The sequence below is a fragment of the Bos indicus genome, chromosome 19 (assembly GCF_029378745.1).
Source record: "Bos indicus isolate NIAB-ARS_2022 breed Sahiwal x Tharparkar chromosome 19, NIAB-ARS_B.indTharparkar_mat_pri_1.0, whole genome shotgun sequence".
Lineage (NCBI taxonomy): Eukaryota > Metazoa > Chordata > Mammalia > Artiodactyla > Bovidae > Bos > Bos indicus.
Window position 1 is genome coordinate 7,481,605 of NC_091778.1, and position 72,089 is coordinate 7,553,693.

General features: G+C 42.0%; 1 protein-coding gene across 2 annotated transcripts; it reads left to right on the top strand.

Moving 5' to 3' along the window:
* Window positions 1–9,044: 9,044 nt before the first annotated feature.
* PCTP (phosphatidylcholine transfer protein) lies at window positions 9,045–33,840 on the top strand. Of its 2 annotated transcripts, XM_019981307.2 has the most exons (6): window positions 9,048–9,316; window positions 24,530–24,647; window positions 27,379–27,458; window positions 30,376–30,547; window positions 31,391–31,458; window positions 32,563–33,840. In XM_019981307.2, exons 1-6 carry the CDS (start codon window positions 9,176–9,178, stop codon window positions 32,623–32,625), a joined length of 642 nt encoding a protein of 213 aa, XP_019836866.2. In that variant the 5' UTR covers window positions 9,048–9,175; the 3' UTR covers window positions 32,626–33,840. The 2 variants fall into 2 exon arrangements, with proteins under 2 accessions (XP_070628596.1, XP_019836866.2); XM_070772495.1 differs by lacking the exon at window positions 31,391–31,458 and having other exon boundaries at window positions 9,045–9,316.
* Window positions 33,841–72,089: the final 38,249 nt, after the last annotated feature.

Here is a 72,089-nt window from a genome sequence, read left to right on the forward strand (position 1 = left end):
ATGTTGGCAATTTGCTCTCTGGTTCCTCTGCCTTTTCTAAATCCTGCTTGAACACCTGGAAGTTCTCAATTCATGTATTGTTGATTCTTCACATATGTGAAGTTCTCAATTCACATACCTAGCTTAGAGAATTTTAAGCATTACTGATGTGTAGAGTGTAACATTCTTGAACCCACCATCCAGCATATACATTGATATTATTCCTTATTTGACTCATAAATTTTTAAAGAAATAAAATAAATCAGTTATTGCTGAAGTTAACAGTATCCTTCTCATTCACATTCACAGTTTTCAGGGCAAATTTATGGTCTGTAAACACTCTTAAGTAGCTTACTCTGTACATCCTTCTATAACTTGCTTTTTTATTCATCAGTATTTTCATGATTTGTCCATGATTTACAGATTTTTTTTCCTTTAGTTTTAAAGGATGTATAATGAATAAAGCATAATTTACTTATTGATTTTCTGGTTGGTAGATTGTCATTATGTTTTATCAATTTTTTTTTTTTTTGCCATTAAAACAATGTGAATTCTTTATGCAATATTAGCAGTTATCTGAATATACTAATAGGAATGCAACTGCTGGACATATAGTATGTGTATCCTCACATTTAATTGACCTTTTCAATTTGTGTTTCATGCTATCAGTTACATTTTAACTAGAATACTTTGTCAGAGCTATCGTTTTCCTCTATATTCACCAACATGTAATTTTTTAGTTTTTGCCAGTTTAAACAATTAATGATGTAATTTATTTTGCATTTCTCCAGTTGCTATGGAAATTTAGCTGCTTTTCATGTGTGCTTATGCTGTTTGGGTTTTCTACCAGTTCACATTTTCAATTTTGTTATTTGGGTTTTTTTCACTGATTCCTAGTTCTGTATATATTATCAGTATTGATCCTTGGTTGGCTTTGTGAGTAACAAATGTCTTCTACCAATTTATATGTTGGGTTTTGATTTATTCATAGTATACAACTGAACAGGAGTTCCTGTGTTTTAAAGTAAACAGTAGTCAGTCAAGAGTAGGTGCAGGAAAGAAGTTTCTGTTTATCTTAAGCACCAAGGAATTTGATGCAGGGAATTAATTGCTAGTTAAGTTCCTAGAATAAGTGTGTGTTTGTTTTGTTTTGTTTTCAAATATATGGGGTGGGGGGAGAGACTGGCTACTTTTGTTTCCTTTTTCTTCCCTTCTTTTGTCTTTTACAATTGTCACCAGAGAATGCTATAGAGTGTTTCCAGTTGGTTGAAAATATCATTTGTGACTTATGGAATCATCAACTTTAAGGAATATTTTATGAGAGTTTGTAAGTAATGTGTGTCTATTTATTGGCTAGGAGGTTCTATAAAAACCCTTTATATCAAGCATGTAAACTATATGCTCAAGCCTTTCATATCTTTACCAATGTTTTATCTATTTGATCAATCTATTTCCTAGAAAAGAACCTTTAGAATGTCCCACTGTGAATGTGAATTTGCTGATTTCTCCTTGTACAGTGAGCCCTTCATATCCGTGAGTTTCCTTGATTTCAGTCAACCTCACATTGAAAACATAAAAAAAAAATCCAGAAAATATCAAAAATAAAAAATTGAAAATGCTAACAGGCAGTTCTTTCTGTAGCATTTTCATTGTACTAGGCATTACAAGTAAACTAAAGATAACTTATGGTGTATGTGTGGATCTGCATAGGTTATATGCAAATATTATATCCTTTCATGTAAGGGATGTGGGTATCTGTGGATTTGGGTATCTTCGAGGGTCCTAGAATCAATCCTCCCAGAAACTGAGAGAAGACTGTACTGGTGACATTTTCCCCTTATGTATTTGAGATTATACTGTGAAGTGAAAATAAATTTAGGCATTCAGAACTCCCGAAAAGTTCTGTCCTTTAACTTTTAACTCATGAACTTTTCTTGCCTTAAAGCCTGTTTTGTCTGATATTTTTACAGCCACATCAGTTTTCTTTAGTTTGAGGCTAACTTATGTATTTTTTCCATAACATTACCTCTACATTTTCTGTGTAATTTATTTTAGTTATATCTCATATAAACATGTACAGCTGGGTTTTCTCAAAATTTGAATTTTGAATAATTACATGTATACAAAAAATTTAAAGGAATAGAATAGGAAATATTACTGCTACTGCTGCTGCTGCTGCTAAGTCGCTTCAGTCATGTCTGACTCTGTGTGACCCCATAGATGGCAGCCCACCAGGCTCCCCCGTCCCTGGGATTCTGCAGGCAAGAACACTGGAGTGGGTTGCCATTTCCTTCTCCAATGCATGAAAGTGAAAAGTGAAAGTGAAGTCGCTCAGTTGTGTCCAACTCTTTGCAACTCCATGGACAGCAGCCTACCAGGCTCCTCCATCCATGGGATTTTCCAGGCAAGAGTACTGAAGTAGGGTGCCGTTGCCTTCTCCAAGAAATATTACTACCTTTACCTAAATTTATCAGTTGTTTTTATCACCTTTACATTTTATTTACAGGTTACACAATTTTAACATAAGTTGCAATTACATGCTACTTTACTCTGAATTGAATGATTTATATATCATATATTACATTATATTTATAATATAATATATGTATTACACATACATCTGCACACGAACTCATCAGTTCAGTTCAGTTCAGTCACTCAGTCATGTCCAACTCTTTGCAACCCGTTTGCAACCCCTTGGACTGCAGGACGCCAGACCTCCCTGTCCATCACCAACTCCCGGAGCCTACTCAAACTCACGTCTGTAGTGTCGGTAATGGCATCCAACCATCTCATCCTCTGTCGTCCCCTTCTCCTCCTGCCTTCAATCTTTCCCAGCATAAGGGTCTTTTCAAATGAGTCAGTTTTTCGCATCAGGTGGCCAAAGTATTGGAGTTTCAGCTTCAACATCAGTCCTTTCAATGAACATTTCAGACTGATTTCCTTTAGGATGTACTGGTTGGATCTTGCAGTCCAAGGGACTCTCAAGAGTCTTCTCCAACACCACAGTTCAAAAGCATCAATTCTTCGGCACTCAGCTTGTTTTATAGTCCAATTCTCACATCTATACATGACTACTGGAAAAACCATAGCCTTGACTAGATGGACCTTTGTTGGCAAAGTAATGTCTCTGCTTTTTAATATGCTGTCTAGGTTGATCATAACGTTTCTTTCAAGGAGCAAGTGTCTTTTAATTTCATGGATATAGTCACCATCTGCAGTGATTTTTGGAGCCCTCCAAAATAGTCTGCCACTGTTTCCACTGTTTCTCCGTCTATTTGCCATGAAGTGATGGGGCCGGATGCCATGATCTTTGTTTTCTAAATGTTGAGTTTTAAGCCAACTTTTTCACTCTCCTCTTTCACTTTCATCAAGAGGCTTTTTAGTTCTTCTTCACTTTCTGCCATAAGGGTGGTGTCATCTGAATATCTGAGGTTATTGATATTTCTCCCAGCTATCTTGATTCCAGCTTGTGCTTCGTCCAGCCCAGCATTTCTCATGATGTACTCTGCATGTAAATTAAATAAGCAGGGTGACAATATACTCCTTTTCCTATTTGGAACCAGTCTGTTGTTCCATGTCTAGTTCTAACTGTTGCTTCCTGACCTGCATACAGGTTTCTCAAGAGGCAAGTCAGGTGGTCTGGTATTCCCATCTCTTTCAGAATTTTCCACGGTTTATTGTGATCCACACAGTCCAAGGCTTTGGCATAGTCAATAAAGCAGAAATAGTTTCTCTGGAACTCTCTTGCTTTTTCGATGATCCAGCAGATGTTGGCAATTTGATATCTGGTTCCTCTGCTTTTTCTAAAACCGGCTTGAACATCTGGAAGTTCATCGTTCATGTATTGCTGAAGCCTGGCTTAGAGAATTTTGAGCATTACTTTACTAGTGTGTGAGATGAGTGCAGTTGTGCAGTAGTTTGAGCATTCTTTGGCATTGCCTTTCTTAGGGATTGGAATGAACTCATACACATATATTAATCATTTAAAAGTGTATTTCTGAGTAATAATTCATTGGTGGATATATCACAATTTGTTTTTATCAATTCACCCATTGAAGGACATTTTAGTTGCTTCCAGTTTTTGGCTATTACAACTTAAGATGGTATGAACATTTATGTCAATATGAGCAGTGGTAGTTTTTTTTTTTCTTGGATAAATATCTAGGAATGGAATGGCTACCTTATATGATAGGTTGTATGTTTAACTATTTTTAAAATTTATTTTAATTGGAGGCTCATTACTTTACAATATTGTGGTGGTTTTTGCCATACATGAATCAGCTATGGGTGTGCATGTGTTCCCCATCCTGTATCCCCCTCCCACCTCCCTCCCTATCCCATCCCTCAGGCACTGGCCCTGAGTGCCCTGTCTCATACATTGAACCTGGACTGGTGACCTATTCCACATACGATAATATGCATGTTTCAATGCTATTCTCTCAAATCATCCCACACTTGCCTTCTCCCACAGAGTCCAAAAGTCTGTTCTTTATATCTGGGTCTCTTCTGCTGTCTCACATATAGGGTCATCGTTACCATCTTTCTAAATTCCATATGTATGTGTTAATACACTGTATTGGTGTTTTTCTTTCTTTTTTTTGCCTGAAAAAAGAACCATGTAATTTAATTTTGATGTATATATACTACAGTCTGGCATACTGCAGTCCATTGGGTCACAAAGAGCTGGACATGACTTAGGTACTGAACAACAATACATACTTCTGTCTACATTGTGCATATATGCATTTATATACAGGTATTTGTCTATGTGCCACATTAAAGTAGAATATGTATCTATCCTTGTATTTGTTTTTTTTTTTTTTTTTTTTTTTACCACTGGGAAGATGTTTTTCTTTCTGACGTATTTCACTCAGTATAATAGACTCCAGTTTCAGCCACTTCATTAGAACTGAGTCAAATGTGTTCTTTTTAATAGCTGAGTAATATTCCATTGTTGAGGAGGAAATGGCAATCCACTCCAGTACTCTTGCCTGGAAAATCCCATGGATGGAGGAGCCTGGTAGGCTGCAGTCCATGGGGTCGCTAAGAGTCGGACACGACTGAGCAACTTGACTTTCACTTTTCACTTCCATGCATCGGAGAAGGAAATGGTAACCCACTGCAGTGTTCTTGCTTGGAGAATCCCAGGGACAGGGGAGCCTGGTGGGCTGCCTTCTATGGGATCGCACAGAGTCGGACACGACTGAAGCGACTTAGCAATATTCTATTGTGTTTATGTACTACAGCTTTCTTATCCATCTGTCTGCCTATGGACATCTAGGTTACTTCTATGTCCTAGGTATTGTAAACAGTGTTGCGACGAACATTTGGGGTACACGTGTCTCTTTCAATTCTGGTTTCCTCAGTATGTATGCCCAATGGGATTGCTGGGTTGTTTGGCAGTTCTATTTTCAGCTTTTTAAGGAATCTCCACACTGTTCTCATAGTGGCTGTACAAGTTTGCATTCCCACCAACAGTGTAAGAGGGTTCCCTTTTCTCCACACCCTCTCCAGCATTTATTCTTTGTAGACTTTTTGATAGTAGCCATTCTGTTTGGTGTGAGATGATACCTCATTGTGATTTTCATTTGCATTTCTCTAATAATGAGAGATGTTGAGCATCTTTTCATGTGTTTATTAGCCATCTGTATGTCTTCTTTGGAGAAATGTCTGTTTAGTTCTTTGGCCCATTTTTTTTTTTAATTGAATCATTTATTTTTCTAGTATTGAGCTGCGTGAGCTGTTTGTATATTTTTGAGATTAATTTTTTGTCAGTTGCTTCATTTGCTATTATTTTCTCCCATTCTGAAGGCTGTCTTAACTTTTAAAGAAATTGTCAAACTGTTTTCCCACAGTGATTTTTCCATTTCCATTCCCACCAGCAATGCAGGAGAATTCCATTTCTTCCACATCCTTGCCAACACTTACTTTGGTAAATCTTTTTAATTTCAGATATCTAAAAGGTGCATATTCATATTTCATATGTGATTTTAACTTACATTATCCTGATAATGAATGATGTTGAGTATCTTTTCATGTTCTCAATTGCCATCAGTATACATTCTTTGGTGAAATGTCTGTTTAAATCTTTTGCCCATTTTTACTGGCTTGTTTTATTAATGCATTTCAAGAAATTATTCCATTAAATTTAACATCCACAAGAGACTTAATTAATATCTCTTATCCACTTCTAAACAAAACCCTGACTTTGCCCTCCCCCTCCCCCACCTACTTTATTTCTGTTTTTTGTTGTTGTTTGAAATTTTAGTTTCACTTTGTTTGCATGTGTCTATTTATCTATCTCCCCACCCATCCATCCTAACATCTCTGTTCTCTTTTTGTGAAACTGCAGTCAGAAATGTTTTACCTATCAGTGTGACCTTCATGTCTCTTAATTAATCTTTCGTGTTTTCCAGTTCTTTATATCTCTGTGTCGTATTTCTGTGTTGCTTTCTGGGGAATTTTCTTATAGTCACCTTCTTATTTCCCTCTTGAACTGTGGCAGGACAACTATATTACCTCGTCTTTCACACTTCTAATTGCGGAAGTTTCATTTGTAGGAAATATTTGGTTCTTCTGGTTCATTTTTAGATTCATTTATCTTTCTGTTAGTGTTCTATTTCTAGGCCTTCTTTTACCTCTTAAATGAATTTATGTATATTATGAATACATATTCAATAATTACTCTCATATCGGTCTGTTATCATGGTTCTTTGGTTCTGACAGTTCCGTTGGCACATCTTCTAACTTTCTGACATGGACAGTTGTTCCCTCAGTTCTTTGTAACTTACTTTTTGTACATGCACCTTCTGTGGGTATTGTTTTCTCTTGGATAATTTCATGGGTCCTAGTTGTGAAAGTGTCACTGGCTTTGATTCTGGCAGAGTCCCAGGGGTTTCAAAGGTCGTTTGCGTTAATTTATCTCCTGTGACTCCCATACAGTCGCTGGTAATGTAAATTTGAATTCCATCTCTGGCATAGGCTTGGGGTGTGATTTCCCCTAGTTGCCTTTCTGTTTCTTTCTCCTTACAGCTTCGAGGAAAGCATGAGTTTCCTTGAAGGCTCCATGGTCTACAGGCAGGGAATTTTCTGGTTTCATAGAATGGAAGGGGCAGCTCCTAGAGGAGCCAGGCTTTATGAAGGAGTCCCTGGGCCAGATTTCCACCACTGTGGCCCAGCACTACATCTCTAGCCCACAGTGAGAGTATTAGAACCCTGACTCCAGCCCTTGAACTTTTGTCCTTTTGGATTTTCAACAGTGAAAACGTTAGTCCCTTAGTTGTGTCTGACTCTTTGCAACCCCAGGTTCTGTAGCCTGCCAGGCTCCTCTGTCCAGGGGATTTCCCAGGCAAGAATACTAGAGTGGGTTGCCATGGCCTTCTCCAGGGGATCGCCCCAACCCAGGAATTGAACCTGGGTCTCCTGCATTGAGGCGGATTCTTTACCATCTGAGCCATCCAGCAACCCCAAATATATTATTCTTCACTTGCCTTGTTGTTGGCAATTCCTCTAGAAAGTGTTTTCCACAAAGGAAACCGGCTGGCCTATTACAACAGACAAGTCCTGGAGAAAAACAGGTCTTTCTGGACCCCCTTCCAAGTCTTTTTCAGACTTTTGCCACAAAATAGAAATTATTTTATAATATGATTCTTTCCTTCATTATCTGTAATAAAATAAATATTGTTGTAAATCTCAGTATACTCAAATATATACACATTCACCTTCTAAATTTAGTAGATAAGCACACTTTTAAACACGTGTAATAAATACAATTTAAACTTCCTACCTTATATCTTTCATAACACTATTTATACCCTCATGGTTGTCTTCATTAACCAATTGGTATAAAATATAAAGGTGGAGCCTCATCAACACCCACCTTAAAAATAGAATTCCTTGACAATATATGAAAATACTTCATAGTCAATGGCTTTTTAAGAAATTCCTTTTTCAAAACAATTGAAATTTAGTCTAAATATCTTTTAAAATAAAACAACTAAACTTAAAAGGCATTATCAAAACAGTAGTCTCTGATTTTTCATGCATTTTGTGTCAGGAACTACCACATCCCTCTTTCCATCCTCATGAAACAGAACAGAACCAGCATTGAATTGAATAAAGGTGTAATTCATTTATTCTGCCAAGTCTCATTTTATTTCTCTTCTTAGAAATGGGTATAAATGTAGAGTTTGCCATCAACTTCCAAGTTTTCCTTTCAAGTATAGAAAGAGAAATATTTCAGTAAGGCAAGTGGAAATTTTTATAAACATTTACTTTGATAGGCACTGTGCAAACATGTTCTATGTTTATCTTATGTGGTCACCTCCTCAGTTCTAACTGGTGTCACTATTTTACCCCATTTTACAGATTACGAAAGGGTTGCGAGTTTTCTGGCATCCATGCGGTGTTATCTGATTTGACATTTAAACTGTCCACTTTATCCAAACCAAAGTACAATGTGGCGGTAAGAAATATAGTAAAACAAAGGGACTTGAGGGAACAAAAACGTCTTTGAGTTACAAAAGATCTAAATTATACAAGCAGCAGAAGTCTTGGATGGACACCGTGATACCTTTTGAGATCATCTTTCACCCTCCCGGTGGTGGCACTGTACTATTATGGAAAAGGGTTCTTAATCTTTTTTGTACCATGGACCCCTAATTTAGCCTTCTGGGGAATCCCATGGACCTCTTCTCAGAACAATGTTTTAAAGTGCATAACAGAGCAAATGGAACATGGCTGTAGCATCTGACCCCTGAGATTTTCAAGCATTTCCACTCTGTCCATCTCACCTCCCACTTGTACTCAACTGCTCTGAGACCTTCCCTAACCTTTTTAGAGAAAGTAAAGGAGGGACATGCAAGCAATTTGGAAATTATGCAATTTGTCTGTTGAAAGCCTCCCCATTTCCTAAGCCCTCCACCTTTATGCAGATTAAGTCCGATCTTTCTCTAGTTCTATTTGCTGTGCGTTCCCGCGCAGCCCTGGGTCCGCCCAATCCTCCAGGCCGACCCCTGGAGGCCCTGCCCCTATAGGCCCCGCCCCGAAGCTCCCGAGGCCCCGCCCCCAGCCGCGTCCCCGTCCCTGTCCGGTCCCTGCCAGTCGCTCTGGGCCACTCTCTCGTCCCGCCTCCGAACACGATCCCTGCCTGTCCCCTCTCCCTTCCGGGCCCCGGGGCCGCCGCTGCGGAAGGATGGATCCTGGGGCCGGCGCCTTCTCGGAGGAGCAGTTCCGGGAGGCCTGCGCAGAGCTCCAGCGGCCCGCACTCTCCGGGGCCGCCTGGGAGCTGCTGGTGGAGACCCAGGGCATCAGCGTCTACCGGCTGCTGGACCAGGTAGCTGTCCGCCCCCCAGAGGACCGCCGGGCGGCCGTCTGCGGGGGGCAGGGTGGGGGGTGCTCCCGGGGGGCGGGGGTGGGGGGACCGGACAGGGAAAGTGTTTTGTTACAAGTTGATGACAGCGTGAAAACGTGGGTCAGCGGATTCTTGCTTAGCCCCACCCACTTGCCTGCAAGGGACGTGAGCCTCTCTCCCGGGTGGGTGCCAGTGGTATCTGTGTGGCGGGGAGTATGTTAAGATTGAATCCAGGAAGATAAGCGACTGGGCTCTTCAGAGAGTGGATGTTCAGGGTGGTATGTGTGGTGTGAGGAATGTTGCTGAGAAGGGACCTACCGTCGACTCTAGTCATTTCACTAACTTGCTCCCTGGAGAGCTGCCCCATTCCTTGTAAATTGCACCGAATAGCTTTAGCCTGAGAAAAAGTCTGGGGAAAAGTTGAAGGGTAGGAGGAATGGAGTTGCGGGTGTGGCGGCAGGCCTTTGGAACCAGGTAACCGGCCAGGTGGAATGATGGCCTGTCATGGGTTGCTCTGTGTGCTAGCTGCTGCGTGGTAACTAGCTTAAAAGTCGCCTTTAGGCAAGGGAAGTGAAGTGCCGGTTTCCTGGCAGAGACCAGAGTATGAAACTGTTAGAGTAGGGAGGAACTCTGAGTCTCTGTGTCCCACCTCACTGGATACAACAGGATGAGCAGGAAGCTCAGTGTAGAGCAGGAAGAATTAATTTCTGAGTGTCGTTTAAGCATTTACCTGGCTGCAAAAATGGACATGTTTTCAGAAAAACTCCTTTGATCTTCTGGATAAAATTGTTTCATTTTCCGCACCGGCCACTTCCAGGCATTTGCCAAATGTTGGCAATTCACTGCTCAGATGTATCTGATGTCTGGCCCCTTCCCCTTCCCTTTATTCCCTGACCCCTGTCACTCTGAGTGCAACCTCTTCCCTAGAATTGCAGTGATCTTCTGACTCGCTTCTTGGCCTTCCACCCTTTCCCTTCCATCTTGCACACCTGAAATCAAGCACCTGAAAAAGATTGTGATCTTATCATGCCCCTTCCAATGGCCCTGTTGATTACGTAAAAAATAAAACCTACAGTAATAGCCTACTCATTGCATGCTGTCTTATGCTCCAGGCAGGGTTAAGTGCTCTGCGGCACTGACTTAGTCCTCACATCGGTGCCATGTTGTCAGGCACTATATGGACTATCACCTTATTACCAATTTGGAAATGGATATATGGAAAGATTAAATTGATGGCTCAAGACTCACTCAGGGGTTTGAACTCAGCTTTCTAGCTCCAGACCTACGCTATGATACACTCCTCCACTGACTCTGAGAGGGCAAGTATGCCAGGTGGGCTGTGCTCGGGGGACTAGGCTGTTCCAGGGCCCATGGCTCCTCCACACCGGTCCTGTCCTCCTGTCAGCCCTGACCACTCCCCTCACGTCCCCTGAAGGGCTGTGCCTTTTATCCCACAGCAGCAGCTGCCTGAGCTGAGGCAGAATGTCTGGCTTTGTATTGTTTCCATTGTGTATTGACATGGAGCAGGGCCCACCTTCCTCCTGGGGGGAGGATGGGTATTCAGAACTGTTCCTATCCCTCTGAACCATGATATAAGTCTTATTTCCACCTGTTCTGGGCATGAGGGCAGTTGTAGTACATTGATGTAAGCTACAAGTCTTTCCAGAGAGCTCCCGTAAGTTGGAGGCCATAGGCGTGGCCTTGAGCCCCAGCAGCTAGGCTGGGGCCACTGCCCATGGCCACTGTGATCTGCACGTGCATTCAGTGTCTAGGGACCCTGCTGTGTCAGGTGTGAGCCCTTTCCTAGAGCCTTAGTTGCACATCCAGTGTTATTTGCTGCCTGACCCATTTTGCTAGAGCCGCATTTTCTTTCCAGGTTGACTCCCATCCTTTACTTTCCTCCTGGAAGAGAATTCCCTTGAATCCATCAGTTAGTAAATCTTGTCTTCTGAATGCCACTCCACGTCCAGTGAATTCGGCTTGTCCTACCCTGCCTAGACCTGCACTTATCTCCCCTAACACCCTGTGCCCTCTTCTGTCTGGTGATCCAGTGTGGTTTCATCCACCATGCATGCTGTTGATATTATGTGACTCTGTTTCCTCTTCCCCACACTTTCCTGCCTAGAGCCATTGTGCATATGGCCTTGGGTCCCCAGGTCCCTGACTGGAGGTCCAACCAGAAAATCCTGGCCCCTCTCTTAATGTTCACCTTGGTTTACATACCAGACTATTGCCCAGGTCATTCCAGGTCAGGTTTTTCATTGCAATTGTTATCATCTGGCTTTTTAAATTCTTCCTACTGGTGTACAGAGTGGACTTGTTTGGGGCCCTTTAATGTTAGGGGACTAGCAGAGGGTCTTATTGAACCACCTGACTTTTGATGGAGTTGCATTAAGACCTTTCCTTCAGTCCCATAAAGAGACACATTATTCATCTTATTTCTTAATAACCATCTACAGATTTCCACCCTGCTGGAATGAGTCCCTTGCTTCTTCCTGTCTCTTCCTATTTCTTGTTAATGTGAAACCCATGAGCAGAAGGTGAGACAGATAATCTGATAAGGCTTCTTGAAATGCTTGATTTTGTTTCAGTAAGGTTACGTTTGGTACCCATACAAAAATAACCCTTTTCATCAAAGTTCTTGCTAAATCTTTGTTGACTAAGGGACATGTTCAATGGATGAATGTCCTGATTATGGTAAAGGCAGTCCATCATGGTTTGCATACAAAGCATATTAGCTGTTTCATCAGGGGTGTACCATTTGGAATTTATGGAATAAGAAGAATCAGACAGGCCCCCTTCTCAGACTTTTCAGTGACTTTTATCCAGTTGAACCCGGATGGCTGTTCCACAGGGAATAACCTGCTGTGAGTCTGAATCAGGGAGGTGTGATCATGATCTAAAAATGATGCTCTAACAAAGTTACCATCACATGATTTGAAAAGACTGACATAAGCATAGAGCTACTTGAAAGAGTTTGCAGTATGACAGATAAATTGTATTTTAAACTAAAAAAGATTGTGGCTTCTTTTTAGTAGACATGAAGAATTCTGAATCTTGTTCTTGACAAATGGCTACTTTTGATACTTTTCCATTTTCTCTTTTCCTGTTAAATCACAGAATTTTAGATTTAGAAAGTCTCTTTGCAACCATTCTGTCCAATTCCCATCACCCTTTCTTTTTTCTTTCTTCCTGCTTTCTTTGCCTACTCTGTTTCCTTGTTCTCACCTTCTTTTTCTCTCCCCAAGTGTAGTGCTAACTTATCTTTACATGGCCCCTTAATATACAAAATGCTATTACACGTAAGTTTTCATTTATCCCTCTCAACAAATATAGAAGATAGGTAGAGACAGGTTTATTTTTCTATTTTATGGATGGCAGTAAGACCCAGAGTGAGCCACACAAGCCCTCATAGCTAGTAATTAGACATGAACCAGTGTACTTGGATAAACTCAGTACCAAATAGCTTGCTTCAATTCAGAACTACATTCTTTTTCTCCAAGCTAAGCAAAGCTAAACCAGTCAATTCTAAAGGAAATCAGTCCTGAATATTCACTGGGGGAACTGATGCTGATGCTGAAATTCCAATACTTTGGCCACCTGATATGAAGAACTGACTCAATGGAAAAGACCCTGATGCTGGGAAAGATTGAAGGAGGGAGGAGAAAGGGACAACAGAGGATGAGATGGTTGGATGGCATCACCGACTCGATGCACGTGAGTTTGAGTAAGCTCCGGGAGCTAGTGATGGACAGGGAGGCCTGGCGTGCTGCAGTCCATGGGGTCACAAAGACTGAACTGACATGAAAGCCAAGCTAGGGCAACACTGCTGTGTGCTATGCTAGTCTATGTGGTGCTGTGGAAAAGAGCATGGATTTTGGAGGCAGACAGTGTTGAGTTGCAGTCTCTGTTCTGTTCCGCTGTCATTCATTTATTCAGGAGATGTTCACTGCTTGCCTCCCGTGTGGTAGTGCCCTGACAGACACTGGGCATAAGCAGGGAGCAGGCAGTTGGAGCTGCTGGTTCAGTGAATGAGCTTCTTAAACAATAAACAGTACTCACTGATGATAATAAACATAGTATATAATGAAATGGCAGCTGAAAAATGCTACAGAAACAGTAAAGTGGGATGAAGGGATACAGAGATGTTATGGTGGAGGTGGGGATATGCAGGTGTGCTTTAGATACAGGGAATCTGGAAAAACCCTCTTCCAGAAGTTAACAATTGAGTGGAGATATAAATGAAAGAAGAGATTGCGCCCTGCCAATATCAGAGGAGAAATGGACCAGAGAGTGTTCCTCAAAGCTCAAGAGCTGCCTGGGGAGCTCTCAGGTCACCTCTCAGCCCTATTGGAGCCCCATCGTGAACAGAGTTGAAGTGGAGCTTGGATGGTCCTTTTGAGAAGTTCCCCTTTCGTCTAGAGGCTGATTATTCTGTCCTGTCTACTTTGGTGTGTTTGAAATGCTTCAAAATAAAATATGTTTTTGTTGCTTCTTTTTGTTTTTTCATGTGAAAGCTTCCCAAGAAATTTTAATGAGCATGCTGTGTTATAAACCATTGCAGTAGAGGGAACGCTGAGTGCTAAGTTCCAGAGCCAGGCTGACCTTCCCTCCTTTTCCAGGAGGGGCCAGAAGGACGCAGGACCAGGGTGAACCTGGTGTTGGAGAGTGGCCAGGAGTCAGGGCCCGCTTACTACTTGGGAGATATTGACAGCTGCTATTTCATTTTAAAATCTCAGCTTCCTCATTTGCAAAACAAGTATAATTCTTGCTTTTTCGGATCATTGGCTTCTGACAAACATTGAACGAAATGATCCATGGCAGTGATTCTTGACCTTGAGCATACACTAGACTCATCTGCAAAGCCTGTTAACATTCATCTGCAAAGCCTGTTAACATTCATCTGCAAAGCCTGTTAAAATTCACAGTTAATATCCTACTCCATTTCAGATTCAGTGGATCTGGGTGGGACTTGAGAGTTGGCTTTACATTTCTTTACTTCTCCTCCTTCTTCTTTTTAACATTTTATTTTTACCGAATGCCAGGTGATACTGAAGCTCCATGGATTATACTTTGTGAACCACTGAAGTAAGGGGAGCTTCTCACATGGTGCTCAAGTTGCACCACCCCACGTGGTGGCACCGGGAGGCAGGAGAGGGAAGAGTGAAAAGGAAGAATATCTTAAGGTGAAAGTAATGTCCACTTGAAGACCAACTCTTCCTGGTTTTTCAATTAGTGGCCACTTGGGAGTGGATGTGGTCCACTGAACAGCAGGGAGAAGGTTCCCTGGGAGAGAAGGGTTGTGGGTCACTTGCAAAAGCTTTCCCAGAGATCTGCAGTCAGGTCTCCCTGGAGCTTTAGGCTGGATTCTATGCCAGCAGACACTGTGACCTGCCTGTAGATGGTGTGAAACTGGCATGCAGAGCTCACATCATTGATTTAGACCAAGAAAATGTTGGTCTGGAAAGATCTGACTGAGGGCTTGACTTCTTATGATTTGAAACCAAGTGTCTGGCACTGTGTGAAGCGGCTGCCTTTGTCCTTGCAAAGGTCTTCTCATCAGTGAGTTTGGTCAAGAGAAGACAGTACTTTCCCGGGGACTGTTCTTTCCTGTGCTGTTGCCCTACTGAACTACTGAGAGCCTGGCCTTACTGGAAAACTGGGTTCAGCCGTGCTGCATTGAGAGATAGCTTGGCCTTTTGGAAGGAAGCAGAAAGTAAACTGCCAGGGAAACAGATATGCCTCAGTGGTGAGAAGCTTCACTCTGATTTCCCAGATGGGATCATAATCCAACTTGCATCATGGACCTCTTCACTTCTGGGTGACAGGACTCTTCTCCCTTTTCCTATGCTTCTCCCATCCTTTTCCCAGGTACCAACATGACTGATGGAGCAGTTGATGCATTCAGGACACTTGTGAAGCCATATTTACTAGTAGGTAGGACCACCGTGGCTAAAGCTGAGCAGCATGTGCAGCCTTCCTCTACTTGCTGCCACTGGTGCAGGTCAGCTCTCTCTCTCTGTCTCTCTCTGTCTCTCTCCTGCCCCATCGCCCCTCAGTGTAACTGGATAGATAATGTTGGAGCCTCAGCTCTCTCTCCTCACTTGTCTCAGGATGAGCTAGTGGTCTGAGGCAGCATGAAGATGCTGACCGATTGCAAGGTGCTGGTCCAAGATTTGAAGGCATGCCTTAGCAGGGAGTGGGGAGCAGGATCCCCCATGCCTGTCTGCGGGTGTAAGTCAAACTTTGTATTGCACAGCTGGTTTGGGGCTGTTTGAATACACCCTAGTAAGAAGAAACCTCCAAAATACTGCTTCATGACCCATTCAAGCAGTGTTTCAGAACTTACTGTGTGCCTGCATTTTGGTGATGCCTGACGTATTCATCAGACAGAAAGTTCATACCTTCCAGAAACTTCAAGACAATAAAACAGGCACCTTTTATGCAATGTCTACCTGAGTTCCTGACCTATAGCATATGGTTTTCTCCCTGAAAAGCTTCTTTTAACATTTCTTCCAGAGCCAGGTCTGCTGCTGATGAATTCCCTGTTTTTGTTTGTCTGAAAAAGTTTGTATTTCTTATTCACTTTTGAAGGACAGTTTCACTGGATATAGAATTCTAGGTCAGTGATTTATTTTATTAAAAATATTATATATTTCACCCTATCCCCCCCTTTTTTTTTGCAGAGTGGTTTCTGATGAGATATCTGCTATAATTATCATCTGTATTCCTCTATAAGTAAAGTGATTGCCCATTGCTTCCTGCCAACTTCTTTTAAGATTTTCTTTTTCTCTTTGGTTTTCTGAGTTTGAATATGTTTTGTTTAAGAGTGTTGTTGCTTATCCTGTATGGTGTGCTCAAGATCAGCAGATTTACTTTGAAGAGTGGTCTGAGCTTAAATGGTAAACCCACATGTGATTTAAAATAAAATATAACATATTTGGGGTTTATAATGCAAAGATTCCTCTCTTGCATGTGGAGTAGCAGTATGACTCTAGTAATCCAGAGCTTTTCTGGACTGTTTGTTTTTAGAAGTGGTGGCAGCAATGGTCTAAAGCAGGGATTGCAAATTTTTTTTTTCTGTAAAGAGCCAAATAGAAACTACTTTAGGCTTTATAGACTAAAAGGCTGTATATTTCCTTACATAACCACTTTGAAATCTAAAAACTATTGTTAGCTTATGGACTGTGAAAAATATCATGGTAGATTCAGCAACTCCTGGTCTAAAATATAGTTCTGATTCTTATTTGCTCTGAGGTTTTGGTATTTATGAACCTAGGGCCCTAGCTGAGTCTCAGCTTCCTCATCTGTAAGCTGGAGATAATTCCTTTTCTGCCAGAGTTGTGCCAGGGATCCAATGAGAGGATACATTTTAAGCCCCTAGTAAATTAAATGGTGTTTGCTGTGAGTAGGGCGATCTAAGTTCTACTCTACCCTTCAAGACCTGCATTACGCTTGTCCTGGTGAAACATATGACAACGCTCTTTCACTCAGTACTGTCCACTAGAATGGTCAATCACAAGGTCACCTTGGCCACAGCTCTGTCTACTCTGACGGCTTGTTATTTCTCTAATAATATGTTGGAGGAGGCCAGTGACGCTTGGAGGCGGGATCACAGGCTGTGAACTCTGCCATCACATCGCTGGCTTCAGGTCTAGGTTCTTTTGCAACCAATGAGCTTCAGGTCATGCTTGTTACTTGTGTGACCTTGAGTGAGTTTCCTAATCTTCTAATGTTAACAGCTGTATTTCTTGAGGTATCATTTAAGTACCCCAAAATTTACTCATTTTAAGTGTATAGTTCACTAATTTTTAGTAAGTTTATGGAGTCACACATCCTTCCCCGAGTCTAATTTTCGAATATTTGTGTCATCCCCAAAGAAACCTGTTCCCCATTTGCAGTCATCCCCTGTTCCCGTTCCTAGTCTTAGACAGCCACCAAGCTACTTGGTGTCTCTGCAGATTTGCATTTTTCTGGGTAGTCTGGGGCAGGAACACTGGGTTAGGGACTGGAAGGAAAGTTTCCCATCCAGGTTTTGTCAGCAGGAGTCATCAGCTGCCTTTTGATGCGTTGCTGTCATTTTTTACATAAGGATCTAAGACTCCTTCCAGCTCTGAGAGCCTGTGCCATCTTTACTGACATTCTTAGCTTGTCATTTGGAGCAGTGGCTTGGAGCAAGTGTGCAGAGAGAGTAGAGCCATATTAGGAGCCGTCATGGGGAGAAGAAGGGGACGGTGTCCTCCTCTCTCTGGCTGTCCCCAGAGCTAACTGTAGAACTCGAGCAAGTATGTCACCTCTCTGAGCTTCATGTCATAGGGACATGACACCAGTGTCCCTGTTGATACCACAGGGCTCTGTTGAGATTACACAAGATAGTGAACCTAAAACTGGAACCTGCACTGTGTTTAGAGAAATGAATGTTCATATTATTGAAAGAGTTAGGTCAGAGTGATTGGACAGCTTCCAGCGCAGAATGCATGGCAGCTGTAGTGACACTGACAGATCACCAAGGCAAATCCATTCCAAGCTGAAAAGCCAAGTGTAAACCTTGCCTGACTGTTTTTTCAGGCCCAAGAATATAGTGGGCCCATGGTGGTTGTTGCTGTTTGTTTGTTTGTTTGTTTTCCCTGTGGTACATAGTGGAAGGAGGTGGAATTTTCTGTGGTAGAGTGTGTGAAGTTTCAGATTTCTATGCAAAATTAAGTATGCTGCAGTTTAATGTCCATTAATTGTGTCCATTATCTCTTATTTCTCTTCCTTAACTATTCGTTTCAGTAATGGTTATGTATTTTTGTACTATTTTAATGAATTACATAGTGTACTATTTTGTACTGTTTTAATGAATTACATAGTCTTACCTGCTTGGAAATGTTCAGAAGTCTGATCAGTACTGTTTTGTCAGTCTGCTTTAATGTCAAATAAAAAGCAAACCTGGACTTAGAGTTGGAGGATATTGTATTAGGAAGAATACTTTGACCATAAGATCCGTGAGTTTCTCAGGAGAGAGGCAGAAAGGTCTTTTTTTTTTTTTTTTTTAACAGAGACAGAGGAGTCAGCAAGACTGAAGCTGCATGTGGGGAAGTGAGGTGAAGGTGGTCTGCTAGAGAATAGAACAGAATATCTTACCTTGAGGCCAGTTCATTCTCAGCAGGGCTGGATGCTGCCTAGACTGAGGCTGGGCCAAAATTTAGAGTCTGGAGGAAGGAGATGCTTAACTAGTTTGGTTAACAACCATTTTGTGCCTATTGATCCTTGGAATTAGTAGCTTAGCATTTGTGGAACCGTCAAAGGGAATTTAGAAGTGTTGTTTTTGGCCTTGTGATAGGTAAACAAAGGGTGTGTATGTGTGTGTAAAAGTGATTCTTTTGTAATAAGATGTTTTTTGAAACACAAAGCATGGGAGAGTTTCTCAATCTCTGTTGTTTTTCAGGATCACAGAGGTCAAATAAAATTCTCAATAAGAACCACTTGTAATAAGTAGGATTGCTTTTAGCTGCAAGTAACAGACAACTGGATTAACAAAGTCTTAAACAAGTGAAAAGGGAAAGTGAAAGTTACTCAGTCGTGTCTGACTCTTTGGACCCCCTGAACTATACAGTCCGTGGAATTCTCCAGGCCGCAATACTGGAGTGAGTAGCTGTTCCCTTCTCCAGGGGATCTTCCCAATCCAGGGATTGAACCCAGGTCTCCTGAATTGCAGGCAGATTCTTTACCAGCTGAGTCACCAGGGAAGTCCCCAAAGAGGGGTTTATATTTCTCACTTAGAGGCAACCCACTCCAGTGTTCTTGCCTGGAGAATCCCAGGGACGGGGGAGCCTGGTGGGCTGCCATCTATGGGGTCGCACAGAGTCGGACACGACTGAAGCGACTTAGCAGCAGCAGCAGCAGCAAGTAGTCCAGACGTTAGCAGTTGCTGGCGTTGAATCAGTTGATCAGCAATGTCAGTAAAACTCTGAATATTTTCACTGTGCTTTCTCATTTTTATTGTTTGAACTGCGGTGTTGGAGAAGACTCTTGAGAGTCCCTTGGACTGCAAGGAGATCCAACCAGTCCATTCTGGGAGATCAGCCCTGGGATTTCTTTGGAAGGAATGATGCTAAAGCTGAAACTCCAGTACTTTGGCCACCTCATGAGAAGAGTTCACTCATTGGAAAAGACTCTAATGCTGGGAGGGATTGGGGGCAGGAGGAGAAGGGGACGACAGAGGATGAGATGGCTGGATGGCATCATTGACTCGATGGACATGAGTGTGAGTGAACTCCGGGAGTTGGTGATGGACAGGGAGGCCTGGCATGCTGCGATTCATGGGGTTGCAAAGAGTTGGACACGACTGAGCGACCGAACTGAACTGAACTGAATCACTAAATAGCTACTTCAGCTCTAGATATCATACCCATATTCAAAAGAAGGTATTGTCTTATGGCTGCCTCTACTTATAGAAGAGATTAGCTGTGCAATGTTCTTAGTAAGAAAGAGAGTATATGCTATAATGAATATCCTGTTTCTTCTGGGAATTATATTCTACACATTATATTAACTGATTATCTACCACTGAATAATTCTTTTACCACCTGTAGTGTAGGAGATTACAGTATCCTGTAATCAGTGGGTCATTAGAAAAGTATGTTGTTTTTCAGTTGTTCAGTCATGTCCAACTCTTTGTGACCCCATGGACTGCAGCACGCCAGGCTTTCCTGTCCTTCACTGTCTTCCAGAGTTTGCTTAAACTCATGTCCATTGAGTCGATGATGCCATCCAACCATCTCATCCTCTGTCTCCCCCTTCTGTACCTGCCCTCAATCTTCCAAACATCAGGGTCTTAAAAAAGAGTGGATATATGTATAACTAGTTCACTTTGCTGTACAGCAGAATCTAACCCAACAGTGCAAATCATCTATACTGCAATTAAAAGTAATGTAAAAAAGAAAAGCATGCATTGCATTTTACTTTGGATACAGAAATTGAGCCATTCTTAGAAGTGTTTTTCTGGAGGACCTTCAGGAAAAGCCAAGCACCTCTTGCATAAACTTGTTTAGAGTCATTTATTGAAATCTTAGAACATTTCAAAACATATCTGCAAAAAATTTTGCACCAGAATTATATCTCTAATTTGAAAGAGAATTACACATCAGTACATTGCCAAAATAAAACTAAGATTTATGCTTCCTTCTACTAAATTATTTGTACAAACAGTGGTGCCCAGTCCTGGTGAGATGCTTCTTTGCTACTGGTGAGAGTATAAATAGGTAAAATTCTTTCTTAAAGATTTATAAAAAGTATAAAGAGCATTAAAATGTTAATGTCATTGACCCTAAAATTTATCTCTGAAGAAGCATTTTGCTTGCTTAATGAAGAAGTTAGAATTATGAACCAGTTTTGTCCATTTGGAATAATTTTTCCAGCAATGTTCATAATTGTGAAAATATATGGAAACAGAAATAACTTACAGAATAATAAAATTAGCTGATCACTCAGTTTCAAAATGATGTCATTAAAAATAGGAATACAGTCTGTTTATACTATCTTACTCCCATTTTATAACACATAGAAATATTTATTTACTCAAAAAATATGTGAAATATTATCAGTTGGTATTTGAGGATTATGAAGTTACATGTTTTAGTTTTCTTTATTATTTTTGGCATCTTCTAATTTTTCTCAATGAATATGACTTACTTTTATAATTATGAACATTTCATTTTTAAGAGACATAATGAAAATATGAGTTTGTTTCTTTTGAAACAAACCCCTTCTTTTGAAAGAAATGAGGGGTAAAAAATTGCTTTGACCCAGAATTTGAGTGGGGCTACTCGGTGCTTGAAAAGAACATTTTATTGATGGACTAGCAAAGGTGTCACCAAGCATTTTGCTTCTCTGGTGTTCCGGCATTTCTCAGTCCTGCCGTGAAGGGAATGTTTAAAGGCAGTTGTCATAGTAGTTCATTCTTTGGTATTCACGTAAGTCGCATCACTCTCTTTTTCTCTTTCTAGAGGGCTTTCTGTTTTCTTTTCTGTGATATTACTGGAGTGAAGTCACTAAGAGCAGAAACTGCATTCAGAAGGAAAGGGAACTAATTCCAGGAAACATGTTGTCTTAATGCATCCAGATAACCAAAGCTAACTCATCTGAAGCTAAGAAGATCATTTTTTCCATACATAATTATCCCTTTTGCTCACTGTATAGAAAATCAGTTCAGTTCAGTCACTCAGTCGTGTACGACTCTTTGAGACCCCATGGACTGCAGCACACCAGGCCTCCCTGTACATCACCAGCCCTGGAGTTTGCTCAAACTCATGTCCATCAAGTCAACGATGCCAGCCAACCATCTCATCCTCCATCGTCCCCTTCTTCTGCCTTCAGTCTTTCCCAGCATCAGGAGTTTCTCAGCATCTAAGGAGTCAGTTGTTTGCCTCAGGTGGCCAAAGTGTTGGAGCTTCAGCATCAGTCCTTCCAATGAACATTCAGGACTGATTTCCTTGAGGATTAGCTGGTTTGATCTCCTTGCAGTCCAAGGGACTCACAAGAGCCTTCTCCAACACCACAGTTCAAAAGCACCAATTTTTCAGCACTCAGCCTTCTTTATGGTCCAACTCTTACATCCATACATGACCATTGGAAAAACCATAGCATTGACCAGACAGATTTTTGTCAACAAAGTAATGTCTCCGTTTTTTAATATGCTATCTAGGTTTGTTATAGCTTTTCTTCCAAGGAGCAAGGCTGCAGTCACTATCTACAGTGATTTTGGAGCCCAGGAAAAGAAAGTCTGTCACTGTTTCCATTATTTCCCATCTATTTGCCATGAAGTGATGGGACCAGATGCCATGATCTTAGGTTTTTGAATGTTGAGTTTTAAACTAGCTTTTTCACACTCCTCTTTCACTTTCATCAAGAGGCTGTTCACTTCCTCTTTGATTTCTGCCATAAGGGTGATGTCATCTGCATATCTGAGGTTAATTGATATTTCTTTATATAAAGAAAATGTGAAAGTGAAAGTCACTCAGTTGTGTCCGACTCTGCAACCTTCTGGACTATACAGTCCATGGAATTCTCCAGGTCAGAATAGTGGAGTGGGTAGCCTTTCCCTTCTCCAGGGGATCCTCTGCATTGTGGGCAGATTCTTTACCAGCTGAGCCACAAGGGAAGCCCATATCAAGAAAATGGGGACCCAATATTATTAGTATTGGACCCAATGTTAGTCTTAGACCCAAGATTAATAGTATAGAAAATGTGGACCCAATATTATTAGTATTGGACCCAATGTTAGTCTTAGACCCAAGATTAATAGTATAGAAAATGGGGACCCAATATTCCTGCACAGAAGTGCATTGTCTCCCTGTCTGTTGGTGCTGATTTAAGTGCGTGTGGGCGTAGATGTGTGTTGTGTATAAACCCTCGCTATCTTCCTATGTGCGAGTTTGAGGGGAGAGGGCCCTTCCTGTGGGGCATCCATGGCACAGCACATAGTAGGTAAGGCATACCAGTTTGTCGTTTACTGGTTGGAAACCCTTGGTATAAAGCCGCATACTTTTAGAGCTGAAAGCTTATGAATTAAGTTTCAATTTTCCCTTCCATTACCTGTCAGGTACTTTGATGTACATCTGAGATTCCCAGACTGGGGTGTACTTATCCCACCTGAGTCAGGAGACCCTTGAGGCTTCGGGATCTTTAGAAAGACTCTCCATGTTTACACCTTGACTTCACATGATTCTCTGGAACAGTGTTTAAAAAGACAAGTTCACTCATGTTTGGTTAGTCAAAGGATTGCTTTCACACCTGAAAGTACGAGTATGTCTAAAAGTTTCATTTTTCTTTGTTTGCCTTTGCACTGAAATTAATCTGAGCCATTGATTTTATCTTAATAATAGATCCTTTGACAAGGTGGGAGCCAGGAATTGTGAGCTGCCACTATACGGAGTGAAATGTATAGTGTCACCAACTCCAGCCCAGAGCCCTTGCAGAGGAGCTTAACATGAAGAGAAGAGAATCTCTTGTAATTAAGAATATAGAAATGACCTTTTTCTGAATAAAAGGGACAGTATGATTTAAAGCTAATGTTTCTTTCCCCATTCATTTCTTTTATATATAAATCATTTACAGGAAAAAAAAGTGATTAGTGAAAAATAGTGTCTTGGAATTGGTAAAACAATGTGTTGGGTTTCATTATGCCTGTGGTTATTTAAAATAGTAGGCTGAATCCTGGGTGCTAGCTGCCTATATGATACACCCATGTGGGTATTTATAAGCATCTCCAACTCCACTTGCCCAAGGTAGAGCTCTTGGTTACCCCACAGCCCACAAAGAACCTCCTCTCCCATCTACCTGGTTGCTCAAGAAAGACCCTAAGAGTTATCCTCAATTCTTCACTCTCTCTGTCCCCACAGCCCATCTGTCGGCAGTTCCTACTGATATTACTTCCAAAATGTGTCACTAAATCTCTGGCCTCTCCCCATCACTGTTGTTGCCTCCCTGTCCACTCGCCGTTATTCCTTTTCTGGACTGCTGCCCTGGTCTTCTGACCTGTCTCCGTGCTCCCTCATGATCTGTTTTCTACCAAGCAGCATGAATCATCTTTTAAAGGTTGCCCACCCCCATTTAAAGTCATTTCCCTATATGAAGTTGTGAGTTGGTCTTCCACAGTAGTTAAACTAAAATCTTGGCCCCTTTACCCTGAGTCGCAAAGCCCTTTGGACCCAGGGCCGCTACCTGTCTGGCCTCAGCTGCTACAGCTCTCCCTCATCACAGTGCTCTGGAACCCCTGAGTAAGCCAGCCCGTCATCCTAAGGGCCCTCTCCCAAGCCAGGAATGGGATTTCCTCATCTTCCCATGCTGAACTCCTTCTAGCATTTAGAACAGACACATTTAGAACAGATAAATTCCTCATGGAGATATTTCCTGAACACCTGGTAAGATAGGAGGTACCGCTAGCTCTGCTCCCCCTGCAGCTCAGGCACCATTTGCCACATAACCCTCTTTTAATTGCCAGGGTAACATATAGCTGTCACCAGCGCCAATGCCTAAGGCTGGATATATAGGACCGATGGGGACAGGCTCCCGTCTGCTTTTTCACCATTGTGTCACCAGGACCAAGGGAAAGTGCTCAATAATGGTGTTACAGGAACAGGTGCTTTTCAGATGCTGTATGGTCTTAACATGGCAATCAACAGGTTGTTTCTGCCTGTTCTGTTTTTGTAGCAGACTGGATTGTACGCGTATAAGGTCTTTGGTGTTCTGGAGGACTGCTTACCAGATCTGCTTGCAGACGTCTATATGGACTTAGCCTATAGGAAACAGTGGGACCAATATGTTAAAGGTGAGTGACACTCTAATTTAAAAACCAATTAGAAAGTAGAATCCCATGTTATTTATTCTAGCCATTAGTAAGCAAAAGGTATAACTTTACTATATTTTTCATTTTAAATTTTAGCAAACTCATGTTAAAGTGCTAAGTTAAATATGACTTTGCTGTTCTCAGGGTTTGTTCCTTGCATACTATTAAAGTCAGTCTCCAGTTCTCTCTGAGGGCTGTTTTGTTCTTATTTTAAGTTTTGTTGTCATCCCATAAACCTAGGTGATCGTGGAAGGCTTCTTGGAAAAGGTGGTACTGAAGCTTTGTTTTAGAGGTTGAATCAATGTTTTATAAGCAAAAAGATTATATATATATATGTATATACATGTGAGGAGGTGAGGGGCTGAGTGGTTTAAGGGCATTCAAGGCCGAGGGGACGGCATGAGTAAAGTAGAGAAGGCATGAAACAACATAAAATGTTAGAGAACTGTGAGCACTTGGGTGCTGTTGAGTAGTTGGGGAGCAGAATCTGGAACTAGGCTGGAAGGCGGGCCCAGAGCCCCAAGGACCTAAGCTGGCCACCAGGCTAGGGTTCGATTTTTCCCTGGAAGTAATGGAGAGTTATGAGCAGCGATAGATAGAGGATCTTCCTGCCACTTATAGCGGGGAGTAGTTTCTGCCATCCCAGTCAGTCACAGTGAAATAAATACAGCTAGCCCGGGGGGCCAGAGACCTTGACAGAGCCTTGCTGTGGGCAGGAATCTTGGTTGCAAGAAACAAAAGGTAACAAATGCCAGTGTGAGAAAAGGAAAAAGCTTTTTTTGCTTTGGTTTATGACATTGGAAACAGATGTGTGTCTTGTTCCAGGTCAGCTGCATTCACTACTTCACTTCTCCAGCTTTACTCTGTTTCCTTCTGTGTGGACCACATTATAGGGCAGATTCTTGTGTCATGACAAAGATGCCACCAGAAGAGGCAGGCTTACATTCTAACAAAGTTCATCACCCCAGAGGAATAGGAATTTTCCCACTCATTGCATTCAGAGTCACAGGACAGGCTCTAATTGCCTCAGCATCGATCATGCGCTTATGTACTGGGGACATTTATCATGATTTTGGGTCGCTTAGTGTTATCAAATAGGCTTCCTATGTAGGGGGAATTGTGATGCCCACCTATTCAAGGGTGAAGGCAGGTGTTCCCTGTCCATTTCCCTGGCAGCCATGGCTCAGTCATGTACTGTGGACATTGGCAGTTTCTGATGTGTGATACTTGGCATCAGATGTCCCCACTGTGGAATAAAGTCCAGAGGCAGCAGTAGTTTGACTTCTCTGGAGTAATCCTGAGGTTCTTCACCTAACTCTAGTCCTAGATCTTCTGTGAGTTACCCAACAGCCTTTATGAAAGCACTTTTGGCCTAAACTTACAGGAGTAGCCAGGTCTCGTCCACATACGCCTTCCCTAAACTATCACCATGGCCATGTCTGGCTCAATTTCCCAGCCCTGTAATTATCACTGAGTCACTTCTGCTTAAACTACATAGTGAAGAGAAAGGTGATGCTCTGAAGGAGAATGAGATGCTGGTACAAGAACAGGGGAGTCAAAGCCAAGCAGGCAAAGCAGCAGATATCCACTCATTCCCTTCCTTTCAAGGGCATCTGCAGCCTCTTGGACCAATGGACTGGCAAGCTCTTTACCCATGGTCTGCTTCTAATAGATTTTGTTATTTCAAAAGCTAAATTAATTAACACATTGCCAAAGTCAGTATCTCCTAAAGGTAGTCTTTTGGTTCCTCCAGTGGACTTGGCTTGGCTTCTTCTCTAAATGGTTAATTAGAAGCTTCCCACACAGTTTAGGGGCAGAGTCTGTACACTTCATAGCATTCTTTTACTATCTCCCTCCAATTGCTGATGCTATTTGCATGCAATAGCATGGTGGATTGGTCCCTGTAACTGTGACAGAAAGCAGCATGGGAGATAGGCAAGAAACTTAGAGTTAGCACAGTTAGGCCACTTCCTAGCTTTTTAGGAAGGACACGGAACTCTCTGGAACCTTCATTTCTCAACTGAACACACCAGACTGGGTGGCTTAGTCCCAGGACACACGTACTGAGTCAAGAAGTCCAAAGAGGGGAGTAAGGGCACAACAGTGTAACTGTTGGTAATCTAGTGACATCTAGTGGTTCAGTTCAGTTCAGTCGCTCAGCGTGTCCCACTCTGTGACCCCATGGACTGCAGCACACCAGGCCTCCCTGTCCATCACCAACTCCCGGAGTTTACTCAAACCCGTGTCCATCACATCGGTGATGCCATGCAACCATCTCATCCTCTGTCGTCCCCTTCTCCTCTTGTCCTCAATCTTTCCCAGCAGGGTCTTTTCAAATCAGTCAGTTTTTCGCATCTGGTGGCCAAAGTATTAGAGTTTCAGCTTCAGCATCTAGTGGTTACCCTGATTTTTAAACCTTAAATTTTAATTCCTAATTTGGTTTCACTGAATTTTGAGACTGTTTATGCTATATGATGAACAACTTTTGTTGGGTTCTTTTATTTTTATGGCATTTTTATATCTATTAGACTCTGCCTCTTGGCAACACGCTTTCAGTGGTAATGAATCTATCAGACTTTTTCCAGAATTCTGTGCCTTGTGAGTTAGTGTTTTATCATCCCTAAAGGGTTGGCAGCAAATCAAAGCTTTTTCTTAATTGAAACCAAAGAGACGTCCAGATTCAGTAACTTCTTTGTCTTGTTTCTTTTCTTAGAACTCTATGAAAAAGAATGCAGTGGAGAAACAGTGGTCTACTGGCAAGTGAAGTACCCTTTTCCCATGTCTAACAGAGATGTATCCTTTCCAGAGGTGCACCGGGACTCAGCTTTCTAAAGTGCTTCTCGCCCTGTGACCGTCACCCAATGGTGGCGTGTCCAGCAGGTGTGGATGGCGTTGTCTTTGAGTCTTGCAGATGCATCTGCTAAAGCTCTCCCTTCTTGTGTGGCTTTCAGAGATCTCAGAGTGTGACTTCCGGGCCTGACGACATGGAGCATCTTTAACTGGGGTCACAGGAGGGTGGCTTATACTTTTTTGAACCTTTTCTGGGAAGCCCTTGTGCCACAGAATTGGGCATCTGAGAACAACTTTTCACAAAGAGTATTCAGTACATTCCCTCAGTCTATAGAGGAGAAAGCCAGGACCCAGAGAAGTCAGGCAACAGAGGCTGACTTACATAGCAGCTGACTGAAGGCTGAACTCAGGCGCCACATTTCCAGCTCTCTCCACCTCCCCTCCTTCCCGATTATTGGCTCTGGACACTGTGTGTTATGTTTTGCCCCTTCAGTCTCCTCGATTATGATATGAAGCAGTTGAATAGATGTGGGGAGTTTTAGCTGACACTCCAGGGTTCTGTGAAGCCCCCTTAGGTCCAGGCTAGGAGGGTTTGATGAACATTTGCTGGGTAGACAGATTGGGTGGAATAGGGGTGGCGGTAGGTGTGATTTTGACCTCACTCTTTTCTTCAATCATAGCAGCTGATTGTCTTACACACTAAATTTCCGTAAAGGATCCTTTAAATAAAGGATCTTGGAGATTAAAAAAAAAAAAAAAGGTTGGAAACCACTGAACTGGATGACTGCCGGAATCTTTTCCAGCTGTAACATTCTGTAAGCCTGTATACTCCTGAAAAATTGTGCTCTGGAAAGAGAGGGGGCGTGGGAATGTGTGTGGGTATTGTTCCTGTGTGATTGCTGTACCCTGGCTCGGTCACATCACAGACTCCGTAAGGGGTTATTTCTTGGCTAGGTAGTTTGCATACAGGTGGTATGTATTTCAGCCAATTGTGGTTACTTAATCTCTGAGATTTTATGTGGTTTTCTCTCATCCTGCCAAAACTGTGCAGGCTAGGAGCCAACGTCCCCCTCAGACAGGGAAGAGAACAGGCAGAGGGACATTCAGAACCCTGCTCAGCTTCTCGCCAGGGTCTCACCGTTACGGGCAGCAGACACAGGCATGGACCCAGGTCCAGCTGTGTCCAGAGACGGTGATCTGGACCAGAGCAAACCCACCCCTCTGACCTCACAGGACCCTGCTGGGGGCTGTTCTAGGGAGCAGATGCTTGGGGCTCCTTGCAGTTCTGTTGCGTTGTCTTTCCAATGCCACACAAGCCCATGAGTATCTCAGTCTTTGTATCTACAGGGCTGTTCAGGTTTTGAGAACAGAGAACAGTGTAGAAGAAAAGAACATTAGTTTTGGAGGGAAGGCTCCCAGGGTGAGTGTGTGCTCACTCCTGGTTTGCTGTGTGACCTTGGAAAAGGCCCTTCATTTCCCTGGGCTTCAGTGAACGGGTGGTTCTCCAGTCATAGCCTGGGTGCCACACTGGACCTGCCAACTGCTGTAAGAACCCTGTGAAATTTCAGTTAATATATCAAGTTGTTTCTGCAGTGAGTGTCAGGGGATATCTGTCACGTGAAGTGAGCGAGTTGTAGGACAGTATTTGCTGAGGGAAAAATAGAATGCTTGGGAGAGAGGAAATGCAGAGCTAAAGCAACATCATTCCTTCCTGAAAACACGTAAGCACTTTACTTGCTAGGGAATAGCGTGTGGGGGCGACAGACGTCCCGCAGCGTGCCTGGGGAGGGCCAGACCACTGTGGCTGCTGCAGAGACTCTGAGCAGCCTTCCGCCGTGGCCGTGGCTGCTGCAGTAAGTGAAGCTGTATTATACTTTTACTGATTTTTTGGATTATTTTTAAGCTTTAATTCCTTCTACTATGAAGCCTACATTTCCACCATTGGAAAGTCCGATGAAAGTATTAAAGAGCTGAGCCCTCTGCAGCTATGAAAATTTCACCAGGTTTTGAAGCCTCATCTGGGTTCAAATACAGACTCCGTCACATCAGCTGGGCAGTGGGATCTTCTGCAACTTTCTTTACTGCTCTGAGTCTCAATTTCATCATTTATAAGATGGGAATGTTTATATTGAATTCACAGTGATGTTCTCAGTTTCAAAGCTGATGCTAAACATAAAGTCCATGATATATGTACGTGATAAGGGCTCAGTAAGTGGTGACTCCGGTTGTTTCTTAAAATTGAATTACCTTCCCTCTAATAGTGCCATAGACATAGTGGCTGGTCTGGGAGTGTTTATTGAGATGAAACGGCTTTGTGATGCTTGGTGAGCCAGACCCAGTGAGGCCATCTGCCTACTCATTATTTGGTTATTCATGTGTCTTCCTATGATTGCCAGGTGTAAGCACCCTTGGCTGACTGTCCTCTGTGCCCAGAGGTCAATGATTTGGGGGAGGACAGAGAGCAATGACCCCATTGTCTAGTAAGTGAGATTCTGCTTCAGTCTCTCTCCCATGCTCCCACCAAGCTTATCTGCAGGGCAGTGTTACCCTTTTTTCCTGTAGAGGGAAACCAATAGCAGAAAAGTTGAGTAGCACACCCAGAATGACACAGCTGATAAGTGACCAGTCGTCTGAGATCTCATTGCCTTCTTGGAGAAAGGAGGAGTGTGTTCCCCAGATAATTAAAGTGGCAGGGAACCAATCTCCAGTGGGTAATGCATCCTCTCAAATGACACCACCAGGTGGGAGGAGCCAGACTGTTGTAAGTGGGTAGGCAGACAGGGCAGGACCTGAGCTAACAGAGCAAGGAAGCAGTCACCGAGTGGAGGAGTGGAATCATGTGCCTTTGTTTCTATCGTGGGCTTCCCTTCCGCTTAGCTGAGATGTAGGCCTTGCTATTGAGCCTTGACTTGCGGTGTAGTATGTTTATGTGCGGCAGCGGCAAGAGCTGGACTTTGAAGGGCAGAAGGTCCACGTGATCCTGGCCCAGAACACCTCTGAGCCGCAGTTTCCAGAGAAGTCGGGTGTGATCCGGGTGAAGCACTACAAGCAGAGGCTGGCGATCCAGAGCGATGGCAAGAAGGGGAGCAAAGGTAAAAAGGGGGCACGGGTTGGGGTGCCTGCCAGGGCCCGCCGAGTGAAGACTGCACTGACTGCAGGCACGGAAAATGCAGCATGCTTATTCCTTGAGGTCAGAGACTGGCCACGGGTCAAAAGAAACAAGAGCGAATCAGTTCACCCCCAGAAGCTTGGGTAGACTAGCATGTGGATCAGTTCATTCTTTACTGACTCTTGCATGGTCTAGATGAAATTAGGACACCCAAGGGAATCAGAAAGTTCAAAACTCACTTCGGGAAGGTCCTGTACATGCACAAGCTGGACAGGGGTGGGCAGGAGGGCTGGTGGGACCACCTCTGCGAGGCAGCTCCTCCTCAGCAAAAACCCAGGGACTCAGAACCTGTCTGCCTTGAGTTCCAGCCTCAGAAGAGACAGTGGGTGCAGGAGTTCCATGCAGCCACCTGCTGACCTGGAGTGGGTGTGGACTGGAGGCTGAGGCGAAATCTAAATTTAGTTGTGATGTGTGTTAAGATGTACCCCTTTGGGCATGTCATCCTACTCTTCTGAATCTTCACTTCATCATTTATAAATGGGGGTTTAATCTTAGCAACTTCTTAGGATTAATATAATTAATGAGAGCCATAGTTAAATGAGAAACTGTGTCTAAGTGTATCATTTGCCAGGTGATTAATAAATAGCTGCAGAAGGTGCCTTGGTTGTTTTCCACAATGTTTCTATGTAAGTCTCCTGCAAGGCAAAGCAGAGGGGACAGTCTCCTGGAGGCCTGGGATGGATATGAAAGTGGAAGGTTTGCAAGGTTTGTATGTATCTTCCTAACAGGTTCCCTCCTGAATTGTTCTCTCTCTCTCTCTCTCTAGTTTTCATGTATTACTTCGATAATCCAGGTGGCCAGATTCCGTCCTGGGTCATTAACTGGGCTGCTAAGGTGAGACCCCAGGAAGCACGACGGGTGGTGTGTTTGACAGCTGTTGACTTAGCCTGTGGGGCTGTCAGCTTGAAGAGATGTGCTGTCTCAGGCCTCATGATGCTCTTTTATGAAACTGCTTGGTTGATGGACTATGTTAGGCCTGTGGTGGCCAATATCCAGGATAGAGGCTGGGACAAAAGACAAACTTTAGAAGGAATGCCAGCCCCACCTGCTTTGCACCAAGACCCCTCCAGGATCACTCTCCAGAACCTCCCAAACAGTAGCCTGTTCCTTGTAGGAACGAGGGTGCCGGGGACCCCGTATCTGCTCATGGAGGAGTTAGTCTGACCTAGCTCGGGAGACAACCAACCATATTCAAGCCTGGAGAAGTCTCCAGGTTCTTTGTGGTTATTTTGCTTTTCTGTAAGGAGAGGGAACCCCAGTGCTACCCAGGTCATTCGAGACTGCCTAGAACCTAGAATCATACTGACCATTCAGCCTTCTTTGTAAGGTCCTACTTACTGGCGAGAGGGCTCACCAGTTCCCTGGGAGAGTGAAAAGGCTTTGAATCAAACACAAGATGGTTTGAATCTTGGCCCTGCTTCTGACTGTGTGATCTAGGGAAACCATCAATTTCTTCACCCTTAAAAATGGAGACAGATACCCCGCCCTGTAGAGAAGGAGTAAATAGAACAATGTGTGGGGAGTTTCTTAAACAGTGAACAACACTTTAACTAAAGGATGACATACCCACTCTTGCCCCCCAATCCTTACCATTGTCTAATTTTATAAAGCAAGTCTGCTCTTATTTCTTTCCCCTGCCATGCCACTTCCTGTTTTATCTTTCCTTTCAAAAAAATGATTTCTCATAAATATCTTAGCTGTTTATTAGCAAAAGCCAAAATATGTAACAAGGTCTTACAACAGTGGCCCCCGCCTACCCCGTGTCCTGCATCTTCCCTTCTGTCATCATCTGTGGCAACATTCTGTGGAAATCTGCTCAGGGTCCCTATCGTCATATCTATATTCCCAAAGCCATCTTCTTTCACCTTAGCCACATCCTCAAGAATCAGGAGTCATTGCTGTGAGGATATAGAAATGACAGTCTCCTTTCCTTTGCAGAATGGAGTTCCTAACTTCTTGAAAGACATGGTGAAAGCCTGTCAGAACTACAAGAAAACCTAGGGGAGGAAGCTGGGAGCTTTGTGTCCATGGGATGCTGTTCCTTGAAGTGCGACGGCCCCCGATGCTCAGCCTGCCTTTCCCTTTTCTGTGCTCAGAGGCCTGCACACTCTCTAGCACTTTGTCCCCGAGCGTGTTTGCCTGACATCTGCTCCCTTTCCCAGTCTCCCCACCCCGGGACCCACTGCCTTCCTCCACTCTGGAATGTGGGTCAGATTATAGAAACCTTTGTTTCTTTAAACAAAGAAACCTTTGTTTAAACCTTTGTTCTTAAAAAGTGGAATCCTCAGTAGGGAACGCAGTCCTTCCATTGTGCCATTCTAGGGGAACGCTGGGTGGAGGGCTGACAACCCTGCCTAAGAGGGACTGATCCCAGTCAGCTGGCTCCTTCCCACGTGTGAGTTGTTGCAACCTGCGAGGGTGATTTCCTGCTGAAGTTGCGTTGCCTACAGAGCTGACTGTCATCGCTCCTAGACTGGAAGACTCATGTCCATTTGCCTTATGCTTTGCTGACTTGGATTGCCTAATTTGAGATAATCGTCCACTAAGTCCCTGCCCATTCCTAGTTGGGGAGGACCATAGGCTGTTTTGATTTCAAACTATTTTGAAAAATATTGCAGGCCTAACTGCGTAGTATGATAACAATTTTTTTCTCATTATCCATGTTCGGCTTTTTCTTTTTCCCATATGCCCCTGGGGAAGGCTGTCCATACCTCACTAGCTCTGCATTTTACTGGACACTGAGGCATCAAGGCAACTGTAGCAGTTAACAGAAAGCTGCTTTGCACATAATTGAGCTAAAATGTCTTTATATAGAATAAATGAATTTCCATTCTGAAATGTTTGGAGACATTGAAAGGATAAGAGTTCACAGCCAGGGAAAATTTATTAGTGGTGTGGTTGACTCTACACCTTTTTCTCAGGAATTCTATCTAAGTTACCTGCCTCTCCCACCAACCAGAAGACTTCCCTTTTCCTACTTTTTTCTTGGATTTTGGAAGGAAAGGTATTCTGTGGACAAAGGCACAGCCTTATAATCTCAGGGAAACATTTTAATCACTTCTGTATGATGGTAATAAAACTTAATTACAGGGTATAAAAATTCAGGATGTAAAGCCCTATGTGGGAGATTTATTAAAATGGGATACCTCAGACTGTGTCTTTTCTGTCTGGGAAGGGAAGTGCATTGAATACCAAATAAATACAGAATGACTTATACTTGTCTTGCCTGCAGTCTCCTCTCTGTCTTGTTGCCTGCGAATGAGACTGTTAGGTCTCTCTGGTTTGCAAGTGAAATCCGACCTAACTTATAGCCCTGAACATAGAAAGGAATTTTAGGCCCACTTATATGCAAGGCCAGGTGTAGCATGGCCTCAGGTAGGGGTTGATACAGGTGCTCAAACCGACGTTGGGAATCAACCCTGTCCTTCTTTAAGGTTTCTTTAATATTGGGCCGTGTTTGGTGGCAGGATCGCTGCTAACAGAAAATGAAACACCTGCGTCTTCCTGAGTTCACACCGAGTCAATAAAAGACAGCATTTCTTTCCAGTTGACTGTGAAGCATCCCATGATTCACTTTAAACCATGTGTCAACTCCTGCCCTGGACACCGGTCATAGGGGTAGAGTTATACACATCAGGGAAATCTTCATAAATGTATCATTAAAATATCACTCTCAGTAATATAGCCGGAATTTAATTTTAGGTAAAGTAAATCTGAATGTCTTATGTAATAGAAGTCAAGGTGATTTTTTTTTTTTAATGTATAAAGTCATTGAAACAGAAGCACTAGGATTATAGTCTTTGAGCAAAGACTTCACATGAAATGGTGTCATGCAAAGTGTATCTTTAACAGTGTTCAATAATCTGCTAAAAACACTGAGAATACTAAACATACTTAATTTCTTGGTAAGGCGATTTAAAAAAAGTCACCGAGCTTGCTTATAATTAGTAAAGGCCCTGAGGCATTCATGCTTGCTAAGTTGGAGATGACGGTGCTAAGCAGCACTGGAAAATGGGATTGTGTGGGAACTGAGGACCCCTGAGCCAACAGGAAATGCCAGCGACCCCAAAAACACACATGGTGCCATGGAGGTTTAGCTGGATTCCTCAGGCTCTGAGTCTGCAGGGTTTGAATGTATCATTTGGAATTTGGACGTTGTAAGCGTATTGTCATTCATCTAACCCTTTGCTTCACTTGTGTTCTCATGTCTGTCTCTCTGAATAGACAATAAGATCTTCATAGGTAGAAACCCTTCTTTCACTTAGATTACTGACCCCTAAAGGAGTGTATCCTAGGCACTCAAATGGTATGTAGTGAGTGACTTAATGATTTGGAGGAGATTGACCAAATGACACACCACCCAGAAGGGAAAATCTATTCAGATAAAGACATTTGATTGGATTACATTAAATTCTACTTTAATATTTAATAATTTAATTCAAGCCAAATTATTTCCCCAAGTCATCATTTTAGTGGTTCTAGTAGCTGTAGATCTCCTTAGTCTATCCTTGAAAGGTCCATGTTAAGAGGTGGCTTTGCTGGCGTGGCTATAAGTTATACTTTCAGTTCAGTTCAGTTCAGTTCAGTTCAGTCGCTCAGTCGTGTCCAACTCCTTGTGACCCCATGAATCGCAGCACGCCAGGCCTCCCTGTCCATCACCATCTCCCAGAGTTCACTCAAACTCATGTCCATCAAGTCGGTGATGCCATCCAGCCATCTCATCCTCTGTTGTCCCCTTCTCCTGCCCCCAATCCCTCCCAGCATCAGAGTCTTTTCCAGTGAGTCAACTCTTCACATGAGGTGGCCAAAGTACTAGAGTTTCAGCTTTAGCATCATTCCTTCCAAAGAAATCCCAGGACTGATCTCCTTTAGGATGGACTGGTTGGATCTCCTTGCAGTCCAAGGGACTCTCAACAGTCTTCTCCAACACCACAGTTCAAAAGCATCAATTCTTTGGTGCTCAGCCTTCTTCATAGTCCAACTCTCACATCCATACATGACCACAGGAAAAACCATAGCCTTGACTAGACAGACCTTTGTTGGCAAAGTAATGTCTCTGCTTTTCAATATGCTGTCTAGGTTGGTCATAACTTTTCTTCCAAGGAGTAAGTGTCTTTTAATTACATGGCTGCAATCACCATCTGCAGTGATTTTGGAGCCCAGAAAAATAAAGTCTGACACTGTTTCCACTGTTTCCCCATCTATTTCCCATGAAGTGATGGGACCAGATGCCATGATCTTCATTTTATGAATGTTGAGCTTTAAGCCAACTTTTTCACTCTCTTTCACTTTCATCAAAAGGCTTTTGAGTTCCTCTTCACTTTCTGCCATAAGGGTGGTGTCATCTGTATATCTGAGGTAATTGATATTTCTCCCAGAAATCTTGATTCCAGCTTGTGCTTCTTCCAGCCCAGCGTTTCTCATGATGTACTCTGCATATAAGTTACATAAGCAGGGTGACAATATACAGCCTTGACGTACTCCTTTTCCTATTTTGAACCAGTTTGTTGTCCCATGTCCAGTTCTAACTGTTGCTTCCTGACTTGCCTATAGGTTTCTCAAGAGGCATTATACTTTAATGTTATGGAAATGGCTCAGTCTGGACTGAGTTCAGCTGAGATTAGTCAGGATTTCAGGATTTTCATGATGAAAGTAGCATTAGTATCAGTGCTAAATTTTCTTCCACAGGTGGGTTATTCACACTGCATAGCAGTTTAAAGCTAATGACTACCTTGGGACTGAGGAATTCCAGCAGAAGGTCACTTCCTGAAAATGTTCCTATATCACAGTGAAGGCCCTGGCCTGGCTCCCTGGCTGAGATTCCTTACCCAGAATCCCCACCTCTGATACCTGCCCTTCAAAACTTCCCAGCTGGGTTTGAAAGAAATGCAGGAAGAGCCCATTCAGTTTTCATGTTTCTGGGGGCACCACCCAGTTGGCCCAGAGAATTAACTTTAAGTGCTTTGAGATCTGTATTTACTTCACATATTTTTCAATGGTTTGGCATCCATCTGGCAGGGGGACAGGCATGGTAGTTCCTGGGATGAGTGAGACAGGCTTGGAGTCCACCCTCAAGGAGCTTATGATCTAGTGAAGAAGACACAGTGGAGGAGCTCTTGAAGGATGATGAGTTGTGAGAAAGAGCAGGTAAAGTGAGTGAGAGTCTAAACCTGGGGCACCAAGCAATGCTGAGGGGTCCGGGAGAACATGTTGGAATTGGCTGGATGGAGGTTGGAGAAGAAAAGTATTCCACATGGAAGGAACCATTTCCATAAAATCCCTCAAGCAGGAGAGCCACTCATGTTGCAGGAACAACCGAAGGCCAGTAGATCTGAGCAATGAGAGTGGAGGAAGGCATCTCACATGTGGCTGAAGAAGGAGGCTGTGAGGCTGTGGGAGATCCTGAGAGACATGGCAAGGACTTTTATTTTATACCCAGAATGCTAGAAAGCTTTGAAGGATTTTAGGCTCAGCAGTGACCTGATAGGACATAATCAATCCTAACAGCTGCTCATTCCCCCACGGGTCTCCACCATCTCCAGCATCCCTGCAGCACCATCATGGAGGTGCTTTCCAAGCTGCGGGAAGTTTGTCATCCTGAAGCCTCCTTACTGTCTGGTAGCACACTCAGTACCCACACCCACACCTAGTGTTGAAGGTGGAACATCAGCCTACGAAGTTTAACCAGAGAAAAAGGGAAGCAGGGAACATCCATGCCCATCGCCCTGATGCTCCTGGCCCATGCTGCTGTCAACATGCCTTCCAGTGTGAGTGCGTCATGCATGCTGTCAGAGCAGAGTCAGTGCAGGAGCCAGAAGAGCTAGAGAAAAAAGGAAGTCATGCAAAAAATACGCAGACCAGTTTGTTAAACTTTCCCCGAAGCTTAATTTTCTATACAACTCCCCAACTTCAAGGAAGGTTTCTTTTTTTCCTTGAGAATATAGAAACAGAATAGGTTTAGGTTCTCAGAGTTTAGAACCAACAAAATGGGAAGACTTCAACAAACTGTTTAGATTGCTAATCTATTTGTATATTTCTTTGTCTGCTTGGTCACATATAATACTCTCCATTTATCAGATCTATAATGGAATAGCAACAAGGAAGCATGTTTGTGAGTGTGTTCGCAGGTTCTCCAGCTCGTGTGCCAGGTTCAATGCTAGGCAGTGGAGTTCATAAAGGGAATTAGCAGACTACAGACATGGAATATGCACAGAGTTTATGATAATGAGAGGATGTGATCACCACCATTTGGAAGGAAAACATGTACTGTTCTTGGAGTCTGTGGCTAACTGCTTTGAAAAACAAGACTGCTGCTGCTGCTAAGTCACTTCAGTCGTGTCTGACTCTGTGTGACCCCATAGACGGCAGCCCACTAGGCTCCCCCATCCCTGGGATTCTCCAGGTAAGAACATTGGAGTGGGTTGCCATTTCCTTCTCCAATGCATGAAAGTGAAAAGTGAAACGGAAGTCGCTCAAGTCGTGTCCGACCCTCAGTGACCCCATGGACTGCAGCCTACCAGGCTCCTCCACCCATGGGATTTTCCAGGCAGGAGTACTGGAGTGGGGTGCCATTGCCTTCTCCAGAAAAACAAGACAGCAGGCCTCAAATGGAACCTCATGCAAAGCCCTGCATCCCAATCCAGGACTTCATTACAGCTTGGCTCTCCCAGAAATGGAATCTCAAACCAGTCCACCAGGAATTGCCTGATCAGTGCTGGTTAATCTGCCTGATAGACCCCTCCCCTAAAGGAAAACAGCCTTGCCATAAGAAGCATGCTGTTTTCCTAATAGAACCTCATGTCTGCTCCCTTCTGCCCACAAAAGTCTCTTTATTTTATACTTCCGCTTGGTGCTCCTTTCTATCTCCTGGGGGTCATACTACCCAACTGAACTGATTTTTGCTTAAACAAGTTCCTAAAAATTTTAACATTCCTCAGTTTATCTTTTAACCTTTCTGGCGTGAGAAGAGGGAACTGAAGGAGACCCCCCCCCCCTCCTAAAGGCCCCCAGAAGCAAAAGCAACTAGACTTGGATACCTGCTGAGCCCTTGAACTCTGCTTTCTTGCTGTCTCTGGAGTTGGTGAGTAAGTGTCTCTCAGATTCTACTTCTGCAGCCTTTCCAAGAGATTTCAGACTTTATTTGAGCACATCTTCTTGACTGTCCAGAAACTAGTCAGAGTGGGTCTGACTTAAAAAACTGGATTGGGACTGGGATTGGACTGGGTCAAGCTTAGAAACTGGACTGAATCTAGAGTCAGACTGGTTCTGTTAAGTTGGACTGCATACAGTATGAGGCCTTAGGTAATAAAATTTTGTTTTAGGGCTGGACAAGCAGGCTAACTTTACCAAAGATAATCTTGAATCACAGTGGCCACAGTGGAGAACTTGTAACCTAGATAATCTTATCAAGTATGATGTGATCTAGAAAACAGGGAGGGGGATCTCAGCCAAGAACTCATCACAAAGATAGATGGAAAGTGACTTTTCCTCCTGTAAAAGTTTAGATGACCAGGATGGGACCTACTGGATCACACTGGTCACTCCAGAGCTTGCAGACAGGATCCTAGAAAAACTGCCAGAAGCCAGCAAAGGTAAGAATTCTTACCAAAGTTGATTCTCTCATCATTTTCTCCATCTGTGGTGCCTGGCTAATAGAGGAAGTAAAATTTCACTTTCTCCCTTCCTTTATGAATTTGGATTGGCAGGCAGAAAACATTCTTAAGAAATAGATCTTTGCATTGTGAATTTGCTTTTGAGTACCTGGTGGCTGTAGATCCCTTCTTTCTCAAGCACAGCCATTGCATTCCTGTCTCTTTTGCCCTGAGAACTTGGCATGGCCACAGCCAGTTTGAGACCTAAACATTTTAGCTGGGAGGAAGTGTGGGTTGCACTCTTATGTGTGGTAGGGTCCAGTCCCTGTTGTCAGCTTTCACGGGGATTGTCTGAGCCTTTTTCTTTTCTTTTGGTTATGTTTGGGAGTAGCTCTGGATCTTGGGAGGATAATATCTTTTGCACTCTTTGGGGATAGCTTTTGCCCCCATGGAGTTGTTGAATACTTACTGCCAGAAATATCTATGTACTGTTTGTCCAGTTGAATCCTGACGGGATATTCAAAGGATTTTTTTTTTTTTTTTTTTTTTTGAGTAGCCCTCTGAGTAGAGATTGGCCAAACGTGGAAGTTGATGTTCAGAACCTGATGGGAACTTTTTTAAGGCCTTTTCCTCTAAGCTGAAGTGAAACTATGTCACCAGAGGGAAAGAAACATTCTGAAGCCTTTGTGGAAGAATTTACCTATGCACTCCACAGACACATAGCTATAAATCTGGAACATAAGACCTTTTGATCTTCAGCTTAGTTGAAGATCTTCCCCTGATGTAAAGAAGGGAATTGAGGATAACATTGTTGGATGGGTGAGATGGCCTCCATATCATTCAGATTGCCACCTGAGAAACTGAACCCCAGTATTCTTGCTGGGAGAACCCCATGGACAGGGCAACCAGGCAGAATATAGTCCATGGGGTCACAAAGAGTCAGACATGAATAAAGGGACTAAGCGGCAGCAGCAGAACTTGCAGTAACTGTCTTACAGAGCAAGCCTTTTTAACAACAGAAATGCTCTGGAAATAATTCAAAGACTGCTTATCCTTTCCACCAATCCCCAAATGTACCCTTTAATGTAAAAAATCTTGCATATATTGTCAATGTGCTGGACTTAAGGAACAAAAGTCTGTGGTGCAACTTCCATTCTTTGTGCCTTTGAGATGTAGGTATTTACAGAGTCTCCTCTAGGAAGCAAGGGAATTGTTATCAGAAGAAAGGAAAAAAAAAGAAAAGTTTATTTTAAAAATAAGAACTATCAAAAATCTTAAAAGTCTCTTTTACAAATACTAGTAAAATACTATCTTATCAGGTAAACTTAATTTATTCCATCTTCCAGAAATACACTAGACCTGTTTTTTTTTTTAAATAAACTAGTGAGTTTCATATTATATCTTTCTCATGTCTAAAAGTTTTAAATTAAACTTAGAAGAGCTCTGCTTGTATGTTTTTGTATTTCTGTATATGGATGCTATAGATGGTGATGTGTTTGTGCTTCTGAATGGTATTTCCAAAATTATTTTTTTAAATGCTACTTAATTGGCTTAAAGATGAACAAGCATTATACAAATCAAGTATACTCTCAGAAACATAGACTAACCTGTATGTTTTTCTAATTCAGGCAATTGTATCTAGGTTTGATAGAAGTGAATTAAGGTTTTATCATATCTGTTGTAAATTATTCATTGAGAAAAATAACTTTGTATGTGTTAGGGACACTAAAATGGAGGAAGTCTTGTTCAGGCTTCAGTAGCAGGAGAGCAGGCCTCTGACCTGGCTACCGACCTGCCTGGGCACTGCTTGGATTCCATGCCTGCCTGAAAGCACAGCAAATCAGGCAGCACTTTAGATAAGAGAGGGAGAGGGTCTTGGAATTCTTGAGCCCTGGAAGTCTGGCCAACTGCTCAGGGCCTAACAAAATCCTATGACTCACAAGCTGAAACAATTAGCATTGTAAAAAGACTAAAGTAAAACCCAGAGCTGCATTTTTGTGCCCAAAATGATGATATCAGTTTGTGGCCTGGGATGACAAGGGGGAGTCCCTGAAACTACGATCTGAAGACTCACCCATGGAGTGGACACCCTACCAAGGACCTTTTCCCAATCTGGACTCTAGATTGCTGTTAACGAGGGACTTCCCAGCATACTGTTTAAGTCCAGATGTTGGTCAGCCCAATTTGGTGATGTATGTGCCATTACTCTTCTCTATTGTTTCTCTTTTCTTTTAATGATTGTATACTGAAATTAAATTAATCCTCTATTAAATATTGAAATTGTTTGTGTGTAATGAGTGCTTTCTTTTGTTAACAAGTCCTTTGTACCTGAAATTAAACTTTCAGCCAAACAGTATAATGATATTTTAATAAATAAAAGAGATAAGAGTTTTTGGGTGAACTCCTTAGGAATAATTATATATTAGGGATATCTACTTAAAAATAATCTCTCAAACCTATAAGGACCTAATGTATAGCAGAGAGAACTGTGCTCAATTACTATTACTAACGTATAATGCAAGAAAATAAGTCACTTTACTGTTTCCCTGAAACTAGCACAACAATGTAAATCAATTACATTTAAATTAGAAAAAAAAAATTAAAAAGTCTCTCTAGATTTTGGTAACTTGAAGAGTTGTGATAAATTAAATGATGAAAGTTTATTGGTTAGGTCATTCCAAATAAAACAAGATACTAAAACATTAATTACTGAACACTGACTTTGTTTTACAAAGAAACTAAAGGTATTTAGGATGCTTAATAAATATGTTTGGTGTCAAACTGAGATATTTTCTATAAGAAAGCACATGTTTTAAGAAAATACTATTGGTGTTTATGTTTGCCAATCTACAGAATGCTAATATAAAAGTTCATAATTGCTTATTTCTTAGTTTTCACTAGAAATTGAGGTTTTTTTAAGAGTTGAATTTAAATATATAATTAAAGCTACTAGAAGTAGTAAGAAAAACATTTCAGTATACAGTAGCAAAGTAGGATATGTGTTTTCAATAAAGGAAGGTATGACAAATGGAACTGCATTTTGTTAAAGGAAAATAAAGTAATTTTGTTTTAGAGTTGATTGTTTCTTGATGGGAAAAAAATTGATGACAAACTAATACAGATACAGAAAGTCATGGAAGGTTTGTGGAAAAGGAACCTTGAACAAAGAGTTTTGTGCATGGTAAAAATTGGCTGCTTAGAAGAATTTAATTGAGTACATTTAAAAAGTGAACTGCTGCAAAACCAGAATTTGCTTTTTTTTTTTTTTTTTTCTGTGAAGAGGACAGCTTTCTTAAAATATTGACCTGTTTTTCACAGCAGATTGTAAAGTTCATTTTACTTTTAACCAGGAGTCTGTTATAACTTTCTTGTTTTGCCTTTGAAATCTTTGGTTGTCCTTTTGCTTAAGTGAGTAAACATTGATTCACAGTGACCTATGATCTTGTTTGACCAAGGACTTTGAAACTTTTCCATATTTCGATGACAGGTTTCCCAAATCAAAGTCTAGTGTAGTTCCTTTGACCTCTAGAGAAGTTTTGGATGCTTCGAAGGAGCATTGCAACATTCTAAAGAAATATAAATTAAGTAGGTTTATTTGGTATGTTAAATTACAAGGGAAGTATTGTCAAATAAGTAATAAATCTTCTTAGGTTATAGTGTATGAGTAAATGTCATTAGTCTAGAAATTATATGGAATCTCTAAGAATCTGGTGTGTTCTGACAAAATATTATCAGTCATAATTTTAGTCATTTTTAAAATGTTTTATGCCACAGGAGTAAACAAATTTCTTTTGTAGTTGTATTGTAAGCAGGACTTTAACTGTGACTTCTTGTGTTTTGTCATTCATAGACAGTTACTGTTTTATTCTGATACCTTTGCAAAAATGGGTCCTCTTCAAGAATATTCTTAGCAAAGATTTTTGGACAAGTACAAGATTCTGATAACTTTCAAATCCATACTGGTGATCTGGGTTGAAATTAAACAATTCTATTAGAAAACCTGATGGCTTCATAAAACTGTTAACAAAAGGACTATTTATATAGGTCTATGTGAACTGGGGAATAAGGTTATAAATTTACGGTTTCTATTTAAAGTATTACTAACATTTTTCTTTTCCAGATGAAAGACACTCTTCCCTTCAGCTAATTATGAGTTAGAGAAACTTGTTAATTATACCTTATAAGCAGAATTGAAATATTTATCTTTTCTCTCTGCTTGATCTTTCCAGAGATGGGAAACTCTTAGGTTCCCAGCAACTTTAAAAATCAAGCAAATTAGGAAAGCCATCTCCTAACAGGTGGAGGAATTTCAAAGGTTAACTCAGTTGAAATTTGTCACAAACCTTTGATGTGGCTTTCCTGGCAGTAAGAGGCCTTTTGATAATTCAACCTGACGTTCCTTATAGCAAAGGCTTTTCCTTTCAGCAAAGCCAATTTCAAAAGAGCCTGTATAGTTACACTTGTATAAATCATCAAGCCAAGTTTATTGAAACCAGAATTAATTTGTAAACAAATAAGTATTATTTGGCTATACTTGGTAGAAATAAGGGTAATTTTAGAGAGAAAAAGATTATATTTCTGTGGAGAGTAAATTCAAGTTTGTTCACTGAGGTCTTTATTTACTGAGTCACTTCCCAGATAGCTCTTAGCTATTACATTGTTGTAAATTTTAGTTGAATTATTAGAAGGACAGTCTAGTCTGTTTCTGAAGTTTTTCTCATTAGTCTATCTTTGGATGATGATCAGAGGTCCCAACCTGCAACCAGGGGATTATACATTCTGGGAAAGACATAATTTAAAGGACTATCTTCAACCTAAATGGAAGGACTCTCATCAGGTACTCATGGACAGTGAACCTCAAGGAAATTGATGCTCGGATTACTATTTCCGCTTAGAGAGGGTCCCTGAAATTAACTGAGCTATACACAGGACTGCTGACTTCAAAATCACCTCAAAACAATGCTTACACAGAGGAGAAAGTATCAGACCAGGATGGTAAGAAAAAGTAAACAGCTGATCCAAGATTCTAAAGCAAGCTTGTATGCCAGTTACTTTGATAATTGCTCACACTTGCTTATGAAATAAACATATTTCATGATATGTACAGATAAAGTTAATTGAATTGTTGAGTTTATACTCAATCACCTATTTCCAGTACTTCTGGATTACCATGGTGCATTTCTCCATTCAAGGCTCTAACTGAATGATCTTAGGAAATTATTCTGGAAAGAAGAAGTTATAATTCTGTTTGGGCCACTACTGATATTACAAGAAGGGACTCCCTCACTTGGCCAATCAACCATAGCTACTCTGACTATTGCCATGAACATAAAAGACCCCTTCCCTTATGTTGGGAAAAGTGCAAGTAAATACTAAGTGTAACCAGCCAAATAACATGAAGAACTGTGACTGGCCTTATGAACAATTCCAGTATTTCATTTCCTTTAAAGGAAAGGATCAGTATAGAATACACAACATCAGATACCCTGGGGATACACTGGGTGGCACCTAATGGAAATTCTTGTCTTGAATTCTTACTAACAACCTTACAAATACTACTAACTATATTACTTATATTTTGCCTATTTCATAAGATTGCTGTTTCATGTCTCACCAAATGTGTGACTGAGTCTCCCATGAATTAATGACTAATTGACCTGAGGCAGTTGACCAGACATGTATTTCTATATAAAATCAATGGTGGTAATAGTGTAAATTTAGATATGGGAAGTAGCAACAAGAAGGAATCATTTCCTGGACCACAACATACTAGTCAGGCAGATGGTCCAGGGACTTTTGGCTCTGATAGGGCTTAGTCCAGTAACAGCACACCAAGTGGCCCATCAACGAAATCTTAGCCTGACCTAGGAGCAAGTGATCCTAGCACTCTGGCACAAAATAGTCATGAAATGCCTCCCAGTCCATGGTCCAATTTATGATCATGATGGCGCACTGCCCACTGAAAATTGGCACTTGCAATCCGTCACTATGCATATGGTACCACTAGCCACTGCGATCACTGATGTTTGACATACCCTGAAAGAAATTCAGGGCAAAGATCAGGAATAGGGCACTCTCTTCTCTGGGAAGTTCTAGTAGAACAGGCACCTCTTCAGGGAGATATTTTCAAGGGACGATTTTATGAGACCAACTTCTTGCTTCTTCTCCTATCTAGAAAGTCACTAAAATCATTAAGGAGCAGAGACATCTGCCCCTCATAACTAGTAGCAAACTTCATGCGACTGGCAGAAGCCTTCTGCCAAAATGTGAGCCTGACTGCATGTATCCGCTTCACTAAAATCACAAATACATTGCCCTCAGCCCCTACCTCTTCAGAGCAGTGCCTCAAAGCGATCTGAGAAACTTTCTTCAGGGCTCTAGTCCCTATTTTGCCCCCAAATGAGCTTAACTCACAATTCTCATGCTGTGCATTTTTTTTTTAGTCAACACCTTCAGACTAAAAATTTTAAATAAAATGCCGTCATTTTTGATAGGCAGCTGTACCACCATCTCTGATATCCTACATCATTCAAGGCAGTCATTGTACCTAAGTTCTCATGAGGGTTGGACCAAAAACAACTCCAAAGTTTTCTGCATCCCTGAGATTCCCCTTTCAATGGAGGATCATTTTGAAAAGTACACATAAAGGAATATGGCTTTGCGTAAGTCATGGTGTGCGGCATTGTGCTCTATCACTAAAAGAAAAGCAAGATTCACCATAAAGGTTTGTGCCCACGTGTCAAAGAAGAAAAGATAGTTTTAGTTTAGCCAGTTTAATTAAAACAGGTGTATCTTTAGCATTTTCAGCATATTATTCTACCCACGTTTGCTAAAAGTCAAATAAGTTTATGTTGTCTCTATTACAGAATTTTTAGCAAGGAAGATGACAAGCTGGACTTCCCTGGTGGTTCAGTGGTTAAGAATCCACCTGCCAATGTAGGGGACATGGGTTTAATCTCTGGCCCGGGAGGGCTCCACATGCCATGGAGCAACTAAGCCTGTGAGTCACAACTGTTGAGCCCGTGAGCCACAGCTCCTGAGGTCTCCATGCTCTAGGGCTGGGAGCTCTGTAGCGAGAGAAGCCACCACAGTTAGAAGCCTGTGCGCTGCAGCAAAGAGTAGCTCCCACTCGTCACAAATAGAGAAAGCCCGCAAGTAGCAACCGAGACACAGCACAGCCAAGAAAGAAAAAGAAAGATAACAAGCTGACAGTTAGCTGTTTAGTACCTTGTGAAATTTTCATGAGTGATCTAAACGTAAGTGTTAAGAAGAAGGAAATCAAGTAGATGTAAAGCAGCTAAAAGTATATAACTAAAAGTTTCATAACAGTTACATTTCACGCTATGTCTACTTTAAAATAGTTTCCAAATATTTGGGGGACTTTTCAATCTTCTTAATTGTGTGTGTGAGCCAATCCCTTGTGATAAAATTGAATTTGGACAGAAACTTGACCAAATGTGAAGGTTTCCATTGAAATTTAGGGAGATAAAAGGAATGGCTTGAGTCTAAAGCACAGAGGTGGGTAATAATGAATAATAGTGAATATTTACTGACCACTTTCTAAATGGCAGGTACAGTCTGAGCATGTCACACATTTTAGATCATTTCATCATAACACATCTATAGGTATAAAGACCCCAAGAAGGCGGGGACCTTTGTCTTGTTCCCAGCTATGCACTCAATATAGAGAGCACACACGGCATTTAAACTATCTGCTGAAGGGGTGAGTGAATCAATTATGACACAGCAACCCTAAAGCACCAGGATCTCAATCTGAACCTGCAGCAGAAAGACTGATTTAAAAATTTACACTTTATCTTGTGTTCCATTTATTTCTTAACAAAAGAGTGAGCTTTTAGAAATGAATTTTTAGAATTTTTAACAACTATAGTTGTTTTGTGTTTTAGTTATTTTTTGCTTACTATTATTAAAAATTAAACAACTTTTTTTTTTTTTTTTTTTTGTCTTTGCTTCTTCATTCTGTTTGAACACCTTTGGTGAATGTATGAAGATTATCTAGAAGCTGACACACTAGAAAGTTATTTTTGGTATAACTAAGAGAGGTGCAATGGCACCCCACTCCAGTACTCTTGCCTGGCAAATCCCATGGATGGAGGAGCCTGGTGGGCTGCAGTCCATGGGGTTGCTAGGAGTAGGACACGACTGAGTGACTTCACTTTCACTTTTCACTTTCATGCATTGGAGAAGGCAATGGCAACCCACTCCAGTGTTCTTGCCCGGAGAATCCCAGGGACGGGGGAGCCTGGGTCGCACAGTCGGACACAACTGAAGCGACTTAGCAGCAGCAGCAGCAGCAGGGGAGGTGAAAAAGGCAGGAGGCAAAGCAGTTCAAGAAAGAAAGCGCTTTTAATTTACAGCCAGGGTGCTGGAAGTTAACCTGCTTGCCTCAGGGACAGATATGGAGGTTGGTGGGGGTGGGAAGCAGTTCCCATACCCATTGTCTCCTGTCTATTTAACTCAATTCCTCTCTAGTGGTCCATATATGTATGTGTGAGTGAGTGCTCAGTCATGTCTGACTTTGCAACCACATGGACTGTCACCTGCCAGGCTCCTCTGGGGGTGGGATTTTCCAGGCAAGAATACTGGAGTGGGTGGGCATTTCCTTCTCCAGGGAATCTTCTGGACCAGGAATCAAACCTGCATCTCCTGCATTGGCAGGCGGGTTCTTTACTAGATAAGCCACCAAGAAAGCCCCTGCTGCTGCTGCTGCTAGTGGTTCATAAACTGAGAAGAAAACCAACAGAAACCAAGCGGAATACAAATAATGCTTGGAGCTCAGTAAAGGACATACAACAACTTTTGTTCTGTGTCAAACAGCTTCGGAGGGGCTGGGTCTGTTCCCAAGGGTTCATGGATTCTGCTTACCAATGAATGTGGAGTTTCATTTTCCAAGGACAGTGAATAACACTCTTCATTAGGAGCCTGATTTCAGGCCAGTGTTGAATAATTGCTGGATTGCTGAAAGCATGCAAGTAGGAGCTCCCCTTCCATCATGCTGCTTGGCTCTTCTCCCCTTCCAGCGATCAGGCTCTTGTAAACAGCATTCCTTTTCTATCACAAGCTGGGAAACGTGATTGTGCAGACAAGGTGCTGGGTCTCTGGAGAGGGAGGCCGAGGGAGCCCGTTTCCTCTCTTCTCATTTTAGTTTGTAACTTGCTGGTTGGGTTGAGTAAATGCTGAAGTTCTGTCTTCCCATCTGCTTCTGGACGCTAATTTATGAGACAGCAAGTGACTTGCTGGATCAAGCAGATGTTTCCTGAGCAAAGAGCACACACAGCATCTTGCGCTAGGGGAGAGTTGGCGGGCATGCATGCCTTCTGACATCACTGGGCAAGGTAACCTGTGGGAGAATTCAACGCAGAGAAGCTTAGCCAGGCAAGAGTTCTGCTGGCAGCTCTGTGCTGGGATTAACTGACCCAGATAACTAGGAAGAAGGAATCAGCAATTTAAATGTGCTCTCCAGGAAGAGTTAGACCCTGCACTTCCTGACTACCTCTAGGAGAACCTCCCCTGTGGCTCCCCACGCACAGTCAGAATCAGGTTCACCATATTGCTTCTCAACCCAGCTCCTTGTTTTTCTGACTTCTCCTGTGGTTGAAGCAGGACAAGCTCAATTGATTACAAAGAAGAAGAATGAAATAATCATAATTATTAATAATAAATCAGCTAATCCTCGTTCCCCTTGAAACACAGGGAAGCTCAAATACTAAAATACCCAATTACAAATCATCTCGTTATAGACAACTAGCCTGTCAGATTCAGGGTGTTAAGAATCAATAAAGTAACATAATTTTTTAATATGAAGTATTTGTGGACATGGAATTGCCAGCTTCACCTTAGAAAGGTCATTAAGAATAAATGATAACAAACAAGTAGAATGGATTTACAATTTGCTATCCCCGTAATCTCATAAAAGGAAGGTTTTTTCCAATCTCTTTAACTCAAATCCCTCCAAGGAATTTTCTTCACACTCATATTCAAAACTGAACTATTAAGACCTGAAAAGTGCCATATGACCTAGGATCTGAGCCCTGCCTACCCTATAAGCTCCACCCCCTCGTCTTCTTCCTTTCCAGCCTTTCTCTATCCATCAAACACATCCTGTTCTTCGCATCTGCTATTCTCCACATCTTCAGAGCTCTTCCCCCAGATCTGTGGACAGCGCCCTCCTGTAGTGGGTGGCGTTCTGACTGGTTGCCAGGGACCTGCCTCCTGGGGTTCATGTCTGTGACATTCTCCCCTGTGTGTGAGCTGGACCTAGTGACTTGCTTCTAAAGCAGTGATTCCCCAACCTTTTTGGCACCAGGGACTGGTTTTGTGGAAGATGGTTTTTCCATGGGCACCGGGTTGGGGTTGATTCCCATAAGGAGCACACAACCTAAATCCCTCACATGAACAGTTCCCAGTAGGGTTCCCCCTCCTATGAGAATCTATTGCTGTGCTGATTTGACAGGAGAAGGAGTGTAGTCAATAATACCAGTGATGGGGAGTGGCTGTAAATATAGATGATGCTCTCTTCTCTCACCTGCCACTCATCTCCTGCTATGCAGCCTGATTTCTAACAAGCCACGGATCACTACCAGTCTGAGGCCCAGGGCTTGAGGATCCCTGCTCTAAAAAACAGGCCAAAATAAGCCCACTATAAAGGAGAGCAATGGGGCTTCCCAGGTGGCTCAGACAGTAAAGAATCTCTGCAATTCAGGAGACCCAGGTTCAATCTCTGGGTCGGGAAGATCTCCTGGAGAAGGGAATGGCTACCCACTCCAGTATTCTTACCTGGAGAACTCCACGGACAGAGGAGCCTGGTGGGCTATGGTCCATGGGGTTGCAAAGAGTCGAACACGACTGAGCAGCTAAGCACACGAAGAAGAGCAACAGTAATGGGATGTCACTCACAGGTTAGGCTGTGAAAGACTGTGATGGATACATAGAAGGTTGCTCACTCACTCTCTCTGGCACTTCCCACTTGCTCTCACAAAGCAAGTTGCCATTTGTGAGTTGCTCTCCTGCAGAGAGGCCTATGTGACAAAGAGTTGAGGGTGGCTGCTTGACCGGCAGCCAGTCAGGAACTGAGACCTTCTGTCCAACAGGCTGGGAGGAACTGAGTCCTGCCAACAACCTCCTGAGTGAGACTGAAGAGAATCCTACCATCATGTCCAGCTTTGCAAGCAGACACTGGGCCAGACCCTGGGGCCAGCTCAGCCACACCCAAGCTCCAGACACACTGAAGCCTTAAGATAAGAAATGCTGTTTAGCCTATAGATTCTGGCTGCACAGTGATAGGCGACTCACTTCAGTCAGGTCTTTGCTCAAGTGTCTCCTTGTCTAAAGTAGTCCCTCACCTCCTGAACCAACCAAACTGATCACGGGGTGTTCTCTATCCCCTGACTGATCTGCATTCTTCTTCCTGGAAAGCATCACTGCTTGCAAATGTTATATCTTTATTTATTAGCTAACATTCCTACTAGAATGAAAATCCAGTGAACACCATGACTGTCATTTTGCTGGTAAATAAGACGAACATATATTTACCCTGATGGTGCTTACATACTTTTGATATTTGTTGCAGGGCTACTATACTCCAGGTGCAATGACAATAGTTTCCCTGGTATCTAGGCCAGTAAATTTCAGTCATCTAGATATATAGAGATGGATAGATAGATACAGATATTGTTGTTAAACTGTTCCGTTTTGGTAATGCACTGTTGTATACCTTTTCCTGTGGTCATGTATGGATGTGAGAGTTGGACTCTGAAGAAGGCTGAGCACCGAAGAATTGATGCTTTTGAACTGTGGTGTTGGAGGAGACTCTTGAGAGTCCCTTGGACTGCAAGGAGATCCAACCAGTCCATTCTGAAGGAGATCAGCCCTGGGATTTCTTTGGAAGGAATGATGCTAAAGCTGAAGCTCCAGTACTTTGGCCACGTCATGCAAAGGGTTGACTCATTAGAAAAGACTCTGATGCTGGGAGGGATTGGGCGCAAGAGGAGAAGGGGACAACAGAGGATGAGATGGCTGGATGGCACCACTGACTCGATGAACGTGAGTCTCAATGAACTCCAGGAGTTGGTGATGGACAGGGAGGCCTGGCGTGCTGCGATTCATGGGGTCACAAAGAGTCGGACATGACTGAGCGGCTGATCTGATCTGATGCCTTTTACTGAGTTTTAAAAAGCATGACAAAAGTTTGTCAGTTGAAGTCCCATGTTGATTGATCATAACTATTTGATAATCACTTACTTCACCCTGTGCTGCAGTCTAACTTCCTGCTACTTTCCGTTATTAGCCCTAGCTTTTTCCTCTCAGAAATAGTAAAGAACATATCAGTTCTGTTCCACACACCCAATTCTATTGTTTTATTAACTCTACTCCTTTGAGCATAAGATCTGTTTATTGAATTTACTGTCTCTTTTTTATGCTGTAGGCTTTTTTTTTTTCTTTTTGGCTTAAACATAGGAGGTTTATTTTATTTAATCTTTAATTCTTATTAGAATATAGTTAATTTACAATGTTGTATTAGTTTTAAGTGTACAACAAAGTGAATGTGTTATACATATATGCACTGTTTTTTATATTCTTTTCCCGTAAGGGCCATTGCAGAGTATTGAGTAGAGTTCCCTGTGCTATACAGTAAGTCCTTATTAGTAATCTATTTTATATATAGTAGTGTGTGTGTGTCAATCCCAGTCTTCCAATTTATCCCTCCCCTCAGATTTAGAACATAAATTTGTGGTCGTGTTGTATATTTTCATAGGATATTTGGTGTTCACCTTTGCAGTCGAGATTCCAGTTCAGTATTCTGCTTCCTTAGAGGAGGTGTGGGAGCTACTGCTGAGGCTCACTGTCCCCGTGTTTCCTCTAGGAGGGGGCGGGCTCACGGTGCCATTAGCTAGACTTCCAGACCATCTCCTGCATCACCCAGCCTAGGTACTGCTCTGCGTGTCTGCTTGAAGCTCCCACGGTCTCTTATCTCATCTCAAGGCTGGTTACCTTACCCCTGATGTATGTGTGTAAGTGGTCAAAGGTGGTTAATTAACCTGGCTACTCTCATGAGAGACACCAGAGATAGACAGGCTCTGAACAGGGATCATCTGTGTTGTGTTCCACCTTTACAACTGGATTCTTCCACAAGAGTCCTGACCTCTGGCTTTCTTTGAAAGTTCTTATCCATGTTCTGTCTCTTTCTGGACCGTGAAGCATAACCATTTGTATGTTGAAATCCTTTGTTTTAATTCTCATGTATGTAGTTATATGAACATGGAAATATAAAATATGACATTTCTATTTTACATACACATATGCATATACAGCAGAGAAGGCAATGGCACCCCACTCCAGTACTCTTGCCTGGAAAATCCCATGGATGGAGGAGCCTGGTAGGCTGCAGTCCATGGGGTCACAAAGAGTCGGACACGACTGAGCGACTTCACTTTCACTTTTCACTTTCATGCATTGGAGAAGGAAATGGCAACCCACTCCAGTGTTCTTGCCTGGAGAATCCCAGGGACGGGGGAGCCTGGTGGGCTGCCGTCTATGGGGTCGCACAGAGTCGGACACGACTGAAGGGACTTAGCAGGAGCAGCAGCAGCAGCATGCATATACAGCAGCTTAGCTGCCATCTTGAAAATTATCTCTACCTCCTTTTCCATCAGCGCTTCAAATATTTGTAGATTTTTGTCACATCATCCCATATTCTCTCTTCCTTTGTCTAAAAATATCGATTTCCTTTCATGATTAATATTGATTAATCAATTAATCATATTGATTAATGATTAATATTGATTTCCTAGTAATTTTCTTATTTTTTTAACCAAAACCCCCTCCTCTATTCCAGTACACATATTAGAGTTCATTCAATAACACTCTATGGCTCCCAATGTGAAAGGAATATTTAGAGTACACAGGACTATTACTTCTTCTTCTTCTTTTTTTTTTTTTCTCTTTTTTCTGGGGAGGACGGAGGGGCCCGCGGGTGAACGCGTGCTGCCGCCCGACCCCCCCACCCCCACCCCCCGCCAAGGACTATTACTTCTTGTACTGTTTTTCTGTTAGTGCTAAGTCTTTTTAACAACATATTTATATTACTGGCTCATAATAATCAATTTCCTATCCATAGTTTAAATATATAAACTCGGCCAAGCAACAGAAGTTCCCTGTATAACATTGCAGCAATGTTTAGCAACTATTACAAAATTGGTATAAAAATCTACTGCATTTCATAAGTGAGAGAATTCACTCCTAGATAAGATGACATCTTTCTGAGTCTGAATCAGAAAGACGAATCAGCTTCTTTTAAAAAATTATATTCAATTACAAAAGCTTAATCAAACAACTTATATGCTATAATGAGGTCAACTAATACAGATATATTTAATGCAAAAGTCAAAGTTCACCTCACTCTTGTTTTTAATTACATTCCAAGATATAGCCGTCATAAACCATATCTGTGTGCATATACATGATATAGTGTTTTTTTTTTTTTTCAAATTTGTTTTAAAAGCAATCAAATATAAATACTGTTCAGCTGTCTCTTTTTTCGTTAACTTCAATACCACTTGGACAAACTTCTGTCTGCTACTTTTGTACTGACCTATGGCACTCATCTCACACGCTAGTAAAGTAATGCTCAAAATTCTCCAAGCCAGGCTTCAGCAATATGTGAACCCTGAACTTCCTGATGTTCAAGCTGGTTTTAGAAAAGGCAGAGGAACCAGAGACCAAATTGCCAACATCCGCTGGATCATAGAAAAAGCAAGAGAGTTCCAGAAAAACATCTCTTTCTGCTTTATTGACTATGCCAAAGCCTTTGACTATGTGGATCACAATAAACTGTGGAAAATTCTGAAAGAGATGGGAATACCAGACCACCTGACCTGCCTCTTGAGAAATCTGTATGAAGGTCAGGAAGCAACAGTTAGAACTGGACATGGAACAACAGACTGGTTCCAAATAAGAAAAGGAGTTCGTCAAGGCTGTATATTGTCACCCTGTTTATTTAACTTCTATGCAGAGTACATCATGAGAAATGCTGGACTGGAAGAAACACAAGCTGGAATCAAGATTGCCGGGAGAAATATCAATAACCTCAGATATGCAGATGACACCACCCTTATGGCAGAAAGTGAAGAGGAACTCAAAAGCCTCTTGATGAAAGTGAAAGTGGAGAGTGAAAAAGTTGGCTTAAAGCTCAACATTCAGAAAACGAAGATCATGGCATCTGGTCCCACCACTTCATGGGAAATAGATGGGGAAGCAGTGGAAACAGTGTCAGACTTTACTTTTCTGGGTTCCAAAATCACTACAGATGGTGACTGCAGCCATGAAATTAAAAGACTTACCTTACCTGCTTACTCCTTGGAAGGAAAGTTATGACCAACCTAGATAGCATATTCAAAAGCAGAGACATTACTTTGCCAACAAAGGTCCGTCTAGTCAAGGCTACGGTTTTTCCAGGGGTCATGTATGGATGTGAGAGTTGGACTGTGAAGAAGGCTGAGTGCTAAAGAATTGATGCTTTTGAACTGTGGTGTTGGAGAAGACTCTTGAGAGTCCCTTGGACTGCAAGGAGATCCAACCAGTCCATCCTAAAGGAGATCAGCCCTGGGATTTCTTTGGATGGAATGATGCTAACGCTGAAACTCCAGTACTTTGGCCACCTCATGTGAAGAGTTGACTCATTGGAAAAGACTCTGATGCTGGGAGGGATTGGGGGCAGGAGGAGAAGGGGACGACAGAGGATGAGATGGCTGGATGGCATCACTGCCTCGATGGACGTGAGTCTGAGTGAACTCCGGGAGCTGGTGATAGACCGGGAGGCCTGACGTGCTGCGATTCATGGGGTTGCAAAGAGTCGGACATGACTGAGCGACTGATCTGATCTGATCTGATGGCACTTTAAAAAATTTTATTTTTTTAATTAATTTATTTAAATTGGTGGATAATTACAACATTGTGATAGTTTTTGACATACACCAACATGAATCAGCCACAGGTATACATGTGTCCGCCCATCCCAAATCCCCCTCCCACCTCCCTCCATCCCATCCCTCTGGGTTGTCCCAGAGCACTGGCTTTGGGTGCCCTACTTCATGCATCAAACTTGCACTGGTCTATTTTGCATATGGTAATGTACATGTTTCAATGCTATTCTCTCAAATCATCCTGCCCTCTCCTTCCTACACTGAATCCAAAAGTCTGTTCTTTATACCTATGTCTCCTTTGCTGCCCTGCTTGTAGGATCATTGGCATCATCTTTCTAAATTCCATATATATGCGTGAATATACAGCATTTGTCTTTCTCTTTCTGACTTATTTCACTCTGTATAATAGGCTTCAGTTTCATCCACCTCACTAAAACTGACTCAAATGCATTCCTTCTTATAGCTGAGTAATATTCCATTGTGTATATGTACCACAACTTCCTTATCCATTCATCAGCTGATGAATCTAGGTTGCTTCCATGTCCTAGCTATTGTAAATAGTGCTGCAATGAACACTGGGGTACAAATGTCTCTTTCAGTTCTGGTTTCCTCTTGGTGTATGCACAGCAGTAGGATTGCTGGATACTATGGCACTTCTTGGAGAAGGCGATGGCACCCCACTCTAGTACTCTTGCCTGGAAAATCCCATGGACGGAGGAGCCTGGTAGGCTGTAGTCCATGGGGTCGCAAAGAGTCGGACACGACTGAGCGACTTCACTTTGACTTTTCACTTTCATGCATTGGAGAAGGAAATGGCAACCCACTCCAGTGTTCTTGCCTGGAGAATCTCAGGAACAGGGGAGCCTGGTGGTCTGCTGTCTATGGGGTCACACAGAGTCGGACAAGACTGACGCGACTTAGCAGCAGCAGCAGCAGCAGCAGCAACATGGCACTTCTATTCTCAGTTTTTTTAAGGAATCTCCACACTGTTCTTCATAGTGGCTACACAAGTTTTCATTCCCACCAACAGTGTAAGAGGGTTCCCTTTTCTCCACACCCTCTCCAGCATTGATTGTTTGGTGACTTTTTGATGATGACCATTCTGACCAGCATGAAATGATATCTCATTGTGTTTTTGATTTGTGTTTCTCTAATACAGTGATGTTGAGCATCTTTTCATGTGTTTATTAGCCATCTGCATGCCTTCTTTAGAGAAATGTAGTTTAGTTCTTTGTTCCACTTTTTGATTGGGCTGTTGGCTTTTCTGGTGTTGAGCTGCATGAGCTGCTTGTATATTTTGGAGATTAATTCTTTGTCAGTTGTTTCGTTTGCTATTATTTTCTCCCATTATAAGGGCTGTCTTCTAACGTTGCTTAGTTTTCTTCATTGTGAAAAAGCTTTTAAGTTTAATTAGAAAGAGGAGAGTGAAAAAGTTGGCTTAAAGCTCAACATTCAGAAAACTAAGATCATGGCATCTGGTCCCATCACTTCATGGGAAATAGATGGGGAAACAGTGAAACAGTGTCGGACTTTACTTTTCTGGGCTCCAAAATCACTGCAGATGGTGACTGCAGCCATGAAATTAAAAGACACTTACTCTTTGGAAGGAAAGTTATGACCAACCTAGATAGCATATTCAAAAGCAGAGACATTACTTTGCCAACAAAGGTCCATGTACTCAAGACTATGGTTTTTCCTGTGGTCATGTATGGATGTGAGAGTTGGACTGTGAAGAAAGCTGAGTGCTAAAGAATTGATGCTTTTGAACTGTGGTGTTGGAGAAGACTCTTGAGAGTCTCTTGGACTGCAAGGAGATCCAACCAGTCCATCCTAAAGGAGATCAGTCCTGGGTGTTCATTGGAAGGACTAATGCTAAAGCTGAAACTCCAGTACTTTGGCCACCTCATGCGAAGAGTTGACTCATTGAAAAAGACCCTGATGCTGAGAGGGATTGGGGCAGGAGGAGAAGGGGACAACAGAGGATTAGATGGCTGGATGGCATTACCGACTCGATGCACATGAGTTTGGGTAAACTTTGGGAGTTGGTGATGGACAGGGAGGCCTGGTGTGTTGTGATTCATGTCGTCACAAAGAGTCAGACATGACTCTTTGGAATGTGAAGTCAAGTGGTCCTTAGGAAGCATCACTATAAACAAAGCTAGTGGAGGTGATGGAATTCCAGTTGAGCTATTTCTAATCCTAAAAGATGATGCTGTAAAAGTGCTGCACTCAATATGCCAGCAAATTTGGAAAACTCAGCAGTGGCCACAGGACTGGAAAAGGTCAGTTTTCACTCTAATCCCAAAGAAAGGCAATGCCAAGGAATGTTCAAAGTATCTCACAGTTGCACTCATCTCACATGCTAGCAAAGTAATGCCCAAAATTCTCCCAGACAGGCTTCAGTAGTACATGAACCATGAACTTCAAGATGTATAAGCTGGATTTAGAAAAGACAGAGGAAACAGAGATCAAATTGCCAAGATCCGCTGGATCATAGTTAAAGCAAGAGAGTTCCAGGAAAACATCTACTTCTGCTTTACTGATTATGCCAAATCCTTTGACTGTGTGGATCACAACAAACTGTGGAAAATTCTTAAAAAGATGGGAATACCAGAATGTCTGATCTGTCTCCTGAAAAATCTGTGTGCAGGTCAAGGAGCATTAGTTAGAACTGGACATGGAACAACAGACCGGGTCATGTTGGGAAAGGAGTAAAACAAGGCTATATATTGTCACCTTTCTTATTTAACTTGTATGCAGAGTACATCATGCAAAATGCTGGGCTGGATGAAGCACAAGCTGGAATAAAGATTGCCAGGAGAAATATCAATAACCTCAGATATACAGATGACACCACCCTTATGACAGAAAGCGATGAAGAACTAAAGAGCCTCTTGATGAAAGTGAAAGAGGAGAGTGAAAATGTTGGTAAAACTCAACATTCAAAAAACTATGATCATGGCATTCGGTCCCATCACTTCATGGAAGATAGATTGGGGAACAATGGAAACAGCGAGAGATTTATTTGAGGCGGAGCTCCAAAATCACTGCAAATGATGACTTTATCTGTGAAATTAAAGGATGCATGCTCCTTGGAATAAAAAAGCTATGACCAATCTAGACAGCATATTACAAAGCAGGAACTTTACTTTGCCAACAAAGATTTGTTTAGTCAAAACTATGGTTTTTCCAGTAATTATGTATGTATGTGAGAGTTGGACTATAAAAAAGCTAAGCACCAAAGAATTGATGCTTTTGAACTGTGGTGTTGGAGAAGACTCTTGAGAGTCCCTTGGGCTGCACGGAGATCAAAGCAGTTAATTCTAAAGAAATCAGTCCTGCCTATTCATTGGAAGGACTGATTCTGAACCTGACACTCCAATACTTTGGCCATCTCATGCAAGGACTGACTCATTTGAAAAGACCCTGACGCTGGGAAAGATTGAAGGCAGGAGATGAAGGGGATGACAGAGGATAAGATATTTGTATGGCATCACTGACTCCATAAAATGAAATGAAGTAAAAGTCACTTACTTGTGTCCGATTCTTTGTGACCCCATGGACTATACAGTCCATGGAATTCTCCTAGCCAGAAGAGTATAGTGGGTATCCTTTCACTTCTCCAGGGGATCTTCCCATCCCAGGGATCAAACCCAGATCTCCTACATTGCAGGCGGATTCTTTACCAGCTAAGCCACTAGGGAAGCACTGACTCAATGGACATGAGCTTGAGCAAGACACAGGAGTTGGTGATGGACAGGGAAGCCTGGCGTTCTGCAGTCCATGGGCTCACAAAGAGACAGACACGACCGAGTGACTGAACTGAACTGATCCCTGCCTGAGGACAGCTTTCTCCTTAAGACCCTTCTGACTAATCCTGTCATCTTAAAATTTATATTATGTGAGTGGGTCTGGTAAGATCTTTGTATTGCTAGTTCTAATCCTGTTATCTTAAAATGTAAATTGTGGAAGTCTGGCAAGACCCTTACAAACTTGAGGCATGCTTTTAATTTATTGTGATAACCAATTGAAAAAGTAAATAGCTCCCTTGTGAAGAGTTGTGAGTGGGGCATTCTCTGTCCGCCATCTGATGTCTATGTCAGAGGCTTTCTTTGTTTCTTTTTAATCTTTGATAAAGCTCTGCTACACATAACTCTTGAGTGATCAAGCCTGATCCCTTGTCCTTAAGCTAAATCTTTGGAGATCATGATCACAATCTCCATCATTCACCATAATCCATCAGTATGGCTTTGGACATCCTGTCTTCTATGTTCAGGGTTGTGTTCCTGTTTTGCTGGATTATTAGCTTGTGGTGTCTTGCACTGGCACTTGCTGACTTTTGGGTGGAGCTTGGTCTCATTGTAAGTATGGAGGCTTTTGGGTGGGCTCTTATCTATTAATGTTCCATGGGATCAGGAGTTCTATGATGGTCCAAACTTCTGGAGTTGAGCCTCCTGCCTCTGCGTTTTGGTCCCCCTTTTACAGTAACATCAAGACTTCTCTGTCCACACAGCACAGAAGATAAAACCCCTAGGTTAATGGTGAAACAAGGCTCTGCACCCAGGAACACCCAAAGACATTCACAGAGTTATATAGAAAAGAGAAAAGGGAGGAAGGAAATAGAGGTAACTGGGAGGAGAGAAGGGAGAGTCAAAAGGAAAGACAGCAATCAAAGCAGTAATCAAATTCCTAAGTGAAAATGGATACTAAAAATTAGACTCCTAAAGGTACAAAATTAATAACAAATATAAAAATTAAAAAATAAAAACCTGTAGTAGAGATTAGACTCTCAAAACCACAATAAAAAAGCAAAACAAAATGAAACACAAAAATTAAAAATATATATATATTGTGGGGTCAGTTCAGTGCCAGATAATTCCTTTTTCTGGCTTGTACTTGTTATCAAAATCTACAATTGCCCCTCAAGTGCACAGTTTCAGCTTAACTGTAGGATTTTAATATGTTGCATCTGCCACTTCCAGAGTGGTTCCCCATTATTTTCTTTGCTTAGGTTGGCCTCCTCTGCTTGCAAGCCTTTTCAGTGTCGAATCTCTACCCTGACATGGGCAGGGTAAAAGTGGCCACTTATTCAGGCTCGCTTGCTCAGTGGTGCTGTGGAGAAGAAGGGGCACTGCAAACAAACACCACTGGCGTGTGTGGGGAGTGTTTGCACTGAATCAACACACAGGGGTTGCCACAGCCCTAGGCTCTATATTGTCACCATACTTACTTAACTTTTATGCTGAGAACATCATGCAAAATGCTGGGCTGGATGATGCACAAGCTGGAATCAAGACTGCCAGGAGAAATATCAATAACCTCAGGTATGCAGATCCACCCTAATGGCAGGAAGATGTGAGAGTTGGACCATGACGAAGGCTGAGTGCTGAAGAACTGATGCTTTTGAACTGCGGTTTTGGAGAAGACTCTTGAGAGTCTCTTGGACTGCAAGGATATCAACCCAGTCAATCCTAAATGAAATCAAACCTGAATATTCTTTGGAAGAATTGATGCTGAAGCTCCAATACTTTGGCCACCTGATGCTAGGAGCCAACTCATTGGAAAAGACCCTGATGCTGGGAAGGATTGAAGGCAGGAGGAGAAGGGGATGAGAAAGGATGTGATGGTTGGATGGCATCACCAACTCAATGGGCATGAGTTTGAGCAAGTTCTGGGAGATGGTGAAGGACTAGGAAGCCTGGTGTGTAGCAGGCCATGGGGTCACAAGATTCAGACATGACAGAGAAACTGAACAACAACAAATGGCAGAAAGCAAAGAGGAACTAAAGAGCCTGTTAATGAAAGTGAAAGAGGAGAGTGAAAAAGTTGGCTTGGAACTTAATATTAAGAAAACTAAGATCATGGCATCTGGTCCCATTACTTCCTGGCAAATAGATGGAGAAACAATGGAGATTGTTTGACAGAATTTATTTTCTTGGGCTCCAAAATCACTGCAGATGGTGACTTCATCCATGAAATTAAAAGACACTTGCTCCTTGGAAGAAAAGCTATAACAAATCTAGACAGCATATTAAAAAGCAGAGACATCACTTTGCTGACAAAGGTCCGTATAGTCAAAACTATGGTTTTTCCAGTAGTCATGTATGTATGTGAGAGTTGGATCTTAATGAAGGCTGAGTGATGAAAAACTGATGTTTTTGAACTGTTTGTTAAAGAAGACTCTTTAGAGAAGTCTCTACTCTCTCACAGAAGTCTAGCTGTGTTAGAGAAGACTCTTGATAATTCCTTAGACAGCAAGCAGATGCAACCAGTCCATCTTAAAGGAGATCAGTCCTGAATATTCATTGGAAGAACTGATGCTGACTCTGAATCTCCAATACTTTGGCCACCTGATGCAGAGAGCTGACTCATTTGAAAAGACTCAGATGCTAGGAAACAGTGAGGGCAGGAGGAGAAGGGGACGACAGAGGATGAGATGGTTAGATGGCATCACCCACTCAATGGATGTGTGTTTGAGCAAGCTTTGGGAGATAGTGAAGGACAGGGAAGCCTGGCGAGCTGCAGTCCATGGGGTCGCAAAGAGTCAGACATGCCTGAGTGACTGAACAACAACAGCAGCAAGGGGCCATGCACTTCTCAGTTCCAAGCTGTTCAGGTTCATGTTGTCTCCATGACAGTACAGCCCCAGGTGGGCCATGCATCTCATGCACTTCCCAGGTCCAAGCCCCTCAGGCTCTCAGATGGGCTGTGAGCACACAGTCCCAGGTGGGCCAAGTGTCTCAAAGGGGAGCTGGCCTCAGTTTGTGACACTCCCGGCAGATACGAACCATCCAGGATCCCAGGAAGATGTGGTTAGCGACTGGCAGTCTCCTCACAGCTTGGTGAGAGATGTGGTCTCTGTGGCCAAGATTACTGTGGCCCCTGGCTGTCAATCTCGTGCCTCTCTGCCTCTGGGGAGGGCCATAAAGAGTAACTGGCTTGCTCTCCCTTTCTATTCACTAGGCACATCTGGGTCACAGTGTGGGGTTAGAGCCTTCCTGTGGGAAAGGCCCTGTGTTTTTCTTTGTCTCTCTGGTGTTCCCACAGTTTGGGTTGCTACATCACATTAGTCCCCTCAGAGTGTTCATAGGGCATTCAACCCCGATCCTTACCCGAAGGACCAACGGCGCAACCCATGCCTTCAGCCCCCATTCAGTTCAGTTCAGTCGCTCAATTGTGTCCGACCCTTTGCGACCCCATGAATTGCAGCACGCCAGGCCTCCCTGTCCATCACCAACTCCAGGAGTTCACTCAGACTCATGTGCATCGAATCAGTGATACCATCCAACCATCTCATCCTCTGTCCTCCCCTTCTCCTCTTGCCCCCAATCCCTCCCAGCATCAGAGACTTTTCCAATGAGTCAACTCTTCGCATGAGGTGGCCAAAGTACTGGAGTTTCAGCTTTAGCATCAGTCCTTCCAAAGAAATCTCAGGGCTGACCTCCTTCAGAATGGATCTCCTCACAGTCCAAGGGACTCTCAAGAGTCTTCTCCAACACCACAGTTCAAAAGCTTCAATTCTTTGGTGCTCAGCTTTCTTCACAGTCCAACTCTTACATCCATACATGACCACTGGAAAAACCATAGCCTTGACTACACGAACCTTTGTTGGCAAAGTAATGTCTCTGCTTTTGAATATGCTATCTAGGTTGGTCATAATTTTCCTTCCAAGGAGTAAGCGTCTTTTAATTTCATGGCTGCAGTCACCATCTGCAGTGATTTTGGAGCCCCCCAAAAATAAAGTCTGACACTGTTTCCACTGTTTTCCCATCTATTTCCCATTAAGTGATGGGACCAGATGCCATGATCTTCGTTTTCTGAATGTTGAGTTTTAAGCCGACTTTTTCACTCTCCTCTTTTAACTTCATCAAGAGGCTTCTTGGTTTCTCTTCACTTTCTGCCATAAGGGTGGTGTCATCTGCATATCTGAGGTTATTGATATTTCTCCTGGCAATCTTGATTCCAGCTTGTGCTTCTTCCAGCCCAGCATTTTTCATGATGTACTCTGCAAATAAGTTAAATAAGCAGGGTGACAATATACAGCCTTGACGTACTCCTTTTCCTATTTGGAACCAGTCTGTTGTTCCATGTCCAGTTCTAACTGTTACTTCCTGTCCTGTATACAAATTTCTCAAGAGGCAGGTCAGGTGGTCTGGTATTCCCATCTCTTTAAGGATTTTCCACAGTTTATTGTGATCCACACAGTCAAAGGCTTTAGCATAGTCAATGAAGCAGAAATAGATGTTTTTCTGGAACTCTCTTGCTTTTCCAATGATCCAGCAGATGTTGGCAATTTGGTCTCTGGTTCCTCTGCCTCTTCTAAAACCAGCTTGAAAAACTGGAAGTTCACAGTTCACGTATTGCTGAAGCCTGGCTTGAAGAATTTTGAGCATTACTTTACTAACATGTGAGATGAGTGCAATTGTGTGGTAGTTTGAGCATTCTTTGGCATTGCGTTTCTTTGGGATTGGAATAAAAACTGACGTTTTCCAGTCCTGTGGCCGCTGCTGAGTTTTCCAAATTTGCTGGAATATTGAGTGCAGCACTTTGACAGCATCATCTTTCAGGATTTGAAATAGCTCCACTGGAATTCCATTACCTCCACTAGCTTTGTTTGTAGTGATGCTTTCTAAGGCCCACTTGACTTCACATTCCAGGATGTCTGGCTCTAGGTCAGTGATGACACCATCATGATTATCTGGGTCGTGAAGATCTTTTTTGTATAGTTCTGTGTATTCTTGTCACCTCTTCTTAATATCTTCTGCTTCTGTTAGGTCCATACCATTTCTGTCCTTTATCGAGCCCATCTTTGCATGAAATGTTCCCTTGGTATCTCTGATTTTCTTGAAGAGATCTCTAGTCTTTCCCATTCTGTTGTTTTCCTCTATTTCTTTGCATTGATCGCTGAGGAAGGCTTTCTTATCTCTTCTTGCTATTCTTTGGAACTCTGCATTCAGATGCTTATATCTTTCCTTTTCTCCTTTGCTTTTTGCTTTTCTTCTTTTCACAGCTATTTGTAAGGCCTCTCCAGACAGCCATTTTGCTTTTTTTGCATTTCCTTTCCATGGGGATGGTCTTGATCCCTGTCTCCTGTACAATGTCACGAACCTCCATCCATAGTTCATCAGGCACTCTATCAGATCTAGTCCCTTAAATCTATTTCTCATTTACACTGTATAATCATAAGGGATTTGATTTAGGTCATATCTGAATGATCTAGTGGTTTTCCCTACTTTCTTCAATTTCAGTCTGAATTTGGCAATAAGGAGTTCATGATCTGAGCCACAGTCGGCTCCTGGTCTTGTTTTTGTTGACTGTATGGAGCTTCTCCATCTTTGGCTGCAAAGAATATAGTCAATCTGATTTCAGTGTTGACCATCTGGTGATGTCCATGTGTGACAGAATGTGGTCCACTGGAGAAGGGAATGCCAAACCACTTCAGTATTCTTGCCTTGAGAACCCCATGAACAGTATGAAAAGGCAAAATGATAGGATACTGAAAGAGGAACTCCCCAGGTCAGTAGGTGCCCAATATGCTACTGGAGATCAGTGGAGAAATAACTCCAGAAAGAATGAAGGGATGGAGCCAAAGCAAAAACAATGCCCAGTTGTGGCTGTGACTGGTGATAGAAGCAAGGTCCAATGCTGTAAAGAGCAATATTGCATAGGAACCTGGAATGTTAGGTTCATGAATCAAGGCAAATTGGAGGAGGTCAAACAGGAGATGGCAAGAGTGAACGTCGACATTCTAGGAATCAGCGAACTGAAATGGACTGGAATGGGTGAATTTAACTCAGATGACCATTATATTTACTACTGCGGGCAGGAATCCCTCAAAAGAAATGGAGTAGCCATCATGGTCAACAGAAGAGTCCATAATGCAGTACTTGGATGCAATCTCAAAACGACAGAATGATCTCTGTTCGTTTCCAAGGCAAACCATTCAATATCACAGTAATCCAAGTCTATGCCCCAACCAGTAACGCTGAAGAAGCTGGAGTTGAACGGTTCTATGAAGACCTAAAAGACCTTTTAGAACTAACACCCAAAAAAGATGTTCTTTTCATTATAGGGGACTAGAATGCAAAAGTAAGAAGTCAAGAAACATCTGAAGTAACAGGCAAATTTGGCCTTGGAATACGGAATGAAGCAGAGCAAAGACTAATAGAGTTTTGCCAAGAAAATGCACTGGTCATAACAAACACCCTCTTCCAACAACACAAGAGAAGACTCTACGCATGAACATCACCAGATGGTCAGCCCCCATTAGCTGCTGGCAGATGCAACCGTGTGAGCCACTTCCCAGTGGTCATTGCCATTCACAGGAATTCTGTGCTGATTTCTTTCTTTCTTTTTTTTTTTAGTTACTCTGTCTTCTGAGATTTCAAAGCTCCACACTGACCAGGCCACTGAGAGGGTTTCCTATTGTGGAAACTTCTTTCACTACTGCATCCCCAGAATGGGTCTCTGTCCCTAAATCCTTTGTCTCCCTTTTTGTCTTTATATTTTGTTCTACCTCATTTCCAAGAGATTGGTTTGCTTTTCTGGGTATCTGGGATCCTCCCCCAGTGTTTAAAAGTTGTTTTGTGGAAATTGCTCCACATACAGATGATCTTTTGATGTATTTGTGGGGAAGGAAGTGGTCTCCCTGTCCTCTTCCTCCACCGTCTTGGAATGCCTCCCCCACCACTGTTGTTCCATAAATTGTTTAACCAATCTCCTGTTGTGTGCCTATGTGTACATATATATACAAAAGCATTATTGCAGAAATATATATATATATATTTATATATATACACACACACACACACATATATATATGAGCCCTCATTAAATATTTTCTGCCCATCAGTTCCTAAAAATAGGATTTCTTGTGCATTTTAAACTGTTGAAAAATCTGACAAAAATACGCAGAATGTCAAATGTTGGAATGGGAGGACAAAAACCATTGAAGGTGGGAAAAGTCACATAAATAAATATATGGAGGAGCATAAGTCACATTCCTTTGTTTCTCCAAAGATGTTTCAGAATTTTGACCCTTTGTGTGAGCTCAAATGACAAATTCCAGCTCATGCCAAGTGAGCACAAGCTATTTGTTAGTCTCTTTATCCTCCTCCTGTCCTTCCAGTGATGAAGTCTCCAGAGGTTAAACACTCTCATTAGTAATCTCACCAGTAGAACCCCTGGAAATCAATGTTTGCTGCCCTTTGGTTTTCAATCTTAATGGCTCTTCATCACACACAGACCCTTCATTGTGCTAGTCACAGTTTGATGAATCCAAAAGTGTGATTCAACTGTGATCAAAGAAAGTAAATTTTCCACTATTTCACACACACACCCACACACATACACACTAACCCTCCTCTTCCCACCAGCAACTGAAACTTAAAATGGAATGATCATGATATGAGGTTTTCCTAAAGACCTATCCTCATGCCTTCAGTTTTATTAAAGGCACAATGTGCGGTCACATTTAACAGTGTTAACTTGGAAGCAAGGAATGTTTACCCTTGGAAATGTATCATGCATCTCTCACCTTACCGTGAACAAAAGGGCATTGTAACTTCATGTAGTTTGGCCGCTTGCTTGAATTTAGGTCTGCACTCAAATAAAAAAAGAATGTTTGAGTATCAGTCATCTTGGAATCCAAGGAACTTATTCATAGAGCATGTAGGGCTCTACTCACAAATGATTAATATCACTGCAAAAAGAGAGTGGGGGCTGTGTGTGTGTGGCTCAGAGAACCATCGGCTGCCTCTCCTGAGTAACTTATACAAGATCAATATTTATCAACGTGAGCCATGAATTGTGGCACACCGTAGGAGTGCCAAATACTCCATTTTCTGTCCCTTTGCCCCTGGAAGGAGCACAGCAGAGTGAAATGTCAGCACAAAGGCCACTTAAAGTGGTTGTCGCTCAGTTTCTGTTGCCTTGACTGAAACTGCAAATTGCTGTCGTGGATGATACTCATGACTAAGGCATAGTAGATATTAAAAATGTATCTGTTGAGTAAGTGAAGAGAAATAAGCATTGTTGTCACTGTTCACAAAGAGAAAAGAGGACTGCCCACTGAATGCATTCTTTTAAGACAGAACACCCATTAGACCTTATGCATTGAATAAGGATACATCGGTCACCTGGAATAACCTACTAGCCATATGTGTAAATAATTAAAAGACATAATAATGAAAATCTCTCTATTCTTGACTAAAGGTTAAAAAAAGTGTTCTGGAGGTCCAGAGGAAGGATCAACTAATTCTGCTCAGAGAAGTTTAGGAAAGATTAAGAGTCTGTAGGAGTCTAACAGGCTTGTGGTGAATGGGGAAGGGAATTTTAGGAAGAAGTAATGGCATGGACAAAAGAAACATAAAAATCCCTTCAGATTGTAGAAATGGGATGTGTTGCCATGAATGATTAGAGAACTCATGTCAGTAACGACAAGTAAGTCTGATCTTTTCCATTAGAATTGGATTGTATAAGGCCTTATACACTCAAGTGCTGAGATGTAACCTTTTGTAAGCAAGAGAAGATCATCATAGACATTTAAACATGGAAGTGACATGATCAGATTTCCTGTAGTGATGCATCTTTGGGGCAAGAGGCCAAGCACATTCTTGCGAGTAGGGTGTGGATAAAGCATGGACTCTCAAGCAGGGCATGTACAAAGAGCAAGAGAACAGCCATCTTGAGTGACCTGGACATACACTCCACCATTACATACTCTGCAGGGCTCTTGCAATCTTGGTCCACCCCTCTTTCTTGATATCTCTGGAGTCAGGTATGTTGAGGTGCACTGCAACCAAACGCCACCAGTGTAATACAGAGACCTGCAACTAAGACTATCAAGAATAAGTCAGGTACTCACTTATCATGTCAATTTTTCATAAAAGTCCAGAGAACAACAATAGCATTGTTGAGACTGGGTCAGCTAGCAGGGTTTCTGAAAGGGCGACAGGGCAAGAGAATAGAAACAAGACAAAAGAATTCAGAGGAAAGTGAAGATCAGGGGACCAACACCGCTCCAAGGTGAAGGTGCCAAACTGAATCCAAGCCAGCTTTCTTAGACTTTCCGCCGTGAAGGAAAGAATATGCGGGGAGTTAAGCTATAACTCATGTAGCCTTCAGGGCCAAAGAACAAAATGATCATTAAACATTGAGTAACTAAGAAATAGTAATCAATAACAAATCAGTAACTACTACTAATATTCCTATCTATAGATTTTCCACCAGAAACGTAAAACATGTGACTCTGAGATGCCAGTTGAGAAACAGTCTGGGGTCAGTTTTCTGATCCCAGGATCATATCTTGTTTTCAAGACTATGAACTGTTCCCTCTGGACTTGTTCCAAGAGTCTCATGCCTTATAGCATCCAGCTTATCAATAATTATAAATTTCTTTTGCAGCCCTTGCTGGGGCCTGCTTTTCTTTTATTCTTCCTGTCTCCTACAAGCATCTTGCTGTAAACTTAGCAATCAGACTCATGTCACAGTGAGGCCACCTCTGTCACCCAACCTGCAAAGAGGTTTCCCTCCACTCAGACAGGGAGGGAAAAGTAAGATGCTTAACAGGTACAATACAGGGGGAGACCGTGAGCTTTAAGCAAATACAAGCAGTAACAGCATTCTGAGGAAACATCACCCCTGCCTCTGGTTTCTCTCTTGGCCTGCTGAACCATACTGCCATCTACTCTCAGTCCCTGCAGCCAGGGCCAGATGCTGGGACAGTCTATACTGTCTACACACCATCTGGTGAAGGAGGACAAAGAGGAGAGGACAAACGGGATTCCACTTGTTTATCAAGTCCAGTACTGTCTCTATGGAATGCTGCTTTGAGAAGTGCTTCAGTATTGCATCTGGACTCAAGAGGAAAGTCTCCCATAGGAAAGAAGCAATGGTTATCATCCATGTAAGAAAGGAAAGAAGAGAAGGAGGCAGCTGGCATAAGCTAAGCATTTGCCATCCCTGAATTAGCAGAATGCTGTAAAACCTTGGTGAGAAATCGTTGCCATATGTCCTAACTTATGTCAATCTCAATGTGTAAGTTGAATTACACGTTGTGAAGGGAGCATATTTAAATATTTTATACTATATACTAAATATATTAAAATATGATTAAAAGTTTTATATGTTCTGTATATACTCCTGCATATGGAGTACTTCATGAATCATGTGAGATTTAACACAAAAAAATAGAGGATGACTTTATAGTTTGTAGTTTAAGGTAAGATCCTGGGGGGTTTCCTCTGATGAGCTAGTGGTTAAGACTCCATGCTTTCAGAAAAAGGGGTATCTTACTGAGTTACCAGTCTCTCTGGTCAATGAAATAAGATCCCACATGACATGGGGTGTGGCCAAGAAAAGAAAAAAGATTGGATGCAGGATAAAGTAGACCTTTATTAAGTAAAACAGTGAATAGAAGCAAGAAACTAAGTTGAGAGTGGTAAGGAGGTGAAAAGGAAGGTAATTTCAGTATTGGACATTAAAGTTCTAGATTCAACAAGGATTTGCAGAGAGAGATTCTCAATAAAGTGTGTGAAGTCTAGGGTTGAAGCCCAGATGAATGTTCTGGGATGGGGAAATAAACTTGGGATTCTTCAGAATATGGGCAACATTTCATGCACTGCATAAACAATATCTCTCAAGAGGAAATCCTGATGAACACCAACATTTAAGTAATGAACAGAAGAAAAGGAAGATCCATATGGACGATTTAAAATACCCACAAAGTGTATTCACCATTTGAGAAAAATGTGAAATTGTCTCTCAACCTTTCACTTGCCACTCATGCACACAGAGAAACAAAAGGGGTTTTTAGTTTTTACCCTGATAGACTAGCTTGTTTCCCAGTTACTCTAGGAAAGGTCAATTAAATGTATCACAATTTATTTGAAAGAATGGGAAAACTACAATGAAAGTGGTGACCTAGGGGCTAAAAAACCCAGGGAGAATGCAAATAGATGAACAGGTTACTAAGGCTTTACACTTCCTCTTGAGGTTTTTACTAATTTATAAATCAAGGCAAAGAAGCTGAGAAGCTAAGCAGAGCTTAGATGGTAATAGGGAGGTTGTATCTTCTTTGGAGAAATGTCTATATAGGTCTTCTGCCCATTTTCGATTGGGTTGTTTGATATTGAGCTGTATGAGCTATTTGTATATTTCAGAAATTAATGACTTTTTGATTGCATCATTTGCAAATACTTTCTCCCATTCTGTAGATTATCTTTTTTGTTGTTGTTTTTTATGCTTTCCTTTGCTGTGCAAAATCTTTTAAGTTTAATTAGGCCCCATTTATTTTCTTTTGCTTTTATTTCAATTACTATAGGAGATGGATCCAAAAAAATTGCTGTGATTTATATCAAAGACTGTTTTTACTATGCTTTCTTCTAGGAGTTTTATACCATCTGAAATTATATTTAGGTCTTTAGTCCATTTTGAGTTAATTTTTTGTATGGCTTAGAGAATGCTGTCATTTCATTCTTTGACAAGTAGCTGTCTAGTTTTCCTAGCAGCACTTTTTGAAGAGACTGTGTTTTCTCCATTGTGTGTTCTTGCCTCCTTTGTCATAAATTAACTGACCAAAAATAAGTGTGCTTATTTTTGGGATTTATATCCTGTTCAATTGATCTATATGAATATGTATATCTATTTTGTTTTTGTGCTAGTACCACACGGTTTTGATAACTATAGCTTTGTAGTATAATCTGAAGTAAGGGAGCCTGATTCCTTCAGCTCCACTTTTTAACTGCTTTGGCTATTCAAGGTCTTTTGTATTTCTGTACAAATTAAAAATAATTGTTCTAGTTCTGTGAAAGACCTAGACTTTAAAAAACTGGAATTTCTATGTCCAAAATATTAGAAAAGAAGATTATTCATGTTTGGAGAAACGTTTACATAGGTCTTCTGCCCATTTTTGATTGGGTTGTTTGGTATTGAGCTGTATGAGCTATTTGGATATTTCAGAAATTAATGTCTTGTTAATTGCATGACATGTAGATTAGATGAAAAATTTTAGCTGTAAACTAGAATATGTTTTAAAAAAGCAAGTAAAATTATGGAACTGAAAAAAGAAAAAAACTGAAATTAGCAACTCAATATAAATTCCTAATTATGAAGTAAACACAAGTGTTGTTGTTGAGTCAGTCCTGTCCAACTCATTGCGACCCCATGGACTGCAGCACACCAGGCTTCCATGCCCTTCACTGTTCCCCAGAGTCTGCTCAAACTCATGTCCACTGAGTCACTGATGCCATCTAACCATATCCTGTGAGATGAGAATTAAGGCGTGTGAAAATAATTCTGTTGGAAATACACATATAGAATCATGGAGATAACAGAATATTGGAAAATACCGAAATATCTAAGAAATATACGGATGAAAATAAAAAATTCTAAAATCTGTGTAATTATGACATCATAAAATTGAGAGAAGATAATAAAGCAGAATGTTTGAAGAAATACTGGTGGGCTTCCCAGGCGAAGCTAACAGTAAAGTACCCACCTGCCAATGCAGGAAATGTAAGAGATGCAAGTTCAAACCCTGGCTCAGGAAGATCCTCTGGAGGATGGCATGGAAATCCACTCAAGTATTCTTGCCTGGAGAATCTCATGGACAGAGGAGTCTGGTGGGCTACAATCCATTAGGTTGCAAAGAGTCGGACACAACTGAAGCGACTTAGCATGCAGTAGCACTGGTAGAAAAACTTCTAAAATTGCTGAAGGATATCAAACTATAAATTTTAGAATTGTTACAAACAACAAGCAGAAAAAAATTTGAGTAAAACACATTTTAATTCATCACAGTTCTAAATAATGAAACAAAATAAAAAATTAAAAGCTGTCAAAGGGGAGAAAAGATACTTTAGCTTAAAAAAATCCTGAGGCTTGCTACAAATCAGAATTTTTTCGAGGGAAGCAAATTGATAGACATTTACCT

What these genes read in the sequence shown, in the direction of transcription:
- PCTP (XM_019981307.2), top strand. Translation starts at nt 9,176, where the DNA reads ATGGATCCTGGGGCCGGCGCCTTCTCGGAGGAGCAGTTCCGGGAGGCC. An exon ending in GTGGGACCAATATGTTAAAG is followed by an intron (nt 24,648 to 27,378) that starts GTGAGTGACACT and finishes TTCTTTTCTTAG; the next exon opens with AACTCTATGAAAAAGAATGC. An exon ending in TTCCCATGTCTAACAGAGAT is followed by an intron (nt 27,459 to 30,375) that starts GTATCCTTTCCA and finishes CTTGCGGTGTAG; the next exon opens with TATGTTTATGTGCGGCAGCG.